At 38.1% G+C, this 72,089-nt stretch overlaps 2 pseudogenes across 1 annotated transcript; both read left to right on the top strand.

Moving 5' to 3' along the window:
• The first annotated feature begins 42,754 nt into the window (after positions 1-42,754).
• On the top strand, positions 42,755-44,555 carry LOC145068221 (GDSL esterase/lipase At1g28600-like; annotated as a pseudogene).
• Positions 44,556-48,703: 4,148 nt separating this feature from the next.
• LOC145068996 (GDSL esterase/lipase At1g28660-like) lies at positions 48,704-49,976 on the top strand (annotated as a pseudogene). Its single transcript, XR_013689207.1, has 3 exons — positions 48,704-48,993; positions 49,180-49,407; positions 49,487-49,976. The product of XR_013689207.1 is annotated as a GDSL esterase/lipase At1g28660-like (transcript).
• Positions 49,977-72,089: the final 22,113 nt, after the last annotated feature.

Genomic DNA, 72,089 nt, shown 5'->3' with positions numbered 1-72,089 from the left:
AGGTCCAATAGACCCTCACCCCTTTCACATGTACTAGTGAAGGGTGACTTGGTCATCTTTCCAAGTAAACAAGACTCACATGTGTCATCTTCCCTAAGGTCAAATGACTCCAACACTCCATCCTTTTGGAGTTGGGCTATGCGCTTCTTGTTGACATGTCCAAGACGATAATGCCACAAGGATGATCTATCCATACTATTGGAAGAATCCATGCACAAAACATCATTTCCTAAGTTATCTACAATAATAATGGTTTCATAAATTCCATTACATGGTATAGCTTCAAAGTATAAGACACCATTTAGATAATCATAAATAGAACCATTCTCATTATTAAAAGAAAATCTAAAACCTTGTCTAAACAAACCATGAAATGAAATGATGTTTCTAGCCATTTCTGGCGAAGAGCAACAATTTTTCAAATCTAAACACAAACCATTCCTAAGCACTAAAGAATACACTCCAATCTTGGTCACAGGCGACGATCTTCTGTTCCCGATGATTAGATTAATTCTTCCAAGCTCGACATCCCTATTTCTTCTTAGTCCCTGCAATTCAGAACAAATATGGTAACCACAACCGGTATCAAGGACCCAAGAAATAGCATGAGATGAATCGTTAGATTTAATTGTATAAATACTTGTGAAAGATGGCTTGATCTTTCCTTCCTTAATGGCTTGCAGGTAGTCCGGGCAGCTTCTCTTCTAATGCCCGATTTTATGGAAGTGGTGTCACTCTGCTTCCTTGGGGTTAGGGTTAGGCTTAGCGGGATCAACTTTGGTCCCACTAGAAGAGGAACCATCTCGGGACTTTCCCTTGCGGTGGCTCTTAGATGGAGCCTTCCTCTTCTTACCTCTCCCTTGCCCAATGCCCAAAACAGGAGCAGCTGGTGGATTGGGAGTGGGTGCAACAGACTTGTCCTTGAGATTGCTTTCAGCAACCCTAAGGAGACCTTGGAGCTTACTGATGGGTTTTGGTCATAAGACATCCTATATGCTCATAAAAACCCTAATGCTTGGATCTAGGTTTCTCTATTGTACATGCAAGTTATCCAAGACTATAAACCCTAATTCTAGCATTCAAATAATCATATTAACATGATAATAGGTTTATAATGTTACCTTGATTGTTATGTAGCAATAACAATCCCAAATCTCCTTGTATTGACTTTGGAAGGCTTAGAGTCACAAGTGTCACTCCTCTAATGGTTTACAAACACCATAAGCAAGAGGATGAAGGGGAGAGAGGATGGAGGTTGCCCAAAACGTGTTCTAACCCTAGAAAAGAAGTTCCCCCACGTTTTTGAGCCTTAAGGGTTCTATATATAGTGAGGCTATTAGGGTTATCTAACAAGGAAACCCTAATTTGGTTGCTTAAGCCCTAAGCAACCCATAGACTCCTTTAATCAAGCCCTTGGACGATTTCCTTATGGACTTCCCATAAGAATTCGTCCACCTCTTGATTTAAGACAATCCATGGCCCAAATTGCAATTATCTTATAATTAAAATTCCAGTCCCTTAAGTTTAATTTAATATCTTTTAGTCACAAAAGTAATTACCAATTAATTATTGACTAATATTAATTAAACAATATGATTTCTCCTTTAATATATTATTCTCATAATATATTAATAAATCATATTTAATCCTTTCTCTCCATAATTCATCCTATCAAGTTGCTTTGGTGAAGGCAACCCAAAAGGACCATGCACCATCGGGTCAAGTACATACCAAAATAGTTATGGACTTAGACACTAATCCAACAGTCTCCCACTTGGATAAGTCTAACAACTATCTGCGTATGAGTTCAGATCCTGATTTGCAATCGTAGCTTTCCAAAGTCGCTGTCAACTCTGATCCTATCAGATATGCATGTCCTTAGATAGGGATCATATATTCCTCCATTCTAGATATCATATGAGATATGATTTCAAATCATTCTCTTTGTACTATATCTCGATTCCCGATTTATGACGACTGACTAATTGAACAAATTAAATTAGCCCTAGCCCGGCCGAGCATTTACGTTTGTCATCACTAAATCATCGAGGGGCCCAAAGATATCGCTTTTATCCTACTTTGGATAAAAGGAACGGATAAACTTTGATACAATGCTTGCTTGCACACACGCACCGAATCACACACAATAATATGTTTTATAACACCAAGTTACTAGTGCGATTACATATTATCAATGTGCAACCGATTCGCAAGATACAACTCACACATCTCGGTTTCAAGAATATAAGATGTTATCGTCTCACCAATCACTCATGATACAATTCATGGAGTGATCCAAGTGAGCGTAGGTTTAATCCAATGCTCAAATCATATTCATAAGCACTCATGAACGTTGTAGCAAACATTTGCTTATGCCTAATACTCTTTTAGACAATCCACACACCAATTCACGACAGTCTTCATTCATATCTACTTCCAACATATGAACGACTGTGGCCTATTCGAATAATTCGATTATTCTTAATAAACTCAATTATTCTGGAAGTCAAAACATGCAAAGTGAAACACAAGAATAATACTAATCCCATATGGCCTCAAACCTTTGAGTATAAATAAAACACCTTTTATTTATCCCCATATCGATTACTCATTATTTGTCGTTTCGGGTAATCAACTCCTTACTTGAATTATTACACTTGTCCCATGCTCTTAGCATGCACACAATGTTTACTTATGGTTCTTACTTTGTGATATAGACCAAATTGAGCACATTTCCAATCACTCTCATTTCACAACTCCAAATCCTTTTCCATAAGTGAAAGAATATCAAATTCTTGCTACTTATAGAATATGCTAGATTCTAACATTCTATGCAATGATCCTTTCGTAATGTCACTGCACCAAAGTCACAAAGACTATTGCCAATGATATTACAAAGTCCTCTATCGGAGATTGTTACAAGACAATTCCTTAGATATGATGTCTCTCACTCAAAGTACATTCCTTTGAACATCGTTTTGCATAAAGGTTTCTAATCTAGACATAGATTTTCAATATTCAATTCCCCATATGGACACGTTTCCATATTTTCCATATGACAACTCATTCTTAATAGAATTTTTTCTATTCATAATAATGTCGATATTGTCCATCCAATACCATGCTTCCAACTACTCACAAGCAACCAATCCTCGTCGAACATTAAAGCATTTGCAATTGATCCTATACCCGAAGCGTATGGGACACGATGCATAATGTTTTATTTGCTATGTTCTCAAAATTCGAATTGTGAAAAGGAATGTCGTAATCATAATCGAAATTTTAAGAACACACTATGTACCTTTGACTAAATTTATTAACATTCCACAACCTAAGCCTTTATATTTCAAATGAAGCATAATATTCTCTCCCTTAATTATAGCAAAACAACTTTATAACCCTTACTACTTTGCAAGGTATAACTCTTGTTTTCTATAATTAATATTGCCAACTTGCAATACGTGCCTGAATAATCATACATTCATAACATTTATGCTCCCACGATCATGATGATTATTATAAAACATAATACTTATGCTCCCACTAGCTTCGACATGTATTCATAAACATCTTAACTTTCAGAAAAACAATGCTTATTGAATTTCTTAAGTTCATGTTTCTAATACTTAGTGCTTTGATAATCTTTTATCAAGGCTTCTTGAACTTATACAACTTTGCCTTAGATAGTTCATATGTGTGTCTAAACATTTAAGACTAATTGCCAAACCTCACAACTCAAATTATGGAAAGGTATACCGTAACCATAATCAAATTCGAGAATGCAATTTTACAATCACTATCTTCTTAAAATCTTTCTTAGTGAAAGCATTTCCTCACAATCATTTTCATGAAGGAGGAAATCTTATGACACTTAGATTTAAATGGTGTATGTGTTCCTATCCATGTGAATTTGTTAAAACCAAAGTTTACGACAAATTCAAACTCATATGGACCGAACTTTTTCTTAATCTTGATTTCTTGCCTTATGGTAGCACAGCTGCCCACCATGTCTTCCAAGTAGTTAAGCAGCTCACCCTTTCCTATCAATGTACCTTTCATTGATTAAGGTGCCTTGCCTTTTATGCGTTCAAAATGAGAACTCATAGGACTCATATGCACAATTAACTCAATTGGAATGACATAGAAAACAAAATAGTGTCAACACGATAGGTTGTAAACCTCAACTCGTGTGCTAGTGATGATCAATAAGGTTTATTTGATTTGTTCTTGAAACCTTTCAAGCCCATTAAGACTCCCACTGACTCCTTGACATATAAGATTCTCTTGTCAACAATCATTTCTTGACAAACAAATATTCAAGAGTTAGTGTAGCTTTTATCAAAACACTTCATAAATTGGTCTTAGTTGGTCTTTGTCTCAGCCAAGACATCACAACTTTCCACATTTGATGAATATTATAAACCTTCTTAATACTTTTTCACTCAATGTTACAATCTTAACTTGAAGACTTGTTTTGGAATGAAGTATGATTGACTTATTGATTTAACCATTTCTTCAATTCTTGATTCCTATTCTTAGACATACAATTGTACTAAGACTCACTTAGAGGATCAATTGAGATATGGTTCTTAATCATTAAGACCTATCATAAAGCATAAAAGCTACTCTCCCTTCTTCTTAGAATGGAGAAACTTTTATCTTTCTGCCTACTTGATTCTTCTTATTCGTCCTGCTATTGATCTAAACCCTTTAATCAATTCAGAATTACACTTAATCTTGTAAGTATAATCATATTTACTAAGCTTTTAGTAAATCATGACGAATATCTTTGTTACTCTTATGGTGAACTTGATCAGCACACAACTTTGTGTACTCGATCTCCTAGTCCTTCACTTGACACTTTGTCAACGAATTAGTCTAATTTCCAAATATGAAATTTCTCATTCATCGTGCAACCAAGTTGCATGATTCCAAGTTTCTGTCCAGTTGAGATGAGAAACTCTCCCCATTTGGTAAATTCTCGACTTTCCATAAATAACATAATAAGAACCAAATCCATTATTGCTAATAATAGAAACATTTTAACATCAATTTTTCATACACGCCATTGTAAGGATAAATAAATAAAATTTAAAATCAAAATTTATTTTATTGAGGAAAAATTTTGTCCTTACAATGCAATTCATTGAAAAACTATGCTAATACATCTTTCTTAGCAATCTAATTCTAGCTCTAAGTAGTATCTCTAGAATCTAATCTTCAAGTAATGCGATCGAAATCCATTTCTTCACGGTTAGATTCTGCTCACTTCTTCCCTTAAGCTTCCTTTCTTTTCTTCGATCCCTCAAAACATCAATTGTGATCTTATCACATTATGTGTTCAGAATCTAGAAGGAAGCTTAAAAGAGTTAGTCAATGGATTTTACCTAAATTAGAGCCATACGTTTCGATTCTCCCATCTCTTAGATCTCTTAGGTAAATACGACAGCTTCGTCTCCAATGCCCCTTCTCTTGGCAATAAAAGCAAATCGTCTCTTTTGGAACAGGACATGGAACTACTTCAGACATCGCCTTTCTCTTATGATCAAATTTTTCGATCATTGCATGTCTTTCATTGCCATTGTCTATATCCATAGAGGTCTTGAAGGCAGATTCACTAATCAACTTTGCTTTTCTATTGCGCCAAACCATTGTTGATTCAGCAGCAATAAGCATATAGGTGAGATCAATAAGGGTCACGTCGTGGTTCATTATATAGTACTCTCTTACAAACTCACTATACGAGTTAGGAAGTGACTTAAGAACCCAATCAACAACCATTTCCTCACAGACAACGGATCCCAACATTCTTAACCTATCAATGTGTGACTTCATCCCTAGGACGTGTGCACACACGGACTTTCCTTCTTTATGTTTACTTGCCAAAAGGGCTTGAGTGATCTTGAACTTTTCAAGCCTTTGATCTTGTGGGTCAGGGAGAATAATTGGAGGAGGTAGAGGAAGTGAATCATGATTTCTTGTTCCTCGATTCAATCGTGTAATATCATCTTCACGTGGAATGCTTGTTCCACTAGATTTGGGAAAACCATAGTTGTCGAACTTTGACATCTACAATACGGGAGAAAACGAATTCAAATTAGTTGATTGATTGAGTCCTTAGTAATTCACCCAAATGAAATACTAAGGCTAGGACCCAACACAATATTCCACAACTCGGGAGAGGGATGCCGTAACCCTAATTGCAGAATATTTGAAGGTAAGTGAATGACGATTCACTAATTTCCACCACGAAAAACGAAAAAGAAATTTAAGTTTTAAATCTATGAAAACTCCTATATCCTTTGAGATTCATTGAACTTTCAATGGCATGTTTAAATCTCGATATGCCCCTCTAGTTTGTGACTGGGATGCCGAGGATCACAAAGCGGGTGTGAATAACCATGCAAACTTACATGGTGCCCTCACATGTTACAGTCACCTATTCGATGTGCCGGTAAACCACACATGCTCCACCGAACTATGACAAACATTGAGTCACCCTTTGCTACCTTTTCTTAGAACCAATTAGTGTGTCGGTAAACCACACACGCTCCACTAACGTCTTCGCAAGGGCACAAAGTGTAATTTCATGGAATTGCATCTATTCACTTTTGCCTAAGTAACTAAGATTAGGAATTTTATGAAAACATTTAGTTACTGTTATACTTTATTATACTTATAATGGAAGGTTTCGTCCTATCCTACCCGTTCGGCTAACGACCCTCCACTAGTCAAGAGTGCGGTGGGTAAGAGTGGATACCCATTCAATCGCCATTTTATAGGCAATTTCCTTAAACACCCCTTATAGACTAGCTTCGTGAATGAGGCCTACTAACGGTAAGACTGACTTTTACTCATACATATATATAATGTTAGAATTTTAATGTTATATATAGTATAGGGTGTATTTTATACTTTCAAAATACTAGGTGGTCTAATTTAACAATTATAATTTTAATTCAATTAAATTGTAAACCTAAACTTTTATGGATTTATTAAACTTCTTTTAATTATACACCTTAATTAATTAATAAAACCATAAGGGTGTGATTTGAATCTTTTCAAAACAATACTAGGGTTTTAGAATTTAACATTCCTAATTAAACTTTTAATCAACTTTTAAATTCCAAAACTTGAGGGAAAGTTTTGAAACATTTAAAAACATTAGGGTTTAGAATTTAAATATACATAAAATTAAACTATTAATCCAAAATTTTAAATTCCAAAACTTGAGGGCAAGTTTTTGAAACCTTTTTCAAAACATTAGGGTTTTAACTATTTAAATTTCAAAACAACAAAACTTTTGGGTTCAAATTTAAACTATAAAACCTAAAGGGGAGAATATGAAACATTTCATAACATAAGGATCAAATAACAAATAATCTAAATTAACAATTAATCACATAATTATCCATATTTGATTTATTCAATGATTTCTTGCAAAATAATTTACCAATTTAATCAAAATAATTAATCATTTATCACATAAGGAAACAATTATCTTATTAATTGATAAATATCTTTAATTAGATCAAGAATATAGTCAAATATATCATAAAATCGGATTTATATTGATCTAATATGATAAGGCAACTATCCATAAGCAAATACAGCAAGAAATCCCGGATAAAGCTCCATCTGGCGCTCGAACTCGCCGAGTACCACACTGTACTCGCCGAGTTGAGACCTACTTGCCGAATACACAGTGGTACTCACCGAGTTCAGGAGACAGAACCACAAAAAACGAATTTTTCAAACATACAAGGCATCAATACAATAGAAACCAATCATGGCTCTGACACCACTAATGGGTTTTGGTCATAAGACATCCTATGTGCTCATACAAACCCTAATGCTTGGATCTAGGTTTCTCTATTTTACATGCAAGTTATCCAAGACTATAAACCCTAATTCTAGCATTCAAATAATCATATTAATATGATAATAGGTTTATAATGTTACCTTGATTGTTATGTAGCAATAACAATCCCAAATCTCCTTGTATTGACTTTGGAAGGCTTAGAGTCACAAGTGTCACTCCTCTAATGGTTTACAAACACCATAAGCAAGAGGATGAAGAGGAGAGAGGATGGAGGCTGCCCAAAACGTGTTCTAACCCTAGAAAAGAAGTTCCCCTACGTTTTTGAGCCTTAAGGGTTCTATATTTAGTGAGGTTATTAGGGTTATCTAACAAGGAAACCCTAATTTGGTTGCTTAAGCCCTAAGCAACCCATAGAATTCGTCCACCTCTTGATTTAAGACAATCCATGGCCCAAATTACAATTATCTTATAATTACAATTCCAGTCCCTTAAGTTTAATTTAATATCTTTTAGTCACAAAACTAATTACCAATTAATTATTGACTAATATTAATTAAACAATATGATTTCTCCTTTAGTATATTATTCTCATAATATATTAATAAATCATATTTAATCCTTTCTCTCCATAATTCATCCTATCAAGTTGCTTTGGTGAAGGCAACCCAAAAGGACCATGCACCATCGGGTCAAGTACATACCAAAATAGTTATGGACTTAGACACTAATCCAACACTTACTTAGGGTGACCTCTTCCTTGTTCATGTGGTAGGTCATCCTAAATTGGTTGTAGCACGGAGGCAAAGAGTGAAGCACCATGTCGATCGCAAAGTCTTCCCCAAAGTCAACATTTAACTTGCAAAGACGATCGACATACCTTTGCATCTTTTGCAGGTGCACGGTAAGAGATTCTCCATGACCCATCTTAGCAGAAATCATGTTAGTGAAAATCTTGTAACGCTCTTGCCTCGCATTTTGGTGGTATCGCTCCAACAAGTCTTGGTGCATTTCGTATGGATACATGTCCTCATAGGACTTTTGGAATTCGGAGTTCATGGTGGCTATCATGATGCAATGTACATTCGTTGCATCATGCTCATGAGTTTCAAAAGCGGTGATTTCAGCCGGAGTAGTGATTTCTGGGTTGATCTTCTTGAGCTTCTCATCGAGGACATACTCTTTGTCCTCATAGCGAGCAATAGTGCGAATGTATCTTATCCATTCACTAAAGTTCGTCCCATCGAAAGTCACCATTTGACAAAGGCTCATCAATGTGAATGAGCTTGCAGCAGCGTTGTTTGCGTTTGACATCTAAATAGAGAAAGGACAAAGATAGATTAGAATTTGAATCCTTAATAATTACTCAATAAGAAAATTAGGGCTAGGATCCAACAACAATATTTACACATTAGAAAAGGGATACCGTAATCTAACATGCAAACATTTTGAAGGTAAGTGAATGACGATTCACTAATTCTCCACCATAAAACATAACTTTAAGTCTAAATTTATTGAGATTTACTAGGTTTAGATGAGATTCATTGAAGCTTTTCAATGGCATGCTTAAATCTCGATATGCCCTTCTCGTTTGTAACTGGGATACCGAGGATCACAAAGTGGGTGTGAATTACCATGCAAATTCACATGGTGCCTTCATTGTAACAATCATCTATTCGACGTGCGGGTAAACCACACACGCTCCATCGAACTATGATAAACAATGAATCACCCTTCGCCACCTTTGCTTAGAACCAATTAGTGTGTCGGTAAACCACACACGCTCCACTAACTTCTTAGTAAGGGTGCAAAGTGTAATTTCATGGGATTGCATCAATTCACTTTTCCTAAAGTAACTAGGATTGGGAATTCAAAAAAAACATGTAGTTACTTTATAGGTTCATTATACTTATTAATGAGGAGAGAGAGAGTTCCCCTATCCTACCCGTTCGGCTAACGACCCTCCACTGATGAAGCATGCGGTGGGTGAGAGTGTCCACCCATTAAGCGCCATTTTATAGGCAGCAACCATATACCCACCTTATAGACCGGCTTCGTGAATGAGACCTACTAACGGTAAGACTAGCATTTTTAATTATACATACATATATATTAATCTTGTAATATTATATTAGTATAGGATTGAATTTTAAACTTGTAAAATTCTAAGGTTTGAAATTTAAATTTTCCTAAATTAAACTTTTAATCACAAAATATAAATTTCAAAACTTAAGGAAAAGTTTTAAACTTTTTAAAAACATGAGGGATCAAATAACAAATAATCTAAATTAACATTTAATCACATAATTATCCATATTTGATTTATTTAATGATTTCTTGCAAAACAATTTACCAATTTAATAAAATTAATTAATCAATTATCACATAAGGAAATAAATATTTTAATAATTGATAAATATCTTCAATTAGGTCAAGAATATACTTATATATATCATAAAATCGGATTTATATTGATCTAATATGAAAAAGGCAAGTATCTCAAAGATAAACAGTAATAAATCCCGAAGTTATCACTTTCTGACGCTCGAACTCGCCGAGTACCTAGATGGACTCGCCGAGTTGAGCCTACTCGCCGAGTACCACCATGGGACTCGCCGAGTAGAGCAGGCAGAGAACAAAAAAACGAATTTTTAAGCAACAAATAAGCAATCTATGTATCAATTCAATAGAAACCAATCTAGGCTCTGAAACCACTTATGGGTTTTAGCCATATGAACATTCCTATGTGCGCATACAAAACCCTAATGCTTGGAACTAGGTTTCTCTAATTGAACATACATTGGATCCAAGACTTCTAATGACTAATAGAGTATAATAACAATATGAAAACAGAGATTAGAAGTTTACCTTGAATCACTTGCTTGATCTTCTTGTCCTTGAAGCTTTAGAGTCACAATTGTCACTCCTCTAATGGTTTACAAACACCAACTAGCAACAAGATAATTTAGGAGAGAGGAGAGGGGATGAAAGTGGCCAGGGTTTCCTTCCAAACACACAAGTCACCGATTTCTATAACCCATAGGGTCTATTTATACTTGTAAGGCTCCTAGGGTTTTACCTTTAAACCCTAATTGGATAACTTAGGCCCTAAGCAATCCTAATCCCTTAATGATAAGCCTTTGGACAATTTCAAGGCCTATCCAATGACCCTAAAACCGGCCATTCTTTATCATAAGGGATTTATAGCCTAAATTACAACTATCAAACAATTGACAGTTTATACCCCTTTATTTAATTAATCTCTTTAAGTCACCAAATTAATTCCTAATTAAATTATGACTTATATTAATTATATAACAATATTATTATTCCTTATATTATTCTTATAATATATTAATAATATTCCTTCTCTCATTATAAATCATCCTGTCAGGTTGCTATGGTGAAGGCAACCCAAAAGGACTATGCACAACTGGGTCAAATACTTGCCTAATATAGTTGCAGCCTTAGACACTATTCCAACAACTTTCTCACTACAATGTGTGATGTGCACTCTTTGCTTTAGCTCATGTGTGCTATAGGATGTTTATACATGTAGCACTAGGTTGGGTTAGTGTCTAGTGGGAGTATGATATTCGTTCATGTAATGAGGAATACGTAAAAGAGGGCTAAGTGTATCTAAGTGGGGTATCGGGCGTAAATATTGTGACCCAAGGGCTTGAGAAACTGAGCAAGGGGATCAAGTGTAGTCAGTGTGTCCCAATAAGTTTGGGTTTGGGGGATCTTGATTAGCCAATGTGTCCCAAGGGCTCGATGTACTAATTAAGGGACTAAGACTAGTCGATGTGTCCCAATCGTGTATGTTTGTTTCTGATTCATTCTTTGACATGTATATGTGGTTATGTGATTCATATTGTTGGCATATGTGTATTAGGGGTAATGATTATATGATACGATACTATGTATGTGTGAAATTCACTAAGCTTTGTGCTTACCCATTTTCCTTTAAAATATTGTTTTCAGCAATAACATGTACTCATGATCGAAGGATGTAATAGTACACACTGGCTCGAGTTAGATTGTTGGTGTTTTTTATATTACAATTGTTTATGTGTTCTTGAATTTGGAAATTATAACTATTAACAGCTTTGAAACTAGATTGATCTTGGGGTGTGGTTTCAACTTATTTTGAATAAAAGATATGATTTGGTTTATTTATATGGTTTTAAAAAGTTAAATTTATTGCGAATTTTGGGATGTTACATAATGAAATCCTAGTTGTATCTTTTTTCTATATTGTTCATTACTTTATAAAAGGAATCTTTTTGACTATGAGAAAAAATGATGGAATTCAAATCAATTCAGATGCCTTAGGTGACATTAAGTTGTTAAAGAAAATTGGAAAGTTGAAGGAAGGGAAGCGTTGTGGCTTCTTGCAAAAACTATGTGTTATGTGCAATTCTAGAATATAATTTTTTTCAAATGTTATTAGAGATGAATTGAGATGCTGCAGTTTGTATCACCGCAATGATGTTTGTATTATGTTCTTATCTTCTCATGTTTCTTTGTATTGGGAAATAATTTGTTGGTTTCCTTTTCTTTCGTTAATATAGTATAGTCGTTAAAAAAATTAGGTTTTCATATACACCAATGGGTTTGATTGTATTTGTAGCCTTGATTGATTTTGTTACTTATGTTAATCATTGGTGAAGGGCTTTCACAATTTCCATATGCTTGGTTTTTTTACTAATATTAAGCTATACTTTCAATTTGGGACAAAAGATTCAGAGAGTATTAGTTAAAATGGTGATGATGGTAGTGTACATATGTTCATCAATGGTGGTTGCCAGCCACTTGAAAAGATAGAAATTGATGATGAGGGGGTTGTTAATCTTATCAGGAAAGGGGAACGGGAGAGGGGAAGATAATGTGTGCGTGTTGGGGGGGGGGGGTAACACCCTGTTTTGATTTGTTTCATAATTTGGGGTCGTGACCCAAAGATCAAGTATCATATGGCTTCGGGCTTTGTGAAACAGAGGTTTAGACTCATTTGGATGTGGGCAATGTAGGTTATGGGTAGCGAGAGTTCGGTTTGTGCTTTGGATCCTAAGGGTATAATGGTAAAAGTGATTTTTCGAGCCTTTTTAAAATTAAGGATTTTAGTTCGAGGTGTTTTAATTTAAAATTAATTAGATAAGGTTGTAGCGATCCTCAATACCTTTTCGTGGATATAAGGATCATAAAATACGGAGTTGGAATGAAGAAGTTATGACCATTTGAAGTTATAAGGGTTTTGGGCTAAGCCAAGTACACTGGGCATACTTTGCTGGGATGATCACGGAGTGCCGTTGAGTACTCTGGAGGTACCTAGAGTATGCAATCTATACTCGAGTCAGATGCAAACCCTAATTTAGGGTTTTGGACACTATTTAAAGACCTTAACTCATTTCCAACCCTCGCTATCTTCAGCCTCCACACAATCTATCTCTAAATTTGAAAGTATAGCCCGATTTGGAAGGATATTGAGCCTTGGAGTAAGTTTTGGTGGATTTTTATGCATTTAGAAGAAGAACTCCTTGTAGAAGTGTTTGTTTCCTTGGAGCTTGTAGATCCAGTCCTTGTTAACCTTGATCTTTCTTCTGTGGCTATAAAGTATTAATCTTGATGGCTTTTTCATGTAGATCTAGTTTGGGTTATGGTTTGTTATGTTTTGGTCCCATGGTGGTTTCTTGTGAGTAGAAGTTACTTCAGAACCTTTAAGCATCATATTTTCTTCTTATTGAGGTCATTAAGTCATAAAAATTGGATCTTGATGAGTATAATGGTTCCATGAATTATTTGGTGGTCTTTAGATGAAGTTTGAGACTTAGGGCTTCGGTTTGGACGCCATTAAGCCATGTAAAGTCATAAAGTTAGGAACTTTATGACTTGAGATATCCCTTAGAGGTTAGATCTGAGTTTGGACGTATGTATAAATGGTCACCAAGGGGGTATGATGGACGTATGTATGCATACGCTCAGTGTAATGAATGCTTTCTCTGATTCCTCATTTTGACGGGTTGTACTCTAAGCTTCATCATGCTGTATACGGAGCGTACTAGTCTGGTATGTAGGGTGTACTTGTAAGATGCTCTTATTGGGCCTTTTGGACCCTAGGTCTTTTGGGAGTTGGGGCACTAGTTGTTAGGTCAAATATGGAAAGGGTAAAATTTTGTTTTACCCGTTGGAATGGTATAAAATGAATCGGACATTGGATTATGGGGAATTATCATAATTACTGACTAGGGAAACTTTGGTTGTTGTTAGTGTGAGGAACCCGATAGCAGCAACACATGTGTTACAATTATCTTAGATTGAGTTGAGTGTCCTCACCATACTCATGGTTCAAAGGCACCAATGTCAGCCCACTAGGATATGTTAAGTGCTTGTTGTCTTTGTAACTCTTGATGTATGTCTATATGCTTGTTTGTTACATGTATGTGGGGTGAAATGACCCAGTGGTGAAATAGACTCGATACAGCCTTAAGTTGACACACGAGTTGAAATAGACTCGGATGTGAAATAGACTCGGGGGTGAAATAGACCTGGTACAACCTTGAGCTAAGATATGAGTTGGAATAGACTAGGGGTGAAATAGACTCGGTACAACCTTGAGCTATCATATATGTATGGTATGTGTTATTTTGTGGAACTCACTAAGCTTTGTGCTTAAAGTGTATGTTTATGGTTTTAGGTACTTCTGGTTCGAAAGGGAAGGGACCGGATTGATCGCAATGCATCTACCCATGTTTCTACATTTTATGATTTTGGGATTGTACTCTGATAATTATTTTCAATTTGACATGCTTTTAAATGGTTGATAAGAATAAATGGTGTTTATATGTTGAAATAAAAATGAGATTTTCACCTTATGGTTTTTGGGTCGTTACAAGTTGGTATCAAAGCCTTGCTTTGAGGGATTCACGCACACTTCGGGTTTGTCTGAACTCAAACTGAGGAATTGATAATCTTTCTGAAAGAAAATGAATTTTATAAAAAGATTTTAAAGAAGAAGGTGTGTGATGCGTGATTTCAGCTGAGCTAAAGTAATTGATTCCCAAAATACCCATACATGATTGTGATGTTATATATTATGAGAATTACATGCTAGATTAGGGATAAGGATCTACTCAGGATTCCAAGTTAGGAGAGATGCAATTGTATGCATGTTGATTGAGCTTTTAGAATTGCATTCTACTATGGATTTCAAATAATTGGGATAGATTGGCCTAATTACGTGATGCACTTGTTAGATTTTCCAATGCTCGGATGCTGCCTGCTTTGTGCTTTGTGCGACTCATATTAATGTGAGAAAATTATTTCATGAATATGTTAAGTTGCATGTTGTGAAGATTAAATAATCATAGAGTGGCGGATTGACCCTATTACGCAGCTCTTGTCTGAGTCGAAGTGTTGTAGGATTGAGTCATTTACTTGAAGGATTATCTAAGCTTTGCTGCATGTGATTGTATTCATGAAGTAGTTAGTTGATGTTAGTTGGAGTTCTTCAGCAGCTGATGGCAGGGTGATGATGACGAACCTACAAGAGCCTAAGAAGTATTTTAGTGGCTCTGGTTGCGTTGTTTAGCGAGTACTTGAAGTACCGATTTGAGAAGGTGACTTACAGGATTCAGGATAAATCTTGAGGAAAGTATGGATAAGTGTGGAAGGTGATATTGGACCCATACTACTGAAAGCACAAGATCCATACTCGAATCAAGGGGAGTCACGGATAATCTAGGAAGTCGATGGGATGAAGATTCCTTAAGTATGTTCTAATTATAGTATGATTGCTTTTCATTATGGTGATAAGCACTCGTGGCGAAGGATCTGGTTCAGGCTCTACTGCTGGCATCGAGCCGATGGATGAGCGGATGTAGGGGTTCATCTCCTCAGAGATCACCCTTGGTATTTTGGAGCAGACTCTTGTGATTTTTGGTCCAATCAAGGAAGGGATCATGGAGATTATGCAAGGGCGTCAGAACACACACCGCATTGGGATTATATAGTTGCTAGATGAGCGAATATGGGCCTTTTGGACCGAGATCAGGACAGTACACTTGGGATCACAGACTCCCTTATTTTCGGAGAGATCTTTGTTTGTTCCGAAGTATGCGGAAGACGAGTAAATAAAGAAGGCGAGGTATCATGATATGTTGAGCGATGACATGAGTGAGCTTGTGAGCTTTTCAGGGTGTAACACCCTTAATTATATGATTTCTAGAGCCCGATAGTGGGATATTGATTTCGAGGAGCAGATTCAGACAACAGTGGGCTAGGTGAAGAGGCCCAGGTCTTAGGATTTGTGTTTGGGAGGCCAACAGGGTTGGGGTTGTTGTGCTAAATGTGGGAGACAAGGATGGGATGCTTCTGTTGCATTCAGATGGGTCATTTTAGTAGGGATTGCCCTCGAGGATCCATTATGATGTGTTTTCACTGCAACTAAGTGGGCCACAAGAAGGCCGACTGTCCGTAGTTGATGATGGGAGTAGTGAGGGCACCTGCTCTAGCCACTGATTACTAATAGTCGCAAGGGCAGAGTAGAGGTTCCTGTGGCGAAGAGTCGAGCATTACAATCATGGGCCAAAGAGATTCGAGTTCCACCAGTCAACGTTGCAGGTATGTGATGTATTAACTTCTTTCATTCCCTTATGAATAATTTTGTTTATGATTATTTTTTTGAGTGTGAGACGCTATGTGTGGTTTTTTTATGTCTCCACCAATAAATCATAATTCTTCTCATGATGGTTTGGACATTTTATTTTGAGAATATTCATATGCCATTTGGCATACCGAGAGTCGTGTTTAGTGGATATGTGGGTGAGCCAAATTTGGATTTTGATGCGGGAGGCATTGACCAACATCATAACAAGCTTAAAGTGGGGGAAGATCAGCAGTTGGTCCGATTGGCAATTTCCAAGTTCACACCTTGGGAAGAATCTATAAGGTGGGTATGCCGGGTTAAAATGCAGGAGATGTAGGGGCTCAACTTGGTTTCAAGGCAATAAGGAATTGGTTTGATCGTGGGTGTAAGATCAGCAATTTCCAAGTTCACACCTTCTAAGCATGGTCAGTTACAGGTTCACATAGGAGTTGCAGGTTGCTGAATTAGTTAGGTACATGTTTCGATAGCTGAAATTTTGGTTCTTCGTCAACCGATAAAGTCGTCGAGGACTTGTATTGGATTAAGTGGAAGTTGCTTGGGGATGTTGAGTTCATGAAGATACTAGGGTGTATTCATCTAATTTTAGAGTGTGTGCTTGCTAGGATTGGCTGGTCAAGTAATGCTAGTTCATGTAAGGCCAGGTTGTAGATAACTTTGGGTAGTAAGGTTACCGGATGGATAGGAATTATATCAATTGTGTTGTTGGAAGAGCCTACTCAACTCCAAGTAGGGGAGAATCGTTCATACTACGGGATGCACAAGAATGGATATCCAGGTTACCTTGTGCATCGGTGGTGGTGCATGGTGGGTATGTGATCAGGTTTAGGTTTAGGGTTGTGTTAGAGCCTTTCTGTCTGTTCTTGTCTGAGAAAGGCTTTGGGTTCAAAGCATAACCCAAACACTTGTTTGGGGTATAGTTTGATGCGGGTTCGACTCATGATTATTAAGATTGGTATGGTAGATGGACGGTAAGACCATGGTTTGGGTCCACGGCAGTTGCGCAAGTCTTTTAAGACTACGGGGTGGCCATAACATTCACTAGATTGGCAGGTAGCGTTAGAAGTGTTGTAATATTGCGGGGAGGCGGTAACATTCATTAGATTGGCAGGTAGTAATAGAAGTGTTGTAAGACTGCAGGTTGGACTTAGTAATCACTAGATTCATAAGTAGCGGTGGAGGTGATGTAAGACTACGGGGGTGGCCGTATCATACACTAAGTTGACAGGTGGTGATGGAAGAGTTGTAAGATTGAGGGGTGACCCATAGCATTGATCTAGTCCATGACCACTTGTGAAAGTGTGGTGATCTATGATTTGCCTCATAGTTTCCTCTAGTTGAGATTAGGCCATGACATGGCGGGTAGTAAGACTGTGGGAAGGCCACAATATTCATGTACGTAAGGAAGATTGTGGGCCGTATAAGGCCGGTGGTGATGTAAGACTATACATGCAACATTCATGCGTAGCAAAGCTGGTTATGTTTCGTTGGTATAATGGTTGGTTATGTTATCCCTAGTTAGATCAGAAGGACTATTGGAGCCATTATCGTGAGTAGGCTAGGATAACTCTTGCCAAATAGACCGTCTTTTGGAGTCACATGGTGCGATGGTGCATGAGGTGATCAGCCTCAACAACCCGTTAGAAATCCAATATGCTGGTTAAGTTGAACGTAAGTATGAGGCCAAGGAGGTCTCAATTATATCAAAAAATGTAATTATGGGACAACAAGATGAGCCTGAGATGGTACCGATGACTGAGACTCGTGTTGGGAGTCACCTTGTTACTGAGTGAAAGGTTTCCAGAAGCGATGAATGGTCAGGGATTGTATTTCCAGTAGAAACAACAAAATAATTCAGGGTCGGAAGGGTTTACGTTGGGTTTCGGTTGTGAAGTGGAGTCGTATTGACAGTGATTCAGAATAGTTTTGTATGACAGGAAATTAGATAACGTATTGGATTCCTGGATTTCAGCTGAGTAGTGATGGATGTCCTTCATTAGTTATGGTTATTGGGACCAAGAATTCATTTATCATTAGTATGTGAGTTCTACTAAGGATAGGTTTAATTATTAGAAGGCCCTCGTATGTTAGGGTCCACTTTTATCAGGGATCTGGATGAATTGGGTGGAGCGTCTGATTGCCTAGAAAGTAGCAAGGAGTGATTTCGAGGACAAAATCTAATTTAAGTGGGGGAGAGTTGTAACACCCTGTTTCGAGTCATTTCATAATTCAGGGCCGTGGCCCGAAGATCAAGTATCATTAGGCTTGATGCTTTGGGAAAGAGAGGTTTAGACCTATTTGGATGTGGGTAATGTATGTTATGAGAACCGAGAGTTCAGTTTGTGCTTTGAAGCCCAAGGGCATAAAGGTGAAAGTGATGATTTGGGCCTTTCATTAGTTAAGGATTATAGTTTGTGGTGTTTTAAGTCAAAAGTAATTTGATATGGTTATAGAGCTCCTTAATACCTTTCCGTGGATATAAGGATCATTGAAAATGGAATTGGAACAAAGAAGTTATTACTATTTTAATTTATAAGGGTTTTGGGCTAAGACGACTACATTGGGCGTACAAAGCATACAATGGGCGTACTAGTATGGGATGATCGTGGAGTGCCATTGAGTATGCTGGGCATTCCTAGAGTATGCATGGCGTACTCGAGTTAGAAACAAACCCTAATTTCGGGTCTTGGACCCTATTTAAAGACCTTAACTCATTTCTGACCCCATTTATCTTCAACCTCCCTCACCTTAAACCCTAAATTCAAAACCCTAGACCCATTTGGAAGGATATTGAACCTTTGAGTGATTTTTGGTGGATTTTTTTGCACTTGGAAGAAGAAGAACTCCTTGGAGTAGTGTTGGTTGCCTTGGAGCTTGTAGATCTAGACCTTGTTCATCTTGATCTTTATTTTGGAGGTATAAAGCTTTAATCTTGATGGCTTTCTCATGTAGATCTATTTTGAGTTATGGTTTGTCATGTTTTGGTCCCATGGTGGTGGTTCTTATGAATAGATGTTACTCCAGAATGTTTGAGCCTCATATTTGGTTCTAGTTGAGGTCATTAAGTCTTAAAAATTGGATGTTGATGAGTATAATCATTCCATGCATGAACTGTTGGTCTTTAGATGAAGTTTGAAACATAGGGATTTGGTTTGGAACCCATTAAGCAATTTAATGTCATAAAGTCATGAACTTTATGACTTAAGACATCCCTTAGAGGTTAGATCTGAGTTTGGACGTTATGGTGTTAAGCGTTAAGTCCTAAAAATAAGAAATGGTCACCAAGGGGGTACATGGGGGTGTACGTATGTGTTGGATTAGGTGTCTAAGCCCATACCTATAATTTGTATGTACTTGATCCGGTAGTAGCCTGGTCCATTTTAGGTTGCCTTCACCAGAACAATTTGATAGATGGATATTTGAGAAATAGGTTATTTTTGATTTATTAATATATTAAATTAACGGTGATTGATTATGTAAATCAGTGATACATATGGTTTGGGTAATGATCCATGATTGATTTGTGATGGGCTAAGCTTATGAGTTAGTCCATGAAATGTTAGTCCAAATCGAAGTGTTAGATCATAAGCATAAGTGTAAGAATTAGGGTTAAACATATGACTCTTGGAATGCTACACTATAAATGTATATCTTAAGCCCTAAAAATCGGACACCCTTGCATTCTAAGAAGAGCTAGCCGGTTTTAGAGTCTCATAAACATCTCTCATATACATGTAGTTGTTTATTGGTGTTTTTGACTTGTTTGAGGCATCACACTTGAGGTACTAAGCTCTTTTAAGGCCAAGATTCTACAAGCTACTACACAAGGTAATCTTCTAACTAGTTTTTATGATTCAAGTATCACCTTTGCATGCTAGTTAGGTTTCATGCTTTGGAAAATGAATATTGCATGTATAATTAGAGAAAACTTAGATCCAAAGCATTAGGGTTGTATGTGCACCAGAGGAATGTTAGAGTACATAAAACCTAACAGTATGTGTATGCCACCGTAATGCATGCTTTCCCCGATTCCTCATTGTCACTTGTTGTACTCAAAGTTTCAACATGTACTATGTGGGGCGTACTCATTAGTTGCTCATTTCTAGCCTTTTGGGTCATGGGTCTTTTGGGAGTTGGGCCATGAGTTTTTGGGTCAGATATGGGAAGGGTAAAATGGTATATTACCTGTTGGAATGGTAGAAGATGAATTGGACCTTGGATTATTGGAAATTATCTTAATTATTGACTAGCAATAATTTGGTGGTGTTTAGTATGAGGAACCCGATAGTAGTAGTGTGTGTGTTTTGGTTATCTTGGATGGTGAGTCTCTTCACCATACTCGTGGGTCGAAGGCACCAATGCTGACCCACTAGGATATATTATGTGCTTGTCGTCTTTGTGACTCCTGATATATGTCTGTATACCTGTTTGTTACATGTATGTAGGGTGAAATACACCCAATACATCCTTGAGCAGACACATGAGTTGAAATAGACTCGCGGTGGAATATCTGACATCCCCATTTTTCGCGGCAAGAAAAATACATATTTTGTTTATGCTTTATAATAAAATCAGAGTAACTTTTTAAAGAAAAGTGTTATGGAATTTGTTCCCAAAAAAACATGATAAATATGTAATCAAAGCATTTCTATGGAAATGTATTTTATTCATTTTAAAACTTTGGAAAGTTAACGTCAATACAGAAATATAAGCATAAACAGAACTTACATTCATTACACTAGTGATCTACAACTCTTTAATCAGTCGGTGTAGTGTAGCTTTATATCGACACCTAAGATACAAATAAACTGAGTGGGTTAGGTTGGGAAACCCGGTGAGTACATAAGGTTTTCAACCCACAATAATAAAGTTATTATGTTTCATCATCAAACAATTAACCCACTTACCTATCCCTGTTATCTTCTTTATTTCTTAAGGATATGCCCTAAGAATCATCTATCACTCATTCCTAATGGTTTTTTTCCTATGGAATAGGCACGAAGTCCATCATTGCAAGGGTTTATACAACATGCACTAAATCCATAGTTGCCAGGACATCTAATAGCAGCAGAAACCTTCCTAGGCTAAGGCATCATAAATCAATCCACTCTAGTCCTAATATGAATACCAAACCTAATCTAGCACGCATATCATATCATAACATATCTCATAACACATAATGTAAGAGTATTTTGGGAAATCACCGTTCAGGCGTTGGATGATCGTACACACTTCTTCTTTCTATTTTTCTCAAACTCTTTTATTTCTTTAGAAAAACTGTTTATTTTATGAAAAACTACCTCAAATCTTCAGTTTGAGTTCAGACACGCCCGAAGGTGCATCTGAATCCCTCAAACCAAGGCTCTGATATCAACTTATAACAACATAAATTTCAAAACAAATTTTCACTTTTTAATAAAGTAATTTCATTCATAAAGGTTCTCAATTCTCAATGTCTCACATAACAAATCCATAAAATCACATCCGAAGATGAAATGTATAAAACTCCAATAGTGTGTACTGACCAAGCCGACACCTTCCCGCGATCCTTACTGCTACCTGAAACACATAACACAAACACTCTAAGCACAAGGCTTAGTGAGTTCCCCAAAATACCACATATCATACATACGCCACTCGAGGATAAAGTATGACCCTCGGGTCGATGTGTCTCAGTGGAACGCTCTAGTCTCGTAGCTCGTTGGACCCTATGGTCCGGTCATAGCTCGTCGGACCCTTCGGTCCAGTCTGTATCGTTGAACCCTTCGGTCCGATCTATATCGTTGAAACCTCCGGTCCGGTCTATACAACATACGGTATACATACAATCAAAATGCACATAGTCTCAAACATACACATAGCATACAAGACCCTTCGGTCTACATATAAATTCCACTCTAGGTAATGTATAGTGAGAATACTCACCTCGGGTATCTCGGATAATCTGGCACACGTACACACTGATCTAGCCCACGCCTAATCACATAAAAAGCACTCTCAAATAAATAATGGCTCTCAAAGGCTAGATTAAATCCACTCCTACAATCCCACAGAAGGGTAAAAGTCCATTTTACCCCTCCCGGACCCAAAAGTCCAATGGTTGACCAAAACCCTGAAACTCAACAGGAGGCAGTACGCGGCATGTACCTTCTCTGTACACAGGGCGTACGTCGGCGAACCATAATCGGGGTATCAACCCCTTACGTTGCGCGTACTGAGAGTTACACCCATCATAAGTCTCAGTTTCAGACTTTCCTTGGATTTTGGTCTTAAACAGTTAAAACACGCATTCAACTTTCAGATCTGACTTTCCCTAAGCCTATTATTCCATAAAGTCGGAACCTTTAAGCCTTTGCATGGTTGTAAAGGTCCCAAAACACTCTAACACCTTTCCTTCTTCCTCAAAATATCTAGATCTCATGCATCGCCCAATATTCATGACGAAGATAGTATTTTTATGAACATACAACTCTTATAATCCTGAATATGGTAGATCTAGGCCAATGGAGACCATTTGCTCATAAAGTCTCCACCTTGGGACCAAAAACCCTCGAAATTGATCCAAAAAGCACACACCACAAATGACAAGGAAAGTTTTGATCTTTTTACCTCAGAAAGAAGCTCCAACCCCTAAAAAACTCGGATCTACTCTTGTCCACTAACTTCTAGCTACCAAAATCGTTCCTCTTCTCTTTCACCACCTTGAAATGGCACTTTGAAGTTTAGAAAACAAACACACAGCTAGAAACGAAGGATGACTCTCTATTAGGGTTTCACTCTCAAAAATGGTGGCTGCGGATAAGGCCTTAGCATTCCTTTTATAGTGCACAAGTCATAAATTAGGGTTTACATCTATGCCCGCTATGCCCAATGTACCCTGGGTATGCCCAGCGTACCGAGTCACGTCCGCGTCCAACTTAAGCGAGCGAGTACGTGTGGCATACTCTTCAGTACGTGCGGCGTACTCACTTGCCTTAACATTTCATTTAGGGGGCTTAACTTGAAAACTTGGAAAGAGGAGAAGGGTTCAAGAGACACACCTGAATTCATGATGTTACAATTCTGCCCCACAAGAACCAGACTTCACCCTCGAAGTCTCATGCCGCAAACAACTCCGAATGCTGCTCCCGCATCTCTGACTCCGCATCTCTGACTCCGGCTCTGATGTTGCTATTTAACCTGAACCAGAGGCACCTAAATATCCTCCAACGGTACCACTACCGACTCGTCGGCTATACACTTCCTCAGTTAAGACACGTGGAAGGTAACATGAATCTGGCTCAACTCCGCAGGTAGCTCCAAACGATATGCTACCTTGTCCACCCTCGCGGACACTTTGAATGGACCGATGTACTGGGGATCCAACTTGCCCATCTTCCTGAATCGGATCACTCCTTTCCAAGACGACACCTTCAGGAGTACAAAATCTCCGACCTGAAACTCGAGCTCGGTTTGTCGCCTATCCGCGTAACTTTTCTAGCGACTCTAAGTTGTCAACAACCTCTGCGTAACCTGTTGTATCCGCTCTGTCGTCTGAAACAATAATTCAGTGCTACCCCAACACTCGTTGCCCGACCTCTCCCCAACAGATGGGAGTCCGACACCTCCTCCCATACAACAACTTAAAGGGAGGCATACCGATACTCGAATGGTGGTTGTTGTTATAGGAAAACTCAGCCAACGGCAAGTGTGTATCCGAACTTCCTTCGAAGTCCAACAGACATTCTCGGAGCATGTCCTCGAGCGTCTTGATCATCCGTTCACTCTGCCCGTCCGTCTGTGGGTGGTATGCGGTACTGAAATGCAGCCTCGTGCCCAACTCCTCATGGAACTTCTTCCAGAATCTAGAAGTGAAACGTACATCCCGGTCTGAGACAATTGAGATCTGCACTCCATGTCGCGATACTACCTCCCTCACATACAACTCTGCCAGCCTCTCAGCGGAAGATCTCTCACTGATAGCAAGAAAGTGAGTGCTCTTCGTCAGCCGGTCGATGATCACCCAAATTGCATCGACACCCCTCGCGGTCCTCGGCAATTTGGTGATGAAATCCATAGAAATCTATTCCCACTTCAATTGGGGAACCTCAAGTGGCTGCAACTTGCCATGCGGATGCTGGTACTCGGTCTTAACCCTTCGACATGTCAAGCACCTCTCAACGAACCACGCGACATCACTCTTTATACATGGCCACCAATACTCACTTTTCAGGTCTAAATACATCTTAGTGGCCCCGGGATGTATCTAGAATCTCGATCTATGTGCCTCCTCCATCAATGTGGCACGTGCCCCGCCTGCATACGACACCCAAATCCGACCCTAAAAGCTTATAAGCCCACGGCTATCGATAACGAACTCGAATATCTACCCGATCACCCGCTCTCTCTTACGGTTCTCTGGTCTCACATCCTCTGCCTAGGCCTCCCGAATGGTGTCCGACACCAGAGTCATTACCATCAACCTCATACAAATGTCTCGAATCGGGGCACTCTCCGCCCTATGGATCAGGGCATCAACTACAACATTTGCTTTACCAGGGTGGTACAGGATCTCACAATAGTAATCCTTTGCCATGTCCAACCATCTCCTCTAGCGCATGTTGAGATTGGGCTGATCCATCAAATACTTCAACTCTTGTGGTCCGTGTATATGGTACACCGAACCCCATACAAATAGTGACGCCAAATCTTGTGAGCGAACACTACTGCCCCCAACTCAAAATCATGGGTGGGATACCTCGCCTCATGAGGCTTCAGCTGCCTCGATGCATACGCTATCACATGACCCCTCTGCATAAGTACTGCACCTAACCCTGATATCGATACGTCACAGTACACCACAAAATCCTCCATCCCTCTGGAAGGGATAACACCGGGGCTTCGCATATTCTCTGGCGAAGTGTCTCAAACGAGGTATGCTGCTCTGCACCCCATGAAAAAGCAGCACCCTTCCGGGTCATCCTGGTGAGTGGCACGACGATCTTGGAGAAATCCCCGATAAATCTCCGATAATAGCCAGCCAATCCTACAAAACTCCTGATCTCGGTGGGTGATGTCAGCACCTCCTACCTCATAATTGCCTCAATCTTGGACGGATCGACGAATATCCCATTCTGGTTGATGAGGTGTCCTAAGAACTGGACATCTCGTAACCAGAAATCGCACTTGGAGAATTTGGCGTAAAGCCTCTCCGATCTCAGAACTTTGAGGATCTCCCTCAAATGCTCCTCATGCTGCTCTCTAGATCTCTAATACACCAATATATCATCAATGAACACGATCACTGAACGATCCAATATCGGCCTGCACACCCTGTTCATGAGATCCATGAACGCCGCCGGTGGATTGGTGAGCCCGAAAGGCATCACCACGAACTCGTAGTGCCCATAACGAGTCCTGAACGTATGATATCGAGACCTTAGATCAATCTTGGAGAACCAAAATGCTCCCTACAACTGAGTGAACAAATCGTCGATCCTCGGTAATGGATAATGGTTCTTGGCCCTCAAATTGTTCAACTCCCGATAATCAATGCACATCCGGTGTGAACCATCCTTTTTATTGACCAAAAGGATCAGTGCTCCCCATGGTGAGCTACTTGGTCTAATAAACCCCATCCCCAACAACTCCTGAAGCTGTGAGGATAACTCCTGCATCTCTGGCGGCGCAAGGTGATAAGGCGCCTTGGCGATAGGCGCTGCCCCTGGAACCAAATCGATGCAGAACTCTACCTGCCTCTCAGGAGGCACACCCGACAACTCCTCGGGAAAAACATTCGGGAACCCACACACTATCGGAACATCATCAATCGAACTCGGCCTCCTAGCGACCACTCGTGTATCCATCATATAGGCTACAAACCCACTACAGCCCTGTTGTAAACTCTGCCTCGCCTGGCAGCCGAACAAAATGATGACCCAGAACGGTTACCCTCGCTATAAACCGAAAGAACTCCCTCACTACGGTCTCGTATGGTCACCAGCTGTCACTCGTAGCAATAATCGCTCCAAATCTGCTCAACCAATCCATTCCTATGATGACACAGACATCTCCCATCGCAATCGGGACCAAATCAATTGGAAACTCAACGCCGAAAATCTCTAGTACACATCCTCGAATCACATCAGTGGCATACACTACTCTCTTGTCAGCTATTGAAACTCGTAGAGGTCGACTCAATGCCTCCCGCTTGGGCACGGATGTGCTGATTAAACGCTAAAGACACAAATGAACGACTCGCACCCGAGTGAAATAACACCAAAGCAGGTATAGAGTTCACAAGAAAAGTATCTATGCATATCTTAATATAAGCACAACATCTCATAACTCATCATAAATAAATGAAATAATACATACCAGCCATGACATCGGGCGCTGAGCGGACCTCATCCGATGTCAATTGGAAGGCTCTCCCGCGAGCCTTCGGTGCCTCGGTCTTCACCAGCCGAACCTCAGCAGCTTGGCTAGCAGGTGCAAATCCCTGTGTCGATCCCTGCCGCAACTGTGGGCACTTGGCCTTCCGATGGATGGTCTGGTTGCAATGGAAGCAAACCGTGAATCCCTGGGGACAATCCCTCACATAGTGCCCCTCCTTCCCACACTTGTAACACATCCCAAATCTACATACTCCCTCATGGCTCTTGCCGCACTTCCCACAAGTGCGGCCCTTCGGACCCCCGGATCTCGAATCAGCGGGCTTTGCCCGCTTGGCTGCCGACTGCGCCTGTGCCGGTCGCTTTTCCCTCCTCTGAGACCTGGCTTCCTGCCTGACCTGAGTCTCCAACTCAATCTCTCTCTTCCAGGCTTTTGCCTGGACCTCCGCAAATGTCCGGTATGACGAGTTTTTCACGAACTCACAAATATCCCTCCTCAATATGCTCAAGTACCGAATCATACGTGCCTGCTCAGTCGACACATGCTCAGGGTAAAACAGCGTCGTTTCATGAAACATCCTCGTAATCACCGTAACAGACTCAGTTCCCTACTTGAGGGACAAGAACTCCTAGGCTAGACGTTCCCTCTCCACAGGGGGAACATACTCATCTCAAAACATCATGGTGAACCTCTCCCACGTCACCACAGTAAGCTCTGCAATAGAGAAGTCTGCCTTAACAAACTTGCACCAGTCCTTCGCCCTCGAGCGAAGCTAGTTCAGTGCAAACCGAACTCTCAAATTCTCCCGACACGAGAAAGTATAGAAACATCCCTCAATATCAAAAATCCATCTCACCGGAGCGATCGGATCCTGCATCCCGTCAAACTCTGGTGGCTTCGTGTTGCTGAACTCTCAGTACAGCAACGACTCACCCCCCTGCGGCCTTGCAGCAGGGACAGCTGCGGTAGGCGCAACAAGAGTAGCATCAGAAAGAGCAGCTTAACGCTCGTCAAAAGTCTCGATCAGAGTGATCTTGATAGACCCAAACATCTCCGGTATCTCGGCTCGTATGGCAGCAACCACCTCCTCATGAATCAACCTGCGGATCTCCTCATCACTAACACCACTGCTCTCTGGCGTGTGACATGTCCCAACCATGATGTCACTATGAAATACAACACAAAAATATCAGAGATCTGCTCGAGCATACTCACACTCGATAACTCAACCCTACTTGTTCCCTAGTACCCTAAGGATTCTTACTTGAGCTGTGCACTGATACAATGTCTTTGGTAGTACGGGCCCTTATACTACCATCCACACCGCATCAGTATTCACCCCAAGTCCTCCTCCTTGGATCCCAGATCACAAGTACTCTAAATCTCGATAGCATAGGTTACCCTTCGGTAGACCTCTCACAAGCTCGTCACTGCTACCTACTCACTCTCAAGCATCTAATACCAGCAAAAATCTTCCTAGGCTAAGGCATCACAAATCAGGCCACTCTAGTCCTAATATGAACACCAAGCCTACTCTAGCAAGCATATCATATCATAACATATCTCATAACACATAATGAAAGGGTATTTTGGGAAATCGTCGTTCGGGTGCTGGCTGATCGCACACACTGCTTCTTTCTGTTTTTCTCAAATTCTTTTACTTCTTTAGAAAAATTGTTTATTTTATGACAGACTACCTCAAATCCTCAGTTTGAGTTCAGACACGCCTGAAGGTGCATCTGAATCCCTCAAACCAAGGCTCTGATACCAACTTCTAATAGCGTAAATTTAAAACCAATTTTTCACTTTTTAATAATGTAATTTCAATCATAAAGGTTCTCAATTCTCAATGTCTCACATAACAAATCCATAAAATCACATCCCAAGGTCAAATGTATAAAACTCCAATAGTGTGTACTGATCCTGCTGGCGCCTTCCCGCGATCCTCAATGGTACCTGAAACACATAACACAAACATTGTAAGCACAAGGCTTAGTGAGTTCCCCAAAATACCACATACCACACATACGCCACTCGAGGATAAAGTACGACCCTCCGGTCGATGTGTCTCAACGGGACCCTCTAGTCCCATAGCTCGTTGGACCCTCTGGTCCTGTCATAGCTCGTCGGACCCTTCGGGCCAATCCGTATTGTTGGACCCTTCAGTCCGGTCTATATCGTTGAACCTTCTGGTCCGGTCTATACAGCATATGGCATCCACACAATCAAAATGCACATAGTCTCAAACATACACATATCATACAAGACCCTTCGGTCTACACATAAATACCACTCTAGGTAATGTATAGTGAGAATACTCACCTCGGGTATCTCAGATAATCTTGCACACGTACATACTGATCTAGCCCACGCCTAATCACATAAAAAGCACTCTCAAATAAATAATGGCTCTCAAAGGCTAGATTAAATCCACTCCTACAATCCTACAGAAGGGTAAAAGTCCATTTTACCCCTCTTTGACTCAAAAGTCCAATGGTTGCCCAAAACTCTAAAAGTCAACAGGAGGCAGTACGCGACACGTACCTTCTCTGTACGCAGGGTGTACACCGGCGAACCATAATCGGGGTATCAACCCCGTACGCTGCGCGTACTGAAAGTTACACCCAATATAAGTCTCAGTTTCAGACTTTTCTTGGATTTTGGTCTTAAACTGTTAAGACACCCATTCAACTTTCAGATCTGACTTTCCCTAAGCCTCTTATTCCATAAAGTCGGAACCTTTAAGCCTTTGGATGGCTGTAAAGGTCCGAAAACACTCTAACACCTTTCCTTCTTCCTCAAAATATCTAGATCTCATGCATGGCCCAATATTCACAACCATGATAGTATTTTTATGAACATACAACTCTTATAATCCTGAAATATGGTAGATCTAGGCCAATGGAGACCATTTTCTCATAAAGTCTCCACCATGGGACCAAAAACCCTCGAAATTGGTCCAAAAAGCACACACCACAAATGACAAGGAAAGTTTTGAGCTTTTTACCTCAGAAAGAAGCTCCAACCCCTGAAAAACTCGGATCTACTCTTGTCCACTAACTTCTAGCTGCCAAAATTGCTCCTCTTCTCTTTCACCACCTTGAAATGGCACTTTGAAGCTTAGAACACAAACATACAGCTAGAAACGAAGGATGACTCTCTATTAGGGTTTCACTCAAAGAAATGGTGGCTGAGAATAAGGCCTTAGCATTCCTTTTATAGTGCACAAGTCATAAATTAGGGTTTACATCTGGGCCCGCTATGCCCAGCGTACCCTGGGTACGCCCAGCGTACCGAGTCAAGTCCGCGTCCAACTTAAGCATGCAAGTACGTGTGGAATACTCTTCAGTACGCCCAGCGTACTCACTTGCCTTAACATTTCATTTAGGGGGCTTAACTTGACAACTTGGAAAAAGGAGAAGGGTTCAAGAGACACACCTGAATTCGGGATGTTATATATATGTATATATATATATATATATATATATATATATATATATATATATATATATCTATATATATATATATATATATATATATATATATATATCTTTACTATCTTATAAAACAAATCCCACTATTTCTAACAATAGATTGAATAAAATAATAATATTTTTTTAATACGTCCAAATCATTAAGCTAATTGTACAACTAATCACTGATAAAATAATATTAAAATTTAAACAAACTCCTATAAATCTTCTCTTCCAAGGTTTTAACCAGATCTTTTTTCATCCAAATAAATACTTAACACCCTATAATTTGGTCATTTCATGAATTTTCTTTATTTTTAATATGACATGTTTCCTAAAACAAACTAATGATTGAATTGAAAATAATCATTCTCCATCGAATAGAAATTTATTGTCGAAACAAACTATTTGTTGTCCGCCGCTTTGCGCGGCTAAACGGCTAGTATATATATATATATATATATATATATATATATATATATATATATATATATATATATATATATATATATATATGGTTATGATATTTTGTTTTCACTAACTATTGTGTGCCAGAATGCACATATCTGGACCAACAGATGAAATTAATCGATGGACATGATTTGAGGGTGTATGATATTACAATGGGATATCATGTACCGTATAATCACACAAATTTTAGCAAAAATGTATTTTGGACAATTAAATACAATTATAAAAGAAAATTTTTGGAATTTTAGGGATAATTAATTCTCCGAATTTTAAAATTATGATTTTTTTTAACTAATTCAATTTTTACTCTAACGTAATTTGTAAACATAACCGATTTTATTCTGTTAGAATATCTTTTTTGTTAGAATTATGCACTTTCAGAATTTTATTCTATTAGAATATTATTGAAGAATAAAAAAATTCTTGAATCTGAGGCTGAAAATAGCAACATTCTTATACGTCCGAACTTAAATACAAATTCATACATATTCTTACAGACTAAAAGTCTTGTACATTTTAATATAATTACACACATTCTAAAAGAATATCAACAAAAACGAATAAAATTCTTAAAAAATAACAACATTATTAAAATGTGAGTATGATCAAACTTAATTTATTCTTCAAGTTATCACTATTAGGTCTTTAACGTATTCTTCCAGCCATTCCTATCACAAATACAACAAAACTAATAGTTGTTAAAAACATATTACTTGCAATTAACTATAACTTTAAAATACATTCTGCCAGAATACAAACATTCTAAAAAAATGGATTTATATAAATAAGTTCTGATAGAATACACACATATCCATTCACACCTCATACTAAACTTTTACATCATAATAGACTAATTTCTTCTAAAAAAACAGCACCAACTGGATTTTTTTATACATTACAAGAGAGAAAATGTAAAGAAAACAAACACTAATGGCATCCTACTAAGAATTACAAGGTTAATAATGCATAGATTCTTCAAAATCTTGATATATATTCTAGTAGAATACATAAAATATGGCAGAATACATGGGTGTTTTAGCAATATTTGCTTGAAAATTTCATCCTTACCACAGACACAACTACTCAAATATTTCACAAGTATAGTGATTGTAAAAATTACTGGAAAGTATGTTTTAAATATGGAATTAGTAAATTACTGCATATCCAACTGTAACAACCCGTTATTTCAGGTCAATGTAATTACCAAAAGTCGAGTCTTGTAACCTCTTTGTAAAGTAATAAGAATATCATCGAAAATGAAATGTTCAAAAAGCTCTGTTTGGGTACACTATGTGGTAGATATCTGTTGGAATAGTGTCTAAGGCTGCAACTATATTAGGCGAGTATTTGACCCGGTTGTGCATGGTCCTTTTGGGTTGCCTTCACCATAGCAACTTGATAGGATGATTTATTAAAAGAGAGAGTAAATATTATAAAGAATAATATATGGTTATTTGATTAATATAAGTCATAGAATTAATTAGAAATTATTTGGTGACTTAAAGAGATTAATTAAATAAAGGGGTATAAACTGTCAATTGTTTGATAGTTAAGCTTTAGACTGTAAATCCATTTGGATATGCTATGGACGAATTCTATGAGATATAGGATAGCTAAAATCGTCCAAAGGCTTATCTATGGAAAGGATTTGGATAGCTTTAAGAGAAGATTATCTAATAGGGATTAATCTGTAACCCTTAAGGAGTCTACAAGTATAAATAGACCCTATGGCTGATGGAATTCAGAACTTAACCAAAAGTAGAGAACCTCTGGTCGAATTCCATCTCCTCTCCTCTCTCCTAAATCATCCTCCTTGCTATTGGTGTTTGTAAGCCATTAGAGGAGTGACATTTGTGACTCTAGAAGCTCTAAGACCTCAAGATCAACAAGGAACTCAAAGGTATGATTCTAGATCTGTTTCAATGTTGCTATTTAACCTAATTAGTCATTAGAAGTCTTGGATTCAAAGCATGTTTATTAGAAAGCCTAGATCCAAGCATTAGGGTTTTGCATGCGCACATAGGAAAATTCTTATGGCTAAAACCCATCAGTGGTATCAGAGCCTAGCTTGGTTTTCTTTGAATTGTTGCTTGATTAACTGAAACAAACCTGCAAAATTCGATTTTTAGGTTTCTGAGTCATGGACTCGGCAAGTTCCAAGGTGGACTCGGCGAGTAGGCCTGACTCGGCGAGTCCCTTTGTGCACTCGGCAAGTCCTGGCGTCAGGAAGGGCCAGATTTGGGATTTCTTTGTAATTATCTTATCTAAACTTTCCATAAACTAATTAGATCAATGTTAACTCGTTTTTCTGATATATATAACTGCAATCTTGATCTAATTAAAGATATTTATCATATAATAAAATATTTAATTTCCTTATATGATAATTAATTAATTATTTTGATTATTTTGGTAATTATCTTAAAAGAAATCTTGAATAAATCAAATATAGATAATTACGATATTAATTGTTAATTGGAATTATTTGTTATTTGATCCTCCATGTTTTAAATGTTTAAAACTTGTCCTCAAGTTTTGAAATTTATATTTGTCATTAAAAGTTTTAATTTAGACAACTTAAATTTCAAACCCTAGATTTTAAAAGTTTTAAAATACAACCCTATACTAATATGATATTACTAGAATAATATATATATATATATATATATATATATATATATATATATATATATATATATATATATATGTATAACTAAATGCTAGTCTTACCGTTAGTATGCCTCATTCACGAAGTCGATCTATAAGGTGGGTATAAGGTTGCGGCCTATAAAATGGCGCTTAATGGGTGTACACTCACACCCACCGCTTACTTGATTGGTGGAGGGTCGTTAGCCGAACGGGTAGGATAGGGCAACCTCATACTCTCATTAAAAGTATAATAAGAAATATAAAGTAACTACACATATTTTAAAATTTCCCAATCCTAGTTACTTTAGGAAAAGTGAATTGATGCAATCCCATGAAATTACACTTTGCACCTTGCTAAGAAGTTAGTGGAGCGTGTGTGGTTTACCGGCACACTAATTGGTTCTAAGCGAAGGTGGCGAAGGGTGATTCATTGTTTATCATAGTTCGATGGAGCGTGTGTGGTTTACCGGCACATCGAATAGGTGATCGTTACAATGAAGGCACCATGTGAATTTGCATGGTAATTCACACCCGCTTTGTGATCCTCGGTATCCCAGTCACAAACAAGAGGGGCATATCGAGATTTAAACATGCCATTGAATAGTCTCAATGAATCTCATCCGAACCTAGGAATTCTCAAATACACTTAGGACTAATAGTTTAAGTTTTGTGATGGAGAATTAGTGAATCGTCATTCACTTACCTTCAATTTATTTGCATGTTAGATTACGACATCCCTTTTCTAATGTGTAAATGTTATTGTTGGATCCTAGCCCTAATTTTTCTTATTGGGTGATAATTAGGGATACTTATTCTAATCTATCTTTGTCCCTTTTCTAATATAGATGTCGAACGCAAACGTCGCTGCTGCTAGTTCTTTCACGTTGATGAGCCTTTGCCAAAAGGTCACCTTCGATGGAACGAACTTTAGCGAATGGATAAGATACATTCGCACCATTGCTCGCTATGAGGATAAGGATTATGTCCTCGATGAGAAGCTCGAGAAAATCAACCCCGAAGTTGCTACTCCCGTAGAAATCACCGCCTTTGAGACTCATGAGCGAGATGCAACGAAGGTACATTGCATCATGATCGCTACCATGAACTCCGAATTCCAAAAGTCCTACGAGGACATGTACCCGTACGAAATGCACCAAGACTTATTGGAGAGATACCACCAAAACACGAGACAAGAGCGTTATGAGATTTTCACCAACATGATTTCCGCTAAGATGGGTCATGGAGAATCTCTTACCGTGCACCTGCAAAAGATGCAAAGGTATGTCGACCGCCTTCGCAAGTTAAATGTTGACTTCGGTGAAGACTTGGCGATCGATATGGTGCTTCACTCTTTGCCTCCGATGTACAACCAATTTAGGATGACCTACCACATGAACAAAGAAGAGGTTACCCTAAGCAAACTCCAAGGTCTCTTGAGGGTCGCTGAGAGCAACTTCAAGGACAAGTCTGTTGCACCTACTCCCAATCCGCCCACTACTCCTGTCTTGGCTACTGGTCAAGGAAAGGGAAAGAAGAGTAAAGCTTCATCGAAGAACCATCGCAAGGTGAAAGCCCGAGATGGTGCCTCTTCTAGTGGGACCAAAGTTGATCCCGCTAAGCCCTGCCCTAACCCAAAGGAGGCAGAGTGCCACCACTGCCACAAGATAGGACATTGGAAGAGAAGCTGCCCAGATTACCTGCAAGCAATCAAAGAGGGAAAGATCAAGCCATCTTTCGCAGGTATATACACAATCAAATCTAACGATTCTAATCATGCTATTTCTTGGGTTCTTGATATCGGTTGTGGTTATCACATTTGTTCTAATGTGCAGGGATTAAGAAGAAGTAGGGATGTGGAGCAAGGAAGGATCAATCTAATCATGGGGAACAGAAGATCGTCGCCTGTGACCAAGATTGGAGTGTATTCTCTAGTGCTTAGGAATAGTTTGGTTTTAGATTTGAACAATTGTTGCTATTCGCCAGAAGTGGCTAGAAACATCATTTCATTTCATGGTTTATGTAGACAAGGATTTAGATTTTCTTTTAATAATGAGAATGGTTCTATTTTAGCTTATCTAAATGGTGTCTTTTACTTTGAAGCTTTACCATGTAATGGAATATATGAAACCGTTATGATTGTTGATAACTTAGGAAATGATGTTTTAAATATTGATTCTTCCACTAGTATGGATAAAGCATCCTTGTGGCATTATCGTCTTGGACATGTCAACAAGAAACGCATAGCCCAACTCCAAAAGGATGGAGTGTTGGAGTCATTCGACCTTAGAGAAGATGACACATGCGAGTCTTGTTTGCTTGGAAAGATGACTAAGTCACCCTTCACGAGTACATGTGAAAGGGGCGAGGGTCTGTTGGACCTAATACATACCGATGTATGTGGACCGTTTAGATCAACCACGAAGGATGGGAACCGCTTCTATGTGACTTTTACCGATGACTATAGTAGATATGGGTATATCTACTTAATCAAGCAAAAGTCAGACACCTTTGAAAAGTTCAAAGAGTTCAAGAATGAAGTGGAGAATCAATTGGGCAGGAAAATCAAGATGCTTCGATCCGATCGAGGAGGAGAGTACCTAAGTCTTGAATTCCACGATTATCTCAAGGAGTGTGGAATAGTTTCACAATTGGCGCCTCCTAGGACACCGCAGTTGAATGGTGTGGCAGAAAGGCGTAATCGAACCTTATTAGATATGGTTCGCTCTATGATGAGTTGTGCTTCACTACCTATCTCTTTTTAGGGGTATGCCTTAGAGACTGCCGCCCATATCCTTAACCGAGTCCCTACTAAGAAGGTTGCCAAAACACCTCACGAGATGTGGACAGGGAAAGCTCCCTCGTTGGCACATATCAAGGTTTGGGGTTGCGAGGCTTTCGTAAGACGAGATACTCACGACAAGCTTGAACCTCGAAGTGAGCGATGTATTTTCATTGGCTACCCGCAGACATCCTTTGGATATCTCTTCTATAGACCGAAGGACAATGTTGTCTTCGTTGCGAGGAGAGGAGTTTTCCGAGAGCGAGAACTCATGAGCCAAGGATACAGTGGGAGGCAAATCGAACTTGAAGAGATTCAAGAGTCGATAGATGAAGGAACCTCTGCTGCTGGCATTCAACCCGAGGAGGAAACTCCGGTTGAACCAATTGACGAATCCTTACCTCTTAGACGTTCCGATAGAGTTAAAGTTCATCCCCAGTTTTATGGCTTTCATATTACTACCGAAGGGGACAGATATATTAGTGATGGTACACTAATAAATCTTGATGAACCTAATAGCTATAAGGAAGCCATAGCAGGCCCGGAGTCTTCAAAGTGGAAAGAGGCAATGGATAGCGAGATCCAATCCATGTATGATAACCAAGTTTGGAATTTGGTTGATTATGTGCCCGGACGTAAGACCGTTGGGTGCAAATGGATCTTCAAGAAGAAGACCGACGTGGATGGAAACGTACACACATATAAAGCGCGATTGGTCGCGAAGGCCTTTACTCAAACTCCCGGAGTTGACTATGATGAGACCTTCTCACCAGTTGCGAAGATAAAATCTATTAGAGTAATGCTAGCAATTGCCGCATTTCATGATTATGAAATTTGGCAAATGGATGTCAAGACCGCTTTCCTTAACGGAAAGTTGGCTGAGGATGTTTACATGGCTCAGCCAGAGGGGTTTGTGGATCCGAAGCATCCGAGTAGAGTGTGTAAGCTTGAGAAGTCCATTTATGGACTTAAGCAAGCGTCTCGCAGATGGAATCTTTGCTTCGATGAGAAAGTCAAAGAGTTCGGATTTGTACGAAGCAAAGACGAGTCTTGTGTATATGTCAAAGCCAGTGGGAGTATAGTAAGCTTTCTCGTTCTATATGTCGATGACACATTACTCATAGGAAACGACATCCCGACTCTGCAGGAGGTTAAGTCCTGGCTCGGGAAGTGCTTCGCTATGAAGGACCTCGGAGAGGCTTCTTACATTTTGGGAATAAGGATAGTAAGAGAAAGAAGTAAGAGACTAATTGGACTTAGTCAGAATACTTACTTAGAGAAGGTACTAAAACGTTTTAGTATGGAAAACTCAAAGAAGGGAGAACTACCGATACAAAGTAATGCCAAATTGAGTAAGACTCAAAGTCCGAGTACCGAAGCTGAGATAGCAGAGATGAGCCGAGTACCATACGCTTCCGCAGTTGGCTCAATCATGTACGCTATGACTTGTACTCGCCCTGATGTAGCCTTCGCTTTGAGCATGGTTAGCAGATATCAAGGGAATCCTGGCAGAGCACATTGGATTACGGTGAAGAACATCCTTAAGTACCTTCGGAGGACAAAGGAATGGTTCTTAGTCCTCGGAGGGAGTGATGACTTGAAGGTGCGAGGGTATAGTGACGCCAGTTTTCAGACCGACAGGGACAACTACCGTTCGCAGTCGGGCTGGGTCTTTACCCTAAATGGAGGAGCAGTGACATGGAAGAGTTCCAAGCAGGAAACCGTAGCTGATTCAACGTGCGAATCAAAGTACATTGCAGCGAGCGAAGCATCGAAGGAGGCGATATGGCTGAAGAACTTCATTGGTGATCTTGGAGTTGTACCTGCCATAAAAGAGCCAATGGAGATTTTCTGTGATAACGAAGGCGCGGTTGCTTTGACCAAGGAACCGAGGGATCATGGTAGATCAAGACATATCGACAGAAAGTATCACTTCATTAGACATCGTGTAGAAGAAGGACAACTCGTAGTAAAGAGGATATCATCAGAAGATAACCCAGCAGATCCGCTTACGAAGGGACTGAGTAGGGTTAAGCACTTACAGCATTCTAGGAGTATTGGGCTGAAGGATGATATTAGCATAGATTAGATAGTATCAGAAACGTGTAATAGATAAATGTAGTTGACATTTGATGATTAAATAAAGGAGTTTTATTTATAAGTAATGTTACTATCTTATGTTAATCGTTTAACTATTGTTTCACTTTGCATGTTTTGACTTCCAGAATAATTGAGTTTATTAGGAATAATCGAATTGTTCAAATGGTCCACAATCGTTCATATGTTGGGAGTAGATATGAATGAAGATTGTCATGAATTGGTGTGTAGAATGTCTAAATGGTGTTAGACATAGCAAAGGATTGCTGCAACGTTTATGAGTGCTTATGAACTAGTTTTGAGCATTGGAATAAACCCGCGCTTGCTGGAATCATCTTATGGAATACGATATAAAAAGTGATCGCAAGACGATAATATCATATAGTCTTAAAACCTAGATATATGGTTTGTTATTTGTTAATTGATTGTACATTGATAATACGAAAACGCATCAGTAACTCGGTGTTATAAAACGTATTGTTGTGGATAGTTGGTTAATAAATAAGTAAATGCATATAAGTCGAAGTTTATCTGTAACTTTTCTCTAAGAAGGTAAAAGTGATATCTCGGCCGCTCGATGATTTGATTTGATTTATGTGCCAGGCCCGGTCAGAACTAAATTGATGTGTTCGATTAAGTTCTATGTCAAATAAATCAGAGATCGAGAAACCTAAATGCTTGACTAACCATTCCATAGGATTGTCAGCATGATATCTAACAGAGGACTGTACGTTCCCTTATCTAAAGGACAAGATTGATTAGATCAGAGTCGACAGCGTCTTTGAGAGCTACGATTGCAAACCGAATTGTACTTGTGAATATAGTTACTAGACTTATCCAAGTGGGAGACTGTTGGAATAGTGTCTAAGGCTGCAACTATATTAGGCAAGTATTTGACCCGGTTGTGCATGGTCCTTTTGGGTTGCCTTCACCATAGCAACTTGATAGGATGATTTATTAAGAGAGAGAGTAAATATTATAAAGAATAATATATGGTTATTTGATTAATATAAGTCATAGAATTAATTAGAATTAATTTGGTGACTTAAAGAGATTAATTAAATAAAGGGGTATAAACTGTCAATTGTTTGATAGTTAAGCTTTAGACTGTAAATCCATTTGGATATGCTATGGACGAATTCTATGAGATATAGGATAGCTAAAATCGTCCAAAGGCTTATCTATGGAAAGGATTTGGATAGCTTTAAGAGAAGATTATCTAATAGGGATTAATCTGTAACCCTTAAGGAGTCTACAAGTATAAATAGACCCTATGGATGATGGAATTCGGAACTTAACCAAAAGTAGAGAACCTCTGGTCGAATTCCATCTCCTCTCCTCTCTCCTAAATCATCCTCCTTGCTATTGGTGTTTGTAAGCCATTAGAGGAGTGACATTTGTGACTCTAGAAGCTCCAAGACCTCAAGATCAACAAGGAACTCAAAGGTATGATTCTAGATCTGTTTCAATGTTGTTATTTAACCTAATTAGTCATTAGAAGTCTTGGATTTAAAGCATGTTTATTAGAAAGCCTAGATCCAAGCATTAGGGTTTTGCATGTGCACATAGGAAAGTTCTTATGGCTAAAACCCATCAATATCATGATAAGGTTTCCAAAAATATAAACAACACTAAAATTCGAGTTATAACAAAGGAGTTATGACCAAACAAAGATTCGTAACGCTACCGGTAAAGCGCTGTTAAGCATAAAACGAGAAATTTCAATAAAATACATTTTAGACTTAGGTATCTAAATGAAAGTCGTAGATATCTTTAAACCGCGAACATACATAAAAGGAACGCCCCAAATCTGACTTCGTATGAGGAAGTTATCATTATTCGAAGTTTCTAACCTAGTAGTAGACAGCGAAAAACTCGAAATAGAGATCGAGCGGTCTTTAGCCGACACAACCTAAACGAAAGTTGAAGACCTCGACAATAGGAGTACAATAGTAAAAAGTCTGATGAAAATGGACATCAGATGAAGGAGTTATGGGATTTAATCAGAGTTTTCCAGGCTCAACCTGTTAAAAATAATATAATAAAAATAAATTCAAAATTAGCCGATGGAGTCTAAACGAGGGTTGTAGAGCCTTTTCACACCTACGCGTGAATATAAATAAGGTCGAAATCGGAGCTCGTACGCGAAAGTTACGGATTTTACAAGTTCGGGACACAAAACCCAAGGCTGACTCAGCCTCACGGCGTGAGGGGACCATGCTCACGACGTGAGCTCGTAACTGATGGGTTCCAGAGTGTCAGCCACGTCAACTCATTGAAGAGGATCATGCTGACTCAGCCTCACGACGTGAGCAATCCAAAACTCATGACGTGAGACCCCCAAATCAGCCCCTATAAATAGAAGCTTAAGGGTGTTGGGTTTGGTGCTCATCTATTTCCATCTAAGTGTCGTTACTCTGTGTGATTACCTCGATAAGCCTTCCCTAAGTCCCGGTTTTTCATACTTGAGTCCCGAAGGATGTTCTACACTCCCGAGATCCCCGAGAATCCCAAGATTTCAACTCTCTCTAGTCGAAGTTCTGCTCAAATCTTCTCTCGACTACTTCAAAACAACAACTTCAATCAAGTGAGTTCATACCCCCTTTTATACAATTTCAAATACTTTATAATGGACTTTTAATACATTTCGGGGGAGAATACAAGTAAACACCCGGTTAATCCGAAGTGAAAACGTGAAAACTCTTGTTATACCTTGCTTGCATTAGATTTATACAAAATGCATAGTATCCAGGGTAGCCATCCTTGTTAAACCATTTTATGCATTCAAAGAACCTATGATTTATGCTTTGTCAAACATTGTGAAAGAGGATAAACATTGCATACAAAACTATCACTTTAATACAGACTTAGTTGAGAATCCGTGAGACGATTACATCTTTAATGCTACCTTTTTGTTAAAAGGTACTACCTAAAGTCCTGTCTATTATAACCAGAGTCTCCCGTTAGGAGAGCATGTCAAATGTGTATAGATCTATATGGGAAGTCATGATCCCGCGCCCTGACTGTTAGGTACAGTCCTTTGGGTGACAGTTTGTCATAAACGTTTCGACGCCTGAAGACCATCGCTACAGGAATATTATGTTTAGTGTGGTTATAAAACTCTCTGGATAGACAATTATTATGGTATTTTGATTTATGAATGAGTAGCTATTAAAACTATTCTTCATCTAACAAGTGTGATCTTCTTATAGCTTTATTATATAAAACTATGCCTCAACCATTTAAGTATGTCAGTTGCTTGCGATTTTCGGACTTAGACATTAGAGACTGTCTGTTACTTTAGGAAAATAAGGGATTTCCTTGTATCCAAAACAATCAACTAATAGGAAAATAAGGGATTTTCCTGGTGCAACTATTTACAATTCACAACACGAACATTCATATGCATTTCATACTTTTATAAGATAATAAGGGATCTTCTCGGAAAACGCACAAACTTCGGAATGGCATACATTTTCTCAAAACCTCTTATGAACTCATCAACATAATTGTTGACACTTTTTCTTTGAAATAACTTGTATTCTCAGGGAACCGCTAAGCAGGTTTGGAAACCAACTTTTGGGGATTAACGCTCTGACGTTATTTACTTTTTTTGAATGATGTTTATGTATTTATCTTTTGAACATGTAATAAATACAATTATGTAAACATTTTGAAACCTTTATATGTATGGTGGTGTGTACTTTCCTTACTATGAACTGTTATGATACTGAATATGACGTCCTCCGCCCCCGAATGTTTCCGCCATTCTGGTTTGGGGGTGTGACACCAAACCATAGATCAAATCACAAGAAACAAATTTAAATTTCACAGTACAAAATCAAGCAAATTAATAACACTTCAACATATAGTTCTTAACTTAATGATAAATCATGATATCAATAGTTCAAAAACCAAAGAGAACTTATAATACTTAGTGTATACTTCACGGTTTAACAGAAATTTTGGACAATACAAGAAATATGTTAATGTAAATTCATGGCCTTAAAAATGGTTGGAACATAATTCCTTCGAAAATTCAATAAATATGTTGAAGCAAAAAGTAAAACGAAATAAATAAATTGAAGGATTTTTTAATTGGAAGAAATCCACATTTTAATGGGTTCCCAAATTGGACCAACAATTTTATGCGTTTTTGTTTCTTTTTTTGGGACACAATTTAAAAGATACTGAAAAGAGGGAGGCCATAGAAGGAAGACAAATGCAGGAGGAAGACGCCACTAGACTTGGCGATGTGAATTCAATATTTTTTTGAAAAATACCGTATCAATTAAAAAAGTAGAAACAATATGAAAGTAGGGTTTACCTTCATTTAAGAAGAACATAGTCGACACATAAATGTATCACTGGTAGAATTAAAACAAAGCTCTTTTCCGGTGAAGATTGCCCTAACGAAGGTGTAGGTGGCAATGGCGGGATCATTGATTCTGAAACCAATGTCGTGGAAATCGATTTCACAGAGGTTGGGTTAGTGGAATGTACGAACGAAACCCTACAGAGGGTGATGGTCGATGATTTTTGAGGTCGATCGTTTGAAGATAAAGAGGGGAGAAGAATAGGTTTTAGGAAGTTAACAAAATTTCCATAATTAAATATGCAAAGATTATTATAATAACCTTAAATGATTTATTATTTCTGCAATTCTCATTGCTGCATACATGCACACAATAGTTGCTAGAAACATTTGAACCTAGCTCTCTCTCTCTCTCTCTCTCTTTCTCTCTCCATATATATATATATATATATATATATATATATATATATATATATATGTATATTGGACGTAATGTATATAAAATACTTCCAAAAAACTCTTTTTTTCGGAGCCTTTGGGCGCGCTAAGGCTTCCTTCTAGTGCTGGGGAGGTACCCTAGGCTTTAGGGAGTTAAGATAGTCTAGATAGAGTGTAGATAAAGAAAGAGAAGTTGGAAGATGTGAGAAAAACGCATGGCTTTAGACCTCTATTTATAGCTGCTGGACTTCGGATTACGTTGGGCATAGTATTCGGGTACGTGGGGCGTTCCTTTGTACGCATGTGCATATATCTAATATTGGGATTATAATTATCTAAAAATTCGAAGATTCTTGTTTATAGTTTTGAGATTCAAAACTATTTAGAGAGTCCTATTGATCGATTATAATTGGTGGCAGATTGTAGAAACTTAATTGGACATTATTTGATCCTAATGTGAGAGATAGGTGAAACCGATTACAACGGTCCAATGTTTGACTATAAGCAAATCGAGGAGGTCAAATCATACATTACTCTTGTTATTGATACCATCGTCTCAATAGTCAATGTAACTACTCAAATCATTCAAACTATATTTTAAATAATCACGACCAACAACATACCATTCATTCACAAATTTCTTTTTCTAGTGTATGATTTTCTCCTGAGGTTGACTCTAATAGTTTTAAATACAAGAACTAGTTAATATGGGGGTTGAAACACTAGTTGTTCCAGGAACCTTTCCAATTGGGTGTTCTAGTTTAATTCTAACAGTTCGTGCTTCTGAAAAAAAAGATTATGATAATAGAACCAGTTGTCTCATCAGGTACAATGAACTTGTCGAATACCACAATGATCTGTTGAAAAAGAAACTAAACCACCTTCTAGAGCCTCATCAGAATGTCATCATCATCTATGCTGACTACTATAGTGTTGCCATGCAGATTATCTATTCTCCTGTTAAAATTGGTACAAAACATGTTATAATATTGTTACTGCTCCACGATTTACCATGTTATTGAGTAATTTAGTATCTTGATTTATGTTCTTGTTGGGATGGAATTCAAAAAATTTCAGGATTCACAAATCCGGTTTTGAAGTCGTGTTGTGGAGGTGGAGGCCCATACAACTACAACATCAATCCGTCGACGCAATGTGGACATGTACTTGCGACTGTGTGTGATGACCCGGATGCGTATGCTTACTGGGATGGAATACACTTTACAGAAGCTGCATATAGAATAATATTCAAGAGTTTATTTAATGGCCAATATACTACACCCCGCTTTAATTCCTTGTGTCCTACACCTACACCTACATCAACATCACAAGTTGAAGTTGCTTTATCGGGATCACAAATACAACGCTGACCTATCAGAGCATGGAAAGACATGTACTTGCCACTTAAAAGGCACTACAAATATTTCATAAATTGTTATTGTTTATATAAGCTACATACATAATTAAAATAAAATAAATGGCATACACTTGTTTAATGAAAAAAGTTGAATAAAATAGAATGCCTGTTAAGTAGTGTAACCATTCATTGGATTAAAATCAACCGTAATAGATGTCATGTAGGCATTTAATGGATATGGAGTCGGTTATGACCCAAAACGGGCTGTTTGGTACTTTTTTTAATGCAGGGGATATTTGGTACTTGTATTAAAATGTATGTGTTGTGATTGAAGTAGCTTTCTTGGCCAATTGTATAATTACGTAAATAATGAATCTATTGAATTTAATTACTTCAAAGAAAAAGAATATTAATTTCAAAAGTACAATAGTAATGGGCTTTTGGTTTAGAGGATGTTTTTGTAAGGAATTGGAATCCAAAGTAATTGTAATATGCCATTGGTTTGGTTGGATGGAAATGAAATGGAACTCCATTACATTTCTTTGCTATTTTACGTTAGATTTGTGAATATATCAAAGAAATTGGAATGTAAATTAATGTATGTTATAAGAAGAATGTGTTCGTGTTTTAATGGGTTTATGAGGATAATTTTGTCTTTTAATGAACAAAAATGAACACTGGAATTCAAGCTAAGACAAGTTAAACACATAATTTTCTTATAAATATAGAAATAAAAAGGGGTGTTTGAATGTGCACTTAAAACAGTATAGAGTGTTTGTCCAAAACAATTTTGGGTCAAAATAATCAGATTAAGAGAAAAACAGTAAAGGGAGTGAGTGACCTAAGAAAACTGATTGTTGCACTAACTTCACGTAATAATCATCCAAAAAAACGCTACAACAGCAAAGTAATAGGGGATTTCATGATTATTATCACCTTTAGACTTATTAGTGTCCACTGGGATACTTTTTAATTCAAAAAATTAAAGATTTTTTGCTTAGAAAGAGAATTTGGATAACCATAAAGTATCAACGATACACAAAAATTGTACTTTATTACAAACCAGAAAATAAGAGTCGGTTTTCTATCTTGGATATTAATAGAATGAACCCTTAAAATTCAATAAAATAAAAAATGGGCTCTAATGATGACACTAATAGAGTAAATCTTCTTTAAACTAGAATAAAAGAAAACCCTTAAATTCATGAAGTAAATAAATCATCTCACAGTGCTTGAGAGAATCTGTAAATCGATTATATAAAAAAAAATATATACAAGAACAGTAACCACATTAATCGAGTCTAGAAGGGAAATCAGAAACTATTGTTCTAAAATCCCAAATCAACATCAGATTCGAAAAACCCAAACTATAGGAAACCACTTACACTACAAGAATAATGGGCATTAGCGGCGACATCCACCTTTAGCAGTCACACGTAACTTTCGCTAAAGGTGGCTATCGCCGCTATATGTTTCGCCGATAATCCCTATTGTCTGCGATCCACGTTGAAATATGAGGTGAAACCTTATCCGTTGACTTCGTCCCTAATCCAAGGACTGAAAATCGATAACGTACATACCAATAGCGGCGACACCACTAATACTCGAAAATTTTGACCGTCAAAGTTTCCCCCCAAAAGTTGTCACCGATAATACTCAAAAATTTTGACCATCAAAGTTCCCCCCCCCCCCCCCCCCCCCCCCAAAGGTTTCGCCGCTAATACTCTATCTGTCGTCGCTAAAAGTCGTCGCCGCTAAAAGCCGTCGCCACTAATTCCCTTTGCAAATATAACCCCTTCAGCTCATTCTTCCCTCTTCTGTGAACTCATTTCTCTTTGTCACCACTCCGGCAACAACTCATTATTTTCTGTTTTTTTTATTCTTTATCTTCCCCATGTGACATACTCATTGGTGGTGTTAGATTGTTTTAGTCCCTTGCTGGAGATGTTGCAGATCTACCGGAATTCGAATTCGTTGTTGTCTGCAGAAATTGGCCGGAATACCGCCACCAGTCCACCACTATGCTTCAACGTCGGATTATACACCACCACATGCTCTATATATGTTTATTGTAATGTTTTGTATGTATAATGTGTATTTTGTATGTGTATGTGTATTTGATGTGTATATATATATATATATATATATATATATATATATGTATATATGTATGTATGTATTTGTGTATTAGTATGTGTATCATGTATGTATATGTGTTTTTATATATGTATTATATATATATATGTGTGTGTGTGTGTGTGTGTTTTTGTATGTGTATTATATATTTATTTGTGTATGTATGCATGTGTTTTTGGTTATATGTTTTTATAATGTTTTTATATTTTTATAACGGTTTTTATAATTTTATAATGTTTGTTTTGTATATATAAAGAACGTTTTAAAAAAAACAAAAAAAAAAAGAGATAACTACAATTAGCGGTGACACTTTTAGTGGCGACGAATAGTATTAGTGGCGGCAGGGCATTAGTAGTTACGGTAAGCATTAGCAGTGACAATTGGGGTATTAGCGACAATCCAACAGGGCTTGTAGATCCTAACCTTGTTCACCTTGATCTTTCTTCTGTAGGTATAACATTTTAATATTGATGACTTTCTCATGTAGATCTAGTTTAGGTGAAGGTTTGAAATGTTTTGGTCCCATCGTTGTGGTTCTTGTTAGTAGAAGTTACTCCTGAACCTTTGAGCCATATATTTGGTCCTTCTTGAGGTCACCAAATATAAAAAATCGGATCATGATGAGTATAATCATTGCATGCATGAATTGGACATTTTCATCTTAAGCATTAAGTCCCAAAAATGAGAAATGGTCACTAAGGGGGTACGTTGGGCGTACGTATGTGTACGCTTAGTGTAGTGCATGCTTTCCCTGATTCATTGCTGTGACGGGTTGTACTCTAAGCTTCAGCATGTAGTATGCGGGGCATACAAGTTTTGTACTTTAGGCGTACTTATGAGGTGTTGTTTTTTGAGCCTTTTGGGCCTTGGGTTTTTGGGAGTTGGGCCATGAGTAGTTGGTCAGATTTAGGATGGGTAAAGTGGTCTTTTACCTGTTGGAATGAAAGATAATGAATTGGACCTTGGATTATAGGAAATATCTTAATTATTGACTACAGATAATTTGGTTGTGTTTAGTGTGAAGAACCCGATAGCATCAGTGCGTTTGTTTCGGTTATCTCGAATTGAGGTGAGTCTTCTCACTGTACGCGTGGGTCTAAGTCACCAATGTCGGCCCACTAGGATATGTTATGTGCTTGTTGTTTTTGTGATTCTTGTTTTATGTATGTGTGCCTGTTTTTTACATGTATGTGGGGTGAAATAGACCTGGTACAACCTTGAGCTGACACATGAGTTGAAATAGACTCATGGGTGAAATAGACCCGGGGGTGAAATAGTTCGGGTATAGCCTTGAGCTGACATATGAGTTGGGATAGACTCGGGGGTGAAATAGGCTTGGGTGAAATAGACCCGATATAGCCTTGAGCTGGCATATATGTGTGATGTGTGGTATGTTGGGGATCTCACTAAGTTTTGTGCTTACAGTTTATTTTTATGGTTTCCGGTACTGTTAGTTCGTAAGGGAAGGATCCGACATGATCGCAATGCATCCACACACAGGTTTTACATTTTATTATTTTGGAATTGTACTCTGATAAATATTTATACTTTAATATAGTTTTGAATGGTTGATAAGAATAAATGATGTTTCTATGTTCAAGTAAAAACGAGATTTTAACCTTTTGATTTTGGGTCATTAGATGTCCGGGGGGGGGGGGGGGGGGGGGGGGGGGGGGAGGGTTAGGTTTGCAAATCTTGTAATTAATTTTATAAAACATTAAAAAACTGATTAAAGAAGAAATTCCAATTGAACTGCCCTTAATCATGACATTTAATTTCAATTTGAACAAGAATGTCATCGCAACAAAACATTCTGAAATGGACAAAATTTATATAATGGAAACATTTTTGGAATTTAGTCGAAGAAAATTGCAACATTTTTGAAATTTACTTAATAGAAAAGAGAAAAACAATGTGGGTGTAGTTGTTTATTACTTTTTTTTCGTGGTAAGTTTTACGAAGAAAATCAATAACATGTTAAAAATTCAAGAATCCTAACATGCACTAATTAAATGAAAAACATGTTAAAAAGCCAAAAATTTAATTACATAGCATATTTTTTTCATTATAGTTTTCTACGTAGTGATTTTTTATATAACGAGAGCTCCGCACTATCTTCGGCACAAAATTTTATTACCTTTTTTTTTTTCAAACAACATCTTGCAATGGAGTTTTCTACATGTTCTTGGTCCATCACATGCTTAATCTTAATGATTTTGCAGCCATTGTTATGGAATAGAAGCTTGTACGCTATACGTTCATCTTTAGCTTTGGCGACTCCCTGGCCGACACGGGTAATATTAAACAACTCGCTGCCATATCCCACGCGGACATTCAGTCTCTTCAGTTTCCTTACGGCGAAACCTTCTTTCATGAACCCACCGGTCGTGCCTCCAATGGACGCCTCATCATCGATTTCCTGGGTAACTTATCATCGATTTGAAACAATTCATATATAGTAATAGTTGTAGATATGTGACATCTAGTAAATAACATCTAATAAAGTATTACTATAATTGCGTTAAACGTTGCATTTAATTTTCAAGGAATAAAGTTATTCATGTTCTATGTGAATTAATGACTTTATATTTTTGTTTTTGTTCATGAAGCTGAGAGCCTTGGCTTGCCACTAATACCACCGTTTCTGAACGATAAAGAGAGTGACAATGTGGTGGCGTTGGGACCAGGAGTTAATTATGCAGTCGTGGCAGCAACAGCATTGGATACATCATTTCATGAAGCAAGAGGGACTGTTGATCCTGTGGCAAACATATCTTTAGGAGTTGAATTGGCATGGTTTAAACGATCATTGGCTTCTATTTGCAGCAGCGCCTCAGGTGATCAAATATTAATGCGTATATTGGGATTATAGGACTAATATTATAAAAGCCCTAAATTTTTAACGTGTAATTGGAGGTGGAGGCCCATACAACTACAACATCAATCCGTCAGCGCAATGTGGACATGTACTTGCGACTGTGTGTGATGACCCGGATGCGTATGCTTACTGGGATGGAATACACTTTACAGAAGCTGCATATAGAATAATATTCAAGAGTTTATTTCAAGGCCAATATACCACACCCCGCTTTAATTCCTTGTGTCCTACACCTACACCTACATCAACATCACAAGTTGAAGTTGCTTTATCGGGATCACAAATACAACGCTGACCTATCAGAGCATGGAAAGACATGTACTTGCCACTTAAAAGGCACTACAAATATTTCATAAATTGTTATTGTTTATGTAAGCTACATACATAATTAAAATAAAATAAATGGCATACACTATCCACACAGTTTAATAGATGCGATGTAGGCATTTAATGGATATGGAGTCGGTTATGACCCAAACTCCAGAGCTGGCTGTTTGGTACTTTTTTTAATGCAGGGGATATTTGGTACTTGTATTCAAATGCATATGTTGTGATTGAAGTAGTTTTCTTGGCCAATTGTATGATTACGTAAATAATGAATCTATTCAATTTAATAACTTCAAAGAAAAAGAATATAAATTCTGAAAGTATAACAGTAAAGGCCGTTTGGTTCAGAATATCTACAACTATCACTATATATGAATCGTTTCAAATCGATGATGAGTTACCTAGGATATCGATGATGAGGCGTCGATTGGAGGCACGAAAAAATCGTTGATGAGGCATTCATGAAAGAAGGTTTCACCGTAAGGAAGCTGAAGAGACTGAACGTCCGCGTGGAATATGGCGGCGGGATGTTTAATATTACGTGTTTCGGCAAGGGAGTCGTCGTAAGGAAGCTGAAGAGATTGAACGTCACATGAATGGTGAAAACCAATCATATTATGCCATGCAGAAACTTCTGGAACATTCTTCCATATTTACCATCATGGCGTAATAGGAACATGGATAGTACAAGAGGCATCAAGTTTGGCACAAGAGCATCTATCTTGGAGCAACATCACTATCTTGGCGCAACAATTACATGAATGGTGCAACAACATACTACATGGCGCAACATGAGTACCCCATGGCGCAAGAGGGATACCCCAAGATGCAAATGGGAGAATCTTGGCGCAATATGGAGTGCCCTTGGCACAACAACATCCTTCTTGGCCTAATTCTTCAGTAGATGGCGCAACAAGGTACCTTTGTTGCTCCATATCACTCCTACGTGCTCTAACCCTCTTCCAGGTGCTCCAAACCCCCTTTTTATGATCCGTTCCTTTGGCACTTGATCCATTCATTTTTAGGTGATTCATTCCATTCTCATATGATCTATTCCTTTGGCACATGCTTAATGAACCCCAAGTGCTCCTGTGATCTAAGTGCTCCATGTTGGAAAAAACTTCATACCCCAACAATCTCCCACCTGAAGGCTTGAAAAACTTCATCTGCCATTCAAATTTCACCATTCCTCAAAGTACTCCCTCCCTCTCTCTCTCTCTATCTCTTTCTGTGTGTTAATCCCTTCTCTTCAAACTTACGAAAGGCCATTTAAAGCCATACAAAGCTTTAACTTCACACTGGTAACAACCTTACTGAACATATAAACTGGATTCTTCATTCCAAGGATTTTCTTCAAGTTTAGAGTTCCTTTATTGATTAAATCTCGAATAAAATGGTACCTCATCTAAATGTGTTTCGTTCTACTATGAAACACTGGATTCTTTGCTAAGTGCACTGCACTTTGGTTGCCGTAATACAATACATAATCCTCCTGATGCATTCCAAGTCCTGACAAGAAACTATTCAACCATATGATCTCTTTGGCAACTTTTGTAAGTTCCATGTATTCTGCTTCTATGGCTGAAAGAGCAACACTCTTTTGTAACCTTCACATCCAGTTGATTGTTGTACCTCCAATTGTGAACACATAACCCGTTGTGTTTTTTCCTGAATCTGAACATCCACCTAAGTCTGCATCACCGAACCCTTCTAAAACTACTCCTTTTCTTCTAAAACATAAGGAACACTCATTTTTTCCTTTTAAGTAGCGTAGCAACCATTTCACTCCTTCCTAATGTTGTCTTCATGGATTTGACATGAACATGCTCACAACTGCCACTGCATGAGCGATGTTTGCTCTGGTGCAAACCAATACGTACATTAAACTACAAATTGCACATGTGTAGGTAACTTTAGCCATGTATTCCTTGTCTTCTTCTGTTATTCAGGATTGCTTCTTGGTAAGTCTCAACTGACTCCCCGATGGTGTGATGGGTTTTGGTATACTACAACATCATATGGTGCACATACAACAATAAATACCTTGGCTCTATGTTTTCACTAATTATACATGCAAATGGTTTCCAAGGCATTAACCTATCACTAGCATGCATTTTGACATAAACAATACAACATACTAGTTAGGATAACATACCTCTTTGTTGTAGTTTGATTCCATGGAGCTTAAGAGCCTAGTGCACCAAGTGTGACACCTCAAATGGTTGACACAACACTACCAACAACTTTTAATAACTTGAGAGAAAAGTTCTTATGCTCAAAATCGGCTAGCCCTCTCATATCATTCTTAGGGTCGATTTCTTGAGCTATGGGGTCTTTATATATTGTGGCTATTAGGGTTACTGTTGGATTAATGTCTAAGTCCATAACTATAATTGGTAAGACTTGACTCGACCCGGTATGGTCCATTTGGGTTGCATGGCATCATGCACTTGGATAGACTATAATGAGAGAAATAAGACACTTATGGTTATTAATATATTATAAGTTCTAGTATATTAATAATAAGAATAATAATATTATTTAATTAGTATTGATCAAGAATTAATCTAGGATTAATTAAGTGATCAAAAGAAGACTAATTAAATATATGGGTTGATTGTGCAAATCATCCATACTTATATAGTGGGCTAATGCTCCATGGATTATCTAGTTGGGTTAAAACCCATATGATGCTCCGTGGATACTCCATGGTGTTTTTGTACCCATGGATCATGGAAATGAAAGGCCATGTCAATTAGGGTTTACATGGTGTAACCCTAACTATATATGCATCTTATTCTTGACCAAAATTGGCCACTAGTGTGTGTAAAAGGAAGGGCTAGCCGATTTCATGTAGTGTAGAATTCTCTCAAGTTATTCCAAGTGTATTTGATGTTGTGTGAACCATTTGAGGTGTCACACTTGAGGCACTAGGCACTCGAGCTTCATGAAGACATTCTACATCAAAGAGGTATGTATTCTATCTTGTTATATTCATTGTTTTGTATGCTAGATTAGGATAATACCTTGGATGTTCATATTTCCATGTATAATAGAGAAAACATAGATCCAAGGTATTTAGGGTTGCATGTACACTTAGGAGTGTTAGAATGCTCAAAACCCAACAGTGGTATCAGAGCCACAGGTTGTTTTCCGCTATATTGATGCAAATATTTTATTTTCAAAGTTGAAAAAAAGGAAAAAAAACATGAAGTTTGTCAAATTTTAAGATAATGACTTGTTCTTGTGAAAAACTAATTATTTGTAAAATTTGAATAATTTGCTATATGAGTTGAATTAGGTCAAATTGTCAAATTCAGTAAAAGATAAAATGATTTGATTATTTTATTAGTTTTAAAAGTTTGATCTAAAGAGTTTTATTTTTTGAAACCTCCATAAGTTATGGATATGAAAAGGTTTTTAAAAAAATTTGATTAAAATTTTTTATGGAGTTACAAAATTTGGTGTTAATGTTATAAAGAATTCCATAACTTAAGAATAAGTTATGGATCACCAAAAGTTTTTTGTGCTACCTTGTTTTATGAGTGAATTTAGATTAATGAAAAAAATTATGTGATAGTTGGTTTTAATCCAAATTAATCCAAAAGAAGTTCATAAAATGTGTTTATGTAACTTAAAATTCACATTTATGAATCTTAAAACTCATAAAAGTTAACATAGGTTACAAAATGAAGAATCTTTTTCCTCATTAAATTGTTTTATGACTCCATAACTTGTCCTCAAGTTATGGATGTTCAAGAGTCTCCTCATTAAAGTTTTTAAAACTTTAATTTAACTCATAAGTTATGAAAATCCAAGAGCTTTGAATAGTTTCAAAACTTGCTCTCAAGTTTTGGAATTTGTAAGGTTTTCCCCATGAATACTTTAATTCCAAGTTAATCCCTTAGAATTTTAAAAGTTAAAATTCAACCCTTATACTTTATAATATTATAAGTTAATAATAGTTATATATATGTATAAGAGTAAAGTCAGTCTTACCGTTAGTAGGCCTCATTCACAAAGTCGGTCTATAAGGGGAGGTATAAGGTTACTGCCTATAAAATGGCAGTTTAATGGGTGTCCACTCTCACCCACCACTTCCTTGACCGGTGGAGGGTCGTTAGCCGAACGGGTAGGACAAGGACTAGAATTCTCCCTTCATTAAAAGTATTAATGATAAATACTAAGTAACTAAACTCTTATAAATACCCAATCTTAGTTACTTAGGAAAATGTGAATAAGGTGCTAATCCATGAAATTACAATTTGCACTTTGTTTAAGTCGGTTAGTGGAGCGTGTGTGGTTAACCGGCACACTAAATCGTATTTAACAAGGTAGGCAAAGGGTAACTTAATGTTTATCATAGTATCGATGGAGCGTGTGTGGTTAACCGGCACATCGATTGAGGGGTAAACACTTAAGGGTACTAAGTAATTTGCATGGTTACTTCACACCTTGTTTTGTGATCGTTAACATCCCAGTCACAAAACCTGAAGGGCACACTCGAGATTGAAACATGCCATTGAAAAGTTCAATGAATCTCAAAATATCTAGGAGTTTCAAATCCAATTAAAACCTTATAATACATTTCGTTTATCTTGGTGGAAATTGGTGAATCGTCATTCACCTACCTTCAAATATTTTATAGTTTTGATTACGGCATCCCTCTTCTATGTTATAAAATAGTTTTTTGGGCCCTAGCCTTAATATTTCATATTGGGTGTCATATTAAGGTCTTTAGATCAACTATCTTGAATATCTCCCAAAAGATGTCTAAGTTCAGACATCTATGATCTTCCCAAATCTCTTGGAACTTTACTTCTTTCACCTCCTCCAATTATTATCCCTAACCCACAAGTTCTTGAAAAGTTTAAGGTCACTCAATTCTTATTGGCAAGCAAGTTCTATGTCTAATCACATCTTAGAGATGAAGTCACATATTGACAAGCCGGGAGAGTTGGGTGTCAATGTCTAGAGGAAGTGGATGTTCAATCACTTTCCAAGTCACATAGTGAATTCCTTTGGGACTCCTATGAAATAGACTATGACAAGACCCTTAATGATCTTATCTATTTGCTTGGTGCTGTTAAATCAGAAATGATTTGGTTTACTAGTAAAGAAAATTTTATTAGGAGATCAACTTCCCAAAACTTTATGGATAGGGACAATAGTGACATAGGAAATCCAGAAAAGCATTCTCCTCCCAATGGAAAGGGATTGGCCATAGTCAACCTGGTTGACCAAATGGTAAAGAGAAAGGCTAAATCTGAGATAGTCCCATGTACTATTACCTAAGGGTCCATATGTTTGTATTGCCAAAGGAAGGGGCTTTGGTTACGAAGCTGCCGAACTTACCTAAGAATGGTAAAGTCAATAAGTTTGACTCTACTTAAGGTAAAGTCCACTATCTAACTCTGCTAAGTTTTTATTCTGAGATTCTTGATACATGATGTGACTGGGTCACATGGTGATCTTTTAAGAATCAAAGAAAAGAGAAGGAACTTAAAGAAAGAATATGTTGAATCTGATCACGTAGATGGATTTCTATCACATAGTTTGAAGATCGGATTCTTGAGCTACTTCTTAGGAGTTATGATATATTTCTTTGGAGTAGATAACAACAAGTTTTCATATGGATTGTAAGGATAAGTTTTTCCGCAAAGTTTTAAAATAAAAGGAAATTTTTGATTTTATTTATTTTATGTATCCTTACAATGGCGTTTATGGAAAATTGTTGCTTATAAGATTCCACTGATAGCAATATTAGAAAGTGAATTTGATTCTTTCATTTGTGGTAATGTCTAAATTTACCAAATAAGGAAAGATCCTCATCAACCAAGTTTCAATTGGACCGAAACTTGGAATCATGCAAGTTGTATAGCACGATGAAGAAGAACTTTCAAGCATTGGAAAAAATTAAGTCTAACTACTTGTTCACATGGATGTGTGAGTCAAGTGAAGGACTAAGGGATCGAGTACACATTCTTGTGCACTGGTTAAGTCCACCACAAAAGATCGATAAGACTATTCGTCATTATTTACTAAGGCTTAGTAACTATGGTTATACTTACAAGCTTAAGTATAATTTCTGAAACATTGGAAAAGATCCAATGTATGGCAGATCGAATAAGAAGAATCAAATTAGGCAGAAGGATAAATGTTTCTCAAATCTAGAAAGATGGGAGAGTACTTTAGTATCAGTTTTTGTGATCATCTTAATGATTAAGAAACCATATCACAATTAGTTCTCTAAGGAAATCTTAGTGCATTCTTATCACTAAGAAGAGGAATCTTGAATTGTTGGAATGGTTAAATCAAGAAGATGAGTCATACTTCGTTCCAATACAAGTCTTAGAGTCATACTCCAAGATTGTAACTTGAGTGACATGTCTTAAAGAAGGTTTAAAAAACTTGTCAAATTTAAGAATAAAAGTTTTCTACTCTTGTACATTTGAAATTGGTAAGTTGTGATGTTTTGGAAAAAACAAAGACCAACTAAGACCAATTGTGTGAAGTGTTTGTCTTGATTAGAATCCACACTATCTCTTGAATATCTGATAAGGAAGTCTTATATGTCAAGAGGAAAGTGGGAGTCTTAAAGGTCTTGAAAGTCTCAAGAACTAATCAAGAATAAAACCTGAAGTTCTTCACTAGCACACGAATTAAGGTTCATAACCTATCGTGTTGACATATTCTGTGCCCATTCCAATTAAAGTTGGCTTTGCATATGAGTTCTTAGAGTTCTCAATTGGTTGCACAACTTTGAAGCAATGGCAGGCCCTTGAGCTGCTAGGTGGCAAGAAATTAAGATTGATTTCATTCCATATGAGTTTGGATTTGTCATTAACCTTTTCTTGTGACTATGGTTTTGACAATTCACATGGATAAGAACACATACACCATTAAATCTAACTGTTATAAGGTTTCTCTCTGATTCATGAAAAATGATGGAAAGGAAAGACTTTCACTAAGTAGATTTTAGCAAGATAGAAATTGTGATATTTGCATTCTCAAAGTCGTTAGTGGAGCGTGTGTGGTTAACCGGCACACTAACATGGAATTGTGAGAAGTGGCAAAGGTCTAAACAATCGAGACTATGAATACGGCATCCCTTCTCATAGTTCTTAAAATTGTTTAGGTACACCTGTGAGCTATCTAAAATAAGGTGTATGATATTGATAAAGTTTTATCAAAGCAATCTAGTATAAAAAATATGAACTTTGGTAAGAAAGTCAATAACGTATTGATTTTTAGAAGTCCAGCTGATTTCTGAGTACATGTCAAAGCTAGTGGGAGCATAAGTGTTATGCTAATAATCATCATGTTAGTCGGAGCATGATAATTATGATAAAGGTTGCAAGTTAGCAATGATAATTATAGAAAACAAAAGGTTTCAATTGGGAAAAAGTTGTTTTGCTATAATTAAGGGAGATGAAATTATACTTCATCTCAATTCTAAAAGCTTAGATTGAGGTTTTAATCGTATTTAGTCAAGGATATATATATATATATATATATATATATATATATATATATATATGAATTTCATGTTGGAATGGCTCAACATAAAGAAATTCTATATATGGGTCCATTATTTGTGTTCTAAAAATTCGATTATGATTACGGCATCCCTTTTCATAATTTGAATTATGAGAACTTGGCAAATAGAAATGGAAATGTTATAGCAAAAGACTGGTTTAGTCTTTATGTTAGACATCATGAATCGTGTCCCATATGCTTCGGATATAGGATCGATTACATGTGCTATATTCATCCTTTCTAAAATTTTCCAAATGTATGGGGCATTAAGAAGGGAAAAGGTCTAGAATTGGATATAACTAAAAGGATTAAGCAGTTGTTGAGGACAATCTAAGGTTTACCAAAGATTGGTTGCTCAAGGACAGTTGGAAGTATAGTGATAATTCTGGAAGGACCATATTGACATAATCTGTAAGGAGGCAACTCTTGTTCAGAAGTCATAGTCATAATGGCATATATATATATATATATATATATATATATATATGTATGTATGTATAAGAACAAAGTCAGTCTTACCGTTAGTAGGCCTCATTCACGAAGCCAGTCTATAAGGGGTTATAAGGTTACTGCTTGTAAAATGGTTGTTTAATGTGTGTACACTCTCACTAACACTTCCTTGACTGGTGGAGGGTTGTTAGCCGAACGGGTTTGACAGGATATTAATTCTCCCTTCTGTAACATCCCAAATTTCGAGTCCAAAAATTTCATTTTTAATTAATAGATTTATAAAACTTGCATAAGAAAACATAGTGAAGACATATCATTTCATAAAACTAATATCTCATGTCTGAAAACCAAACCATAAATATAACAATGTCAGAGTACAATCCCAAGAATCTCATGATGCGGAAATCCAATGTGTGTGTGTATGATGTGCAGCTACTGCACCAGCTCTTTCCCCTTCGCTGAAGAGGTACATGAAACAAAACTGAAAACTGCAAGCACGAAGCTTAGTAAGTTCCCCCACCGTACCGCATACCATACAATCACATAACATATATATACTATCAGGCATATCTGGTTGCCCGACCTACCCCTTCGGTCCTCTTGACCGGATATTGCCTAGCATACCTGGGAGCTATCCTCCCCTTCGGTACTCTCGACCAGATACTGCCTAGCATACTTGGGTGTTGGCCTCCCCTTCAGTCCTCTCGACCGGATACTAGGGACTATTTCACCCCTCTACTACTACTAGATAACATGTAACACATAATTATATTTTATCTAGCATGACTAGGCATGACTACCCCCCCCCCCCCCTTCGGCCCTATCGATCGGAAATCTTGAGGACTATCTCCCCTACCGCTACTAGCATATAACATCATATCATACTAGCACATAACATATCATGTAGTAGCAAACCTAGATGAATATCACAAATACAATCATCTAACATACGACTCATACTGGTGGGCCGACATTGGTGCCTTAGACCCACTTCTACTGGAAGGTAACTCACCTCGTAAGGCTGACTGTTGAAAAGTTGATCGGTAGATGTCTGATTGTTGCTCCGGTGATCCTCCGGCTATAAATCCATAAAACACTTAATCAAACATTGTCAACTACTCTTAGGGTAGAATGGCTACTTTACCCCTGACCAAGTCAAAGTCAAAGTCAACTTCCAGTTGACCTGACTCGTCAAGTTGGGCCGCCAACTCGTCGAGTCCCTATCCTTTCATCTGACCTTCTTCACACCCCTACTCGTCGAGTTTAGCAACGACTCGACTAGTTCTTCTTTTAAAAGATCCTCGACTAAACCTTCATTCGACTTGCCGAGTTTTATGAATAACTGATCGAGTTCATCCCCATCCTATGAATAGGTCCTGCCCTTGACTCGCTACTCGTTGAGTTTATCTTTGAAAGTTGGGAGATTGCCTTGGACTAGTTGAGTCTGTTCAGACACTCACCGAGTCCTACGATTTCCAGGTCTATAGCTAAGTCCAAAGCATTGGGTCACTCCCCCGGACCCCTCTAAGACCACTCTAACACTCACTGGGTTCCTTCGAACCACAACCGAAACGGGAAGTCAACCCAGGGACTCATCGAGTCCAAGAACGACTCATCGAGTCGAGAATGACCAAGTCTCACTTCTTGATTTTTGATGTACAAGACTTGACCAAAAGATAGATCTAGGCTTCTAAGATCGATCTAGCACGTAAAGTTACAAACTTTACATGCATGCATGGGACTATGAGCTCAAAAGGCCATAAATGAGACTCTTAAGATGCATGGGGCTCACTAAGGCTCCAAAATCAGTCCCTTTCTGCCTTGTAACCCCTCAAAGACCTTGGATTTAAAGTCTTAGCCCCCAACCATGTTGGCTCTCATGATTGGTCACCAACAATGGCTCCTAAAAGCCCTAAATCACCCCAAAAAGGGATCTAACACATGAAAGAGCAACGTATCAGCTTTATACCTCTAAAGAACTGCAGAGGGTGCACAAAATCAAACTCCTATGGCCTCCTCTTGATTCCTGAAGCCTTTCTATTCCTTTTTATGTTTCAAAATCACCAAAAACCACCACAAACGCCTTATATCTTTACACAAACGATTAGGGTTTGATATGGAGAGTTCTTGAGAGCAATAGGGACGAAGGGAGGCTGAATGAGTTGCTTAAATAGGGTGCTATCCCTTAAATTAGGGTTTTGTCCAGTCAGGGCCTACTGGTCGAGTCTGGCTGCCGACTCGTCGAGTAGGTCATTAAACTGCCGAGTCCAAGTCACTCCTACTCGTCAAGTTGGCCATCAACTCGCCGAGTTCTAGGCCAATAAAATGAATAATACTTGAATGAAATTCATACCAGGAACTGGGTGCTACAAATCTCTCCCACTTATCTTAGACTTCGTCCTCGAAGTCTGCTGTTCGGTCCTGAAAAATCTCTGGATAATGCTCCATTATCTCGTCTACCGGCTCCCACGTCCACTCCAAGCACTTCCGGTGCTGCCATTGCACCTTCACCAGCTCGACCTTCTTGTTCCTCAAATCCTTCGACTCTCGATCGAGGATCGCACGGGTCGCTCAATGTAGTTCAGGCTACCATCAACCTGTAAATCCTCCAGGGACACCACTGTCGAGTCATCCACCAGACACCTTCGCAAATGGGAGACGTGGAAAGTGTTGTGGATATGACTGAGTTCCACTGGCAGATCCAGCCGATATGCCACCTTCCCCACCCAAGGCCAAAACCCTGAAGGGCCCAATATACCTAGGGCCCAGCTTGCCCTGGTTCATGAATCGGATGACGCCTTTCCAAGGCGACACCTTTAGAAGAACCATATCCCTGACCTGAAACTCCAGGTCTGAACGACGCTTGTCGGCATAGCTTTTCTGCCAACTCTGTGTAGTCTGAAGCCTGCTCCTGACCTACTGAATTCTTTCTGTCATCTTGAGCACCATTTCGGTGCTTCCCATGACCCTCTGGCCCACCTCACCCTAACATATCGGGGTCCTGGACTTCCTCCCGTATAACATCTCAAAGGAAGGACGATCGATGCTCGCGTGGTAGCTGTTGTTGTAGGAGAACTCAGCTAATGGAAGATAGGTATCCTAGGTACCACCGAAGTCCAACACGCACGCCCACAACATATCCTCTAGTGTCTGTATGGTCCACTCGCTCTGCCATCCGTCTGCGGCTGAAAAGCGCTGCTAAAGTGTGGACGAGTACCCAACTCGTCATGGAATTTCTTACAAAACCTGGAAGTAAACCGCACATCCCTGTCGGAAATCAGGGAGACTGGCACTCAATTCCGAGACACCACCTCTTGAATGTAGGTGTCGGCCAGCTTCTCGGCTGATATACTCTCCTGGATCGGTATGAAATGGGCACTCTTGGTCAATCAATCCACGATGACCCATATGGAATCTACTCCCCGCGTGGTCTTGGGAATTTTGGTGATGAAATCCATGGTAATATCTTCCAATTTCCACATGGGAATATCGAACGGCTTAATCTTGCCTTGTGGTCTCTGATGCTCGGTCTTGACCTTCCTGTAGGTTAAGTATCGCTCCAAATACCATGCTATATCTCGCTTCATGTAGGGCCACCAATAGTCAAGACGAAGATCTCTATACATCTTTGTCGCCTCGGGATTAATGGAGAATCGGGACTTGTGCGCCTCCTCCATCAGAACCTGGTGCACACCCCTATGGTATGGAACCTACACCCTACGGTGTAGTGTCAATAACCCTCGACTATCATAATCGAAGGAGGAAACCTGACCCACAATACGCTCGCTCTTCCGGTGTTCCTCCTTCATCACCTCTTGTTGGGCCTCTCGGATCCGCTCCAACAGCAGAGCCACCACGGTCATTCTCATATAGATACCCCTGATCAGCGCTGCCTTGAGGCTAAGCGAGTCGGCCACAACATTGGCCTTCCCCGGATGGTAGAGGATCTCATAATCATAATCCTTCACCACATCAAGCCACCGACACTGCCTCATATTCAGATTCGGCTGGTCCATGAGATACCTCAAGCTCGTGTGGTCTGTGTAGATGGTACAACGAACCCCATAGAGGTAATGATGCCAAATCTTGAGGGCAAAAACAACAGCCCCCAGCTCCAAATCATGCGTCGGATAATTCGTCTCGTGAGGCTTCAGTTGCCTCGAAGCGTAAGCAAAAACATGTCCTCTCTACATTAAAACTGCCCCCAAACTCGAGATGGACGGATCGCAGTATATGACAAAATCCTCCATTCCCTCTGGCAGAGCTAAGATTGGCACCTTGCACAATCTCTGTCTCAATGTCTCAAATGCAGCTTGCTGCTCAGGCGCCCAACAAATGACCACAACTTTCCTCGTCAGCCTGATCAGGGGTACGACTATCTTGGAGAAATCATGGATGAATCCCCGATAATAGCCGACTAATCCTAGGAAACTCCGAATCTAAGATGGAGACCTCGAAACCTCCCATCTCATCACGGCCTCCACTTTGGCCGGGTCAACCGATATCCCGTTCTTGTTGACAAGGTGCCCAAGGAACTGCACCTCGCGCAACCAGAACTCACATTTGGAGAATTTAGCATACAAGTTCTCCCTCCTCAAAGTATCCAGAACCTCCAACAAGTGTTCCTCATGTTGCTCTTACGTCTTGGAATAAACCAAGATGTCATCAATGAAAATTATCATGGACCGATCCAACATCGGTCGCACACGCGGTTCATCAGATCCATGAACACGACAGGAGCATTGGTGAGCCCGAAAGACATCACCACGGACTCATAGTGACCATAACGCGTCCAAAAGGTTGTCTTCTGTATATCCTCCTCTCTGACCCTCATCTGATGATAACCATAACGCAAATTGATTTTGGAGAAGTAAGATGCTCCTTGTTGCTAGTCAAAGAGGTCATCGATCCTCGGGAGTGGGTAACGGTTCTTCAGCGTTACCTTATTCGGATCCTGATAATCTATACACATCCGATGCGACCCGTCCTTCTTCTTTACAAACATAATCGGAGCTCCCCAGGGTGAACTTCTCGGTCTAATGAATTGTAACGCCTATAGATCCGGGCTTGTCAATTCAGAGATAATAGGGGTCGAAAACGACTTTTCGACAAAATATTATTTAGAATAAATAATCTTAACCGAGTTGTAGAATATGAATTTTCTATGATTTGGCATAACACTACACGGCCCAAAACTCGAATTTTACTTCGAGCAGTTTTTGGCCTATGCGACCTAATTGAGAATTGAAGATCTCATTAATAGGAACTCAACAGTAAAAAGACAGACGAAAACGGAGTCGGTATGAAAGAATTACGAATTTTTTGAAGTCATTTAACAATATAATTTCCTCCTACTGTTAAATTTAAGAGGTGTCGAGAATTAGTTGACGGAGTCTAAATGAAAGTTGTAGATCTTATTTTTACCTACGGGTGGGTATAACGAACGTTGAAAACGGAGCTCGTATGTGAAAGTTATGAATTTTTGAAAATCGGCTGATTTCCACCATGTGTGTGATGCCACGTGTTAGCACCAGGCTTTGCCTTGGAGCCTAAGAAATCTCCCAAGGTGAACACTAAAAAACTCACGAGGTGAGTAACCCTAATTCAGCCTATAAATACTTTGCGAAGGCAACCTCTTTTCTTCACAAATTCACCACAACTTTCTCTCTCTAGACTCTCTCTCTAGCCCCCTAACCCCCTAAAAGCCTAGGTAAACCCCCTAGCACCCGAAGGAAGCCCCAAGGCTCCTGGAGTCCCGAGAAAAGAGCCTTTTGGCTCGGGAACGCTGCTCCAACTAAGCTCGGTTTTCTTAAAAAACCCGCTGTAAGTGAGCTACGCCTATGGAATTTTTAATATAACTTTTATTTAATTATAGTAATTTTATTAGGGCCTTATAATAATTATTTGAGCTATTATTATGAGTTATATAGTGTTTTTTAATGCTTATATAATAGTAATAATAGCTAGACTATCAATTAGTCTTGGTGAATATGAAACTAAACCCTAGTGGTAATGATACTAGGTTTTGTCAGAGGAAATTGTTTTGAGATAACGAAGTGTTGTCCGAGTGCCGAGTCACCACCTTATCGGGTGAGTGCATAGTCAATTTCATCTTACACATAGATATGAAGTATGTTATATAAACTACGTTCTATGTGTGCATATTATCTGAGTACTTGCTGTCTATGCTGGATGAACGATTTTATACACATTTTAAATGATTTAAACTGTATATGTATTTTATATCTATGAAAATGTTGGGGTAAAACGTGGGTAGATGTAATAGATGAAATATGAGTTGGATGATGAGTTGAGAGGTGATATAGACCATGATGTGACGGTGAGAGGTGGACGATGTGAGAAGCCTTTCCCAAGTGATGGCCCCGTCATTCAGCAGTATATGGATGACAACCACGGACTATTCTAGACAATCCAGTGGAACACTAGCAGGCCCACAACTTATAGGTGTTGTGAACGATGTGTTCACCGGTGTACACTAAAAACCCATTGACATGTATTGCGTGTGGATTCTCGGAAACGATACTGTCGAGAAATGAGATAACCCTGGCAGCTGCGCGTAAAGGACAATACTGGGAGATGTGCCTCGTAGAGAATGTCACAATTTTGGTAGTTGCGCCTAAGTGAAAGAACTAGGAGATGTGCTTGACAGATGTGTCATTGACTGTCACACCCCGGCCGTCGGCGGAAACACCGGGCGGTGTAACGTCATTTCTCGTATCATAGTTATCAACTTCCTAAAAACACATACAATTTAAAATACGTCAACATAAAGTTGGTGAGTCCACAGGTTTTGACTCCATATAAAATAATACATATTTCGAGTTTCAAAAGTATATTTTTGAAAGTATAATTTTTACTCTCCAATGTTTACTATATATATCCTAGGTATAAAAGTTTACTACCAAATAAGTAGTTTACCTATAAGTCTCAAATACTATGGATATAAGTGTTTGTAATTCCATACAAACGAGAGTTGCTACGTATAAATCTTATTTCAATTTTATACGAGTAAAACCACTGCGTATAAATCTATTTCAATTCTATACGAGTATGTGTGCTAGGTATAATTATCTACTTAATATACAAGTAGTACCTAGGGTATAAGTAGGGGAAACTTATACTAAACAGCGACGAAGTATAATGTTTCTAACAAGTTGCTACCATGAGCCTGTATTTGTGACTGTATGACATAGTCATATACATCCTATTATTATCACAAGAATCACACATTGCGGTAGTACAAGGATTCCACCTTGCGGTGGTCCAAGGATCACACCTTGCGGTGGTACAAGGATCACACCTTGCGGTGGTACAAGGATCACACCTTGCGGTAGTACAAGGATTACACCTTGAGGTAGTACAAGGACCACACCTTGCGGTAGTTTCCGCACGTTTCATCGACGCCAGAACAATAACAAATAAAAGGATAGTTCATCACTCGCTTTTGGTTGAGTGTAGCTAACAGTCACAAGTGGGGTGGTCAACCCGTATACTAATTGTACACGACTTCCTCACTCACACGAGATTAACGAATACAGGTTAGAGGACTTTCACTAAGATCCCCAATCTTAGATGATGAATACATTAGCTCGGGTAGACTTTGATGACGTTCTATAGTTCTAACAACAAAAGCATTTTCATGTCTAAAATCCTAAGTTACTAGACTATTCTTTTAAACATTACTCCAAATTTCATAACATTTAGGCAGTATAACAACTATAACTTGAAGTAAAACCAGGTTTTATCTTGACATAAAACCAATAATAACAACATATAACGTTTGTAGTTTTATCTTGACATAAAACTAACAATAACAACATATCCAGTTTTATCTTGACATTAAACTAATAATAACAACATATAACATATCTCGTTTTATCTTGACATAAAACTATTAATAACAACATATAACATATCTAGTTTTATCTTGACATAAAACTATTAATTGCAACATACTATATAACTTAACATATAAAACTTCTGAATATAACTTCAGAACTATATCGCACACAATATATATATATATATATATATATATATATATATATATATATATATATAGAATCCTAAGTATAACTCAGGATCTATATTAATATATTAACATACCGATAAGTTGATAATAGTTGTATATATTCAAAATATTATATTTAGAACAACTATACCCCGGCTATTATAACTATATATTATCATATAGACATAATAATAACATATATACAATGACTAGCATGCGTTTTCCCTTGAAATATTAGAAAGTGGGGCCGTGAAACTGACCTTAGTAGCGTGTTTATAGAATTAAATGGTCAAAGGTTCGTCATAGTCAAGCTCGGGAAGGGAAAACGGCCTTCAGAAATGAGAGAGAATGAAAGAAATGGTGTACTAAGCCTTGGGGTCGAAATGGCTATTTATAGTAAGATTTTATGACACTCATGTCGTGAGTGTCGTAAAACTCACGTCGTGAGTGTTGTAAAACTGACGTCGTGAGTCTCATGATTCACTCCGTAGACTTGCCATTTGCGTCCCTAGCTTCGAAAGGTGGCCATGTGACACCTCACCTCGTGAGTGTCATAAAACTCGCGTCGTGAATTTTGGATCTTATCCTCTCGTAGCTTCTAGATTCCGATGTATGACAGAATTACTCCTCACGTCGTGAGTGTCATAAAACTGACGTCCTGAATTGATTCTTATCTTCTCGCAGCTTCTAGATTCCGAATTATGACAGAATGTCGTAAGCGTCATAAAATCACGTCGTGAATTAGCTAGTTTAGGGTTAAAAGCTAAATCTTCGGAATGCCATAACTTTTGCATACGAACTCCATTTTTGGCGTTCTTTATATGAACGCGTAGGTATTTACGAGCACTACAACTCTCTTTTAGACTTAAATAGCTAATTCTAAGTCTATTTTAAATTCCTCTTATTATAGAGATTTATAGTGTTTGGTTTCTCATAACTTCTTCATGCAAAGTCAGATTTAGATGTTCTCTATATTTTTGGAATCGTGTGGATGTATACTTTGAGTTGTATCATAAATTATGTATGAAAGTTCATACTTTATCATGAATTGTATAACATTCTTACCACATTACTAGGTTAGCATAATCACATTACATGATTGGCATAATCACATGTGATTGTTATTGACCTAATTTTGACGGGTGTTACATTGACAAAGATGAAATTGTACCTATTCCTTAGGATAATCCTTAGGAATGAATGAACGAGAAATAACTGATTCTTTGGGTAGATCCTTAAGAATAAAGAAGATAATGGGGATGGGTAATTGGGTTAACTCTTTGATGATCAAACATAATAATTATATTATTGTGGGTTGAATACCCTATGTACTCACCAGGTTTCCCAACCTGACCCACTCAGTTTATTTGTATTACAGGTGTCAATATGAAGTTACATTACACTGAGAGATTAAGGAGATATAAATCACTAGTGTAAATGAATGTAAGTTCTGTTTATGCTTATGTTTCTATATTGACGATGACATCCCAAATGTTTTAAAATGAATAAAATATGTTTCTTCGGAAATGCTTTAATAACGTATTTATCATGTTTTTCTGGGAACAAATTCCACAACATTTTTATTAAAAGAGGTACTCTGATTTTCATAAAGCATAAACAAAATTGGTCTTTTGTGGCCGTGAAAATAGGGATGTCACATGAATCCCTTGTCTAACAGCTCCTGTAGCTGTGTATACAACTCCTGCATCTCAGGAGGAGCCAACCGATATGGTGCCTTGGCTATCGGAGCCGCACCAGGGACTAGCTTGATCCTGAACTAAACTTGCCTCTCAGGAGGTATCCCGAGCAACTCCTCGGGGAATACATCTACAAACTCTCGTACTACTGGCACATCACCCACCGTCGCCCTTCCCACCTCCCGGGTGTGCGTAACATAAGCGACGTATCCTGTGCAACCTTACTGAATGTAGCGGCCAACCCTCGCTGCCAAGCATAAAGCTGGTCCTCGTTATGGCCTCTCGCCCTGTGTCACACCCCCAAACCAAGGATGGCGGAAACGTCCGGGGGTGGAGGACTTCATGTATAGTATCACAACAATGAGTATAATAGTGCTCAAAGTAAACACAACCATCATAAATATAATTGAAAAAGTTACACCAAAGTATATATTTACATGTTTCAAATCAATTACATTATGATGATAAAATGAACTGTTTGATGATTTAATGTCCCATCCTCAAAATGCTGTTGGCTTTCCTGTTTCACGGATTTCCTGAGAATACAAGTAGTTTTGAAAAAGTGTCAACAATTAAGTTGGTGAGTTCATAAGCTTTTGAAAGTAACAGTTTAAAAGCCAATCTTTGCAATGAGTTGTATGTTACCAAAAAAAACCAATATTTTTCTTATAAAAACGATATGTAGTCTTAAAACCCAAGACTGGATGTGCGTGTGAGTTTTGTGTTATGTGATCTCAAGTACCGAGACCGAAAGTGTACAAGTAAAATCTGTAGCTATTGTTATTAAAGGTGGTTTTAGATCAACATGAAAACCCTTTTTGATTTATAAAATCCTGTATACTTTAAGTTTTGTTAACTCCCTATGTGGGTCACTATAACTATACTAAGATTAACCGACACTTTATAATGTACCCCTTTTTGTATAAACCCGGTACTTTGTATTCGTACCACATTTATATGAAGACCTGGTACTTTGTGATGTACCCCTTTTTGTATCAACCCAGTACTCTGTATTTACACCCCAATTATATGAAGACCTGGTACTTTGTGATGTACCCCTTTTTGTATCAACCCGGTACTTTGTATTCGTACCCCATTTATATGAAGACCTGGTACTTTGTGAAATACCCCTTTTTGTATCAACCCGATAATTTGTATTCGTACCCCATTTATATGAAGACCTGGTACTTTGTGATGTACCCCTTTTTGTATAAACTCGGTACTTTGTATTTGTACCTCATTTCGTATGAACACCTTTTGTAATGTAAATGAACATAAACTATACCTAGTATGTTTTTTATGGTGTATGAGAACCCTTTTTGATGTAAGTCAAATGTATGACAAAATATAACTATGTTTATCATTCTTGTTTTGTACTAATGGTAATAGAGGTGGATTCTTACACTTCAGTGAGTATTTATCTGTTATGTAATCATACCACCTCATGAAACACATGTAAAATATGAAATCTTCAATATTAACACTTTGCTCAACAAGTTACAAAGTGCGATGAAAGTTATAAACTGTTATCTAGATTTTTACTTTCCTACACTATTTTACAAAAATCCTAGAAAAATTATTATAAGTCTAAAACTGATTCCATAAATTCTGGGAGTTCACAAATTGTGTCTCGTTTATTCATAATTTTTCTCATGATTTTTAGTGGTCTCCAACATGTGTGAAAATGTCCATGATCACAGACTGGTCTGGATTGGTTCTTGAAATGATAGACAGTTTTGTAAAAATCACCATAAATTGTAGAAAAATCGTGTGGAGATGTGAAAGTATTCATTTTAAAGCTAAGAACTGTAACTACTAGCACCTAAAACATTTTTGAAAACTAAAATTCTTAAGTTGTCCAACACAGTCTGTGAATGGAGTTGAACGTTTTTTAGGAAGGCTGTTAAATGAGTTTAGTTGTGTTCTTGGTGTTTTAACTTGTCTTCCCCCCTTAAAACTTAAGAAAAACATGAAAAGATAGGGGTATGAACTCACCTTGAGTGATTTTAGTAGATGGATGATGGAGAAAAGAAGTGTTCAACTCAAGAACACTTGGGAGGTGCTTTGAAGATTTGAAGATCTAACACAATATGACGATATTTGTGTAAGCAATCTATGATTTGGATGAAGGATAGCAGAATATGTAAGTATAAGAGGAATATACTTACCAAATGTAGAAGGAAATCTTGAAGATTAGCCTTGAATCTCAAAATTTTTAGAGAGAGAAAGTGAGAGAAAATGAAGTTTGTTCTTTGGTGAAAATGAGAGAAATGTGAGGAGAGAGGAGGGTTTTCCAGCTAGACCAAGTGTGTGGCTGCAAAATGGTGGGAAAAGTACTATGGAATGACTAGGTATGGTGTAATAGTGACTGGGGGTTGTACTATGAAGGTATGGGGAGGTTGCTTGTGTCCTTGTCCAAAGGATAAGTCAACACTCCACCTAAATATCTCAACAAATAGATTTTCTAATTAGGCAATGATTTTCCCAAAAATATAGTTAAAATATGAATATTTAGGGTTTATTATATTAAAATACGAGTTTGGGTGAAAATCCCGCATTAAATCTCGAATAACGGGCTTAAAACAAAGTTTGGGTCAAAAACCGACAATCTGGACCGAACCTGGGAGGTTCGACTCTAAGGGAGTGAGAACCGAGAGTGGAGAAGGAAGGAACCGAGAGTAGAAGGGAGGACCGAAGGTGCGAGGCTTCTGTCGTGGCTCACATCTTGGAACCGAAGGTCAAGTCCTCGGACCGAAGGTCAGGTCCTCGGACCGAAGGTGAGAAGAGAAGAGCAAAAGGTCAGGCTCGGTTCGGAATGATCAGGTGAAGGATCCAATTTATGGTTTTGTCTTGGCTTTAATGTATTTTGGTTAAGTATGAGTCTGTAATAATGTTTAAGGGTTGTTTTTAGGGTGTTGGACATTTTTAGGTGTTTATGACCGTAAACTGAGTTTACGGCTGTAAACTCAGTTTACGGTAGCAAACTATGTTTACGGTTCATGTCTAGTATATATAGTGGAGGTGTTAGTCATTTGACGGTTGTTGATGCCATTGAGTCTTATCGAGTTGTACCAGATGATTTTTGAATACAATCGTGTGCAAGCTTGATTCCTTTTCATCTTTATTCTCTTCTTGTGATTGATTGTTGCTTTAACTATTGGTGAAGATCCATATTTGGACCTTACAATTGGTATCAGAGCAAGAACCGGTGTTGAAGCTTCTTTCAATTGACTTTTGGGTTATTTTTGGGGTATTTTAATCGTTTTCTTTGAAGATTGAACTTGATGTGACTGTTTTCGAGGTGAAGGGAAAGTTATTCTTCTGAAAAATCGTGTTTTTGAGGACTTCTATAAGTTTACGGTGAACCGTAATCTCCATTTATGGTTGTTGAATCAAGAACATCATAAACTGTAAACCTTAAATCTTCATAGACCGTAAACTAATCTTAAAGGACCACAAACGCATAAACCGGAATCTATCAAACTGTAAATTCAGATACCGTAAACCCTGTTTACGGTCGTAAGCTCTTGAACCGTAAACCCAGTTTACGGTAGTAAACTCCCAACCGTAAACTCAGTTTACGGTAGTAAACCCTTTCAACTATAAACTCAAAATTTTGAACCTAAATTGTTTAAAATTTAAAAGGATTCTCAAAGTCAAACTCAGTTTCAAGAACTTAACGCTGTTATGGGCACGACTACACGTATTCCAAGGTTGATGTCTGCTGAAGGTTTTCCCGAGTGGAAGTATAGGATAGAAAAATACATTGAGATGAAAGATTTCAAGATCTGGAGAAGCATTCTTAGAGATCCTGTCAGAATCACTGTGAATGTTGGAGGTCAAATGGTTGACAAATCTATTGACAACTACACTGATGAGGATTTTGAATTGATTGAAGAACAGGAAAGAGCACTATCCACTTTAACTATGGCATTATCTCCTGATATTCCTCAAGGTTTTCATGAGTACACTTCAGCTAAAGCTCTATGGGAAGCTCTCATTGAGGTCTATGAGGGAAATGAAGATATGAAAGAGAGTTGGCAGGACATGCTGAGACAGAAATTCAACATGTTCAACTACATTCCAAGAGAGACTCTTGAAGCTCAATTGCAAAGATTCACTACACTCACAACTGACATGCAAATTTCAGGGATTTTCTTGACCAAGTCAGAAATCAACAAGAAACTTCTGAATGCTCTTCCTAGGTCATAGGATAAGAATGTTGTTGTGATTAAGAAAACAAAGGATTTGAATCGCCTCTCTCTTGCAGAAGTCATGGCAGTTATCAAGGCATGTGACATTGATGACAAACAGAGAGAAATCAACCATGTGAATTCATACTCTACTGCAAATCTTGGAGTTTCATCCAATAATGCTCTATCATCTTTCATGACTCCCTCAGGTCAAGCTTTCACAGTTTAACAACCTCAGATTCATACTTTTAATGTTGTACCATCCATCCCTCACCATCAAACTCAAAATGTGCCATTTGCCATCCCTCAAACCATTTCTGCTCCCAATGAGTCAGTTAAAGCCTCTTCTTCGAACTCCAAAGAATCTGATGAAAATATGGCTCTAGCTACTGGGCTAGTCAAC

The sequence above is a fragment of the Lactuca serriola genome, chromosome 8 (genome assembly GCF_051521515.1).
Source record: "Lactuca serriola cultivar US96UC23 chromosome 8, Lser_US96UC23_V15, whole genome shotgun sequence".
Lineage (NCBI taxonomy): Eukaryota > Viridiplantae > Streptophyta > Magnoliopsida > Asterales > Asteraceae > Lactuca > Lactuca serriola.
This window is presented reverse-complemented; position numbering and strand designations above follow the sequence as displayed.